Source organism: Drosophila santomea, chromosome 2L (genome assembly GCF_016746245.2).
Source record: "Drosophila santomea strain STO CAGO 1482 chromosome 2L, Prin_Dsan_1.1, whole genome shotgun sequence".
In the NCBI taxonomy this organism is placed as follows: Eukaryota; Metazoa; Arthropoda; class Insecta; order Diptera; family Drosophilidae; genus Drosophila; species Drosophila santomea.
The window spans coordinates 12466516-12521262 of record NC_053016.2 but is presented as its reverse complement, the minus strand read 5'-3'; the positions used below and the strand labels follow the sequence as shown (position 1 = coordinate 12521262).

Genomic DNA, 54747 nt, shown 5'->3' with positions numbered 1-54747 from the left:
GTTTTAAAATGCGTTTACATCGGTTTCCTTCTAAATGCTAATATCATTAACGAAACCTTTGACATCGAATTAATAATATGGGTAGAGTAGAATTATATCTATATCGCGTATGGCCGTATTTATTATTAAATAATGCACAAGCAGTGCTTAACTTCATGCTTTCAGGCCTTTCATGGCTTTTCAGGCCTGCCTTTCTAGAGCCAAAGAAAAAAGAAAGGGACAGCCAATTGGGTTTCCTTCCCAACAATTTCTTCGACCATTTGTGGTTAAGTAAATCTAGGTATATACTCGTATTCATGTGGCCTGGTCCGGATTGTGCTAACGTGTTTTTGTCTTTGTTGCCATTTGTGCTGGCCACGCGAAAAGGTGGCAAGCTATTGGATCTGGTAATTGGAAAATAAGTAGAAAATACGTACGTAAACGAGACAAGGACACTTGGGTCTTTGAACCAAAGGAATCCAATCTACTTCTTGACGTTTAATAGTGCTGTGGAAAACCACGGATTAAATTCGACCAGGCTAGCACAAAATGTATTTACCAGAATAATTTATTAAAAATATTCAGACAAATATTTTTGCCGCACAAATGAAATGCTGCGAATAATTTATCTGTGCATTTCTGAGACTTAAATTCTATATTAATCACGAAACTATATTTCGGATGGGCAGACTTAAAATTGCCATAAATCGAGCGCAGCATTCCAATGGCGATCGGGCATAAGGGACTAGTATATATACATATGTATATATATTATCGCAAAGTGCTGGCAGCTGTGTAAACAAATTCCGAAGGCAGAACACTCGGGGAAATAGAGTAGAAATGGTGACAGAGGTTGGACACTGGCACGCGTTAATTAAAAGTCTATTCATCAGTCTGTTGGCTGTACTCAGAAGCCAACTTTTAAGGGGAGCTAACTTTGCAAAATGAAAGCGGGTGAGTGGGGGGCTCACTGTGTGCTAAGATTGAGTTATCTGTGGCCTGTTACGTTAGCGGTTTACTGCGGCGCTGCCCCTCTGGAAATGTTCCTCTCAAATTAACCATGCATACACATATGCAACTCCTCTCAAAGTGATCGGAGTGGAGCCCGTCCAAATGGCTGCCCGTTCGCAGTGGATAATTGTTACAATTCACTTTGGCTCCACCGCAATTGCTGTGTTGCATCACCCAGCAGAACACAGGCGCTGCACTTACAAAAATCTTTATTGCCCTCACACCAATTTCAAGTAATTTGGCTCCAAATTGGGGCTCAAAAACATTAGGGTATGCCGTAATGGGGCCTTGTATTATATACGAGACTTTATTTGGTTTTATTTTGTTATTTTTTATTGTATTTAAAAAATAAAAATAATAAAACATATGTACACAACTTATACAAGTCTTCTAAAGGTGTGCCATGTTTTAATTGTTTCCCTTTGAAATGTTTTTCATTAGCTAATTGAATTGTAACCACATTTACGAATTTTTAGTGTACCCATGCACCAGGTGAGCAATTCTAATTATTTATTAACATTGGCATTGTTAGCATTGGATATTGATAAACACCAGCGGATTCTCTGGCTCGCGGCGGGCGAATTCGTTTCTGAATGCCGGTCTGGTCCCGATTTGGATGCAGCTGAGTCAGCTCGAGTTTTGAATTCATTTTCCGACTGGCTGCGCACACAAAGTGACAGAACCACCCACCTCCCATCCGAAAATCAACCTCCATGCAGCCAATTTGCAGCGAGGGGACTGCGAATGCATTCGATGTTCGTAAACCTTTTTGTGGCCGCAAGTTTTACGAGCCATTCGAATGCGACGGTCCAGACTCGAGACCCCTCGCATTCGCAATGTGTGCAATTATTTCAGTGAATTTACTGGTAATTGGATGAGAGGTTGGCGGGACAAGCGCTGTGATCTGGAGCACGAGAAATGAACAAAAGCTCCGTCGAGAAGTTGATAAGTACAAATGAGTAATTTAATGATATGCAAATTCATTCAAAGTGACTTTCCAGTTAATGCGAAAGTTGCTCCCGGCGTGCCTGGATCTAGATAGAGAATCGAGTATCTTTCGATTATAGATGTTCCCTGCTAATTCCCGGTGAGTAATAGCCAGCAGATGAGTCCAGACACTCACGTACAGAATATGTATACACACATAAAATTACTCATAAAATGCTTAATAAAAGTCGAGAAAATCAGCTTAAAATACTTTCGGTATATCTAAGAAAAATATAAAATCAACCGCATATTTTGTCTAGAATATTTTTTCTAAGCATTATTGTTTATTTATATAAAATGGCAAGGCGTATGAAGATGGAGAGGCCACAAAATGTTGAGGACAAAGAAATAAATTAAAAAGTTTTAATCCAACATTTACTGAAACAAAAAACATTATAAAAAGATCAGGGACTTATGTATATACTGAATGTTTATATATACACACATACTTGAAATCGTTTATTTCGACCAGTTCCACATAATTGTATTATCAGTTCCATAAACTGGAATTTTATTGACCAAACGTTATTAACAAATTAGAAGACGAGGGGCCAAACAAACAATAGACAATGGCGAATAAACTATTGTATACCCAGCAAGTCAGCGGGGCGACTGGTAATGGAGGCAAAATATGCTTTCAACTATTCTCACGCGTGGAAATTAGTATGATAATTTATTTTAAATTATACATTCTATTTCAATTGCACCGTTGATTCAATTTCATTTGATCGGGTTATACTTTGATCGAATTGAATTAACTTACATTGTTGTTAGTAATTCATATATTTAATAATAGCAATTTTCTAAGGGCAAGCTCGCTTCAGTTAGTTTTACGTAATAATGGGTGGGGGCTTTCGTTCTCTATAAGGTGCTAAGTTATTAGAGCTGTATTTTAAGCAATAATTAGAGAGCACATAAAAATATATTTTCAGATCTCTAAATTCGAGCTTGTGTCGTAGAGATTTGATAATTAATGTGTAAATTTGTTTCAAGTAAAACGCCAGCTTGTTTTTGTTCGGCGAATGGCTATTAATTGATGAGCAAAACTTGTTGCCAGTCTGTCAGTTGGATATTCAATCACTTAGCCGAAATATTTTGATGGCACTGCGCGTGCGCTGAGCGAAAAAAGGAGTACAATTTGGGAAAGAGAACCCTTCCTTAAATTGACCAAGATTTCTGAGCCCCACAATAATATGTGCAGCTCATATGGTATATGGTGGGGGGGATTTTTCTGTCATAACAGCCCTTCCCTTGGCATCTCAAAATTGCCCACATTTCCCCCCGAAACCAAAACAGCAGTCAAAATTTGTGACAATTACGTCAATTTCGCGTTGATTTTCCTTCATCTATCTGTATCTGTGGGAAACATCTCAACCGTCAGTGTGTATCCGTGCCGTTGTGTCGTTATAACATATATGTGTATCTGTATCCGTATATGTGTCTGTATATGTACCTGTATCTGTATCTGTATCTGCAGCGCATCTCTTGGCCAGCCATTCAATTCATGCTCACACGTGTGTTTATTTTGCCGCGATTTCAGCGCGGGGGTGGCGTGTCAGTCAAAAATCGAGGGGCAAAGTGGTAAACTTGTGAATTCGTGTGGGCTATATTAAGTGTTACGGCATTTGTGGCATTGGCTTTTGGTTGTTATGTTATGCCGCACATACATATATTTCACTCCTCTTGAGTGCCATTAAATAATAAAATCAAATTTAATTCATTTACATATTAGCGAATGAAATGGCATTATAGTATTTTCTGCTAATGACATTTTGCGGTTAATGATGGGCATGTTTTCATACGTTTTGATATTTCAATTCCAATACACTTTGTTTCAATTATTTTCATTAAGTGACTGCGGTTTTTATCTGTAAGTTCTCTGGTCTAAAATGACCCTGACCAGCTATCAATCAATGGTGAAATTTCAATCCATCCTTCGATTCCAATTTAGTTAACAGGTCTTATCTGCGGACACAGGCCATCAGAGTTTTGTGGGCTCAGCAAAGTGCCGAATCATGCTCGACGTTAATGTAAATGCAAATAATTATTTTCGCAGCCGAGTGAAGCGTGGGGAGAGGGGGGAAAAATTACCAGGTAGGCAATGATCGAGTAATTAAGGAATGTGGCCGAAAGCAATAGCAACAAGCGAGGCGAAAGCAGACAAAAGTCGTAGAGCAATTTACAATTGTTTACTCTCCGTCGGGCCAACAGCCGAGGAGTCCAAACGATTTGGGACGGGTCTTGGATCGATTTTAATGATAGAATATGACAGGCTAGGCGGATAATTTGCCATTGCTTTCGCCCAATCAAAAGGTCAATCAAGTCAAGAAGGTGAACTGTGGTCAACCTGCGGGTTACGAGAACTTCGAGTGTATAGAATTGATGTGCGGTCTATTAACCTCGTGGATATGGAGTACCCAAAAACAAAAAATTGAAGATTTTCGTCAAGCTGCGATAGCGTGTTTAATTAGAAGCGATGTTAACACGCGACTGAATGCGGCGATAGGCCCGCACATTCTCCGGATATCTGTGGGCTCACAATATCTAATTGTATCTGCGTATTTCGCAAATTGAGATAAAAGCCCGGCACACACGGCGTATGAGTGCTTTTTTGTTTTCAGTGAAGTAACACCCCGCCCCGTTGGCTGTGGCCACCAAATGCCGTGGGCATCGAGATCGCTCCATTGAATTACGGAGCGGGGAATAGAAGAAACAGTAAACGTGTTTGCCCCTAATTTGATTTGCTCGGCTTTGCTGCTTCGATTTAATTGAGCAACTCGGATTTGTGTTACCTCGGAATGCGTCTTCACTTCGGGCGTTTGGGCGTTTGGGAATCTCGGGCGGATGAGCTCATGGCACTTCAGCGATAGCCGAATGTCCGTTGTTAATTAGCCGACCGATGAAGCCGAACACAATCGACTTTTGACTGATTGGCAATGTGATGGCGCGTGGCTTTAAATTGCTTTGGATGGTTGGAATAGTTTGCTCATCATTCTGCATTAAGCTGCATACCCCAGTAGCGTCCTTCGATTGCATTTGCATACGTCAGAGGACTTAAACCCATTGAACCGCATGAGAGCCACTAAAATTGACAGCGTCAATAGCAGAGACAGCAGCACCAAAAAGAAACCTGAAGTCAATAATAATAATAACATGCCACTCCAAGCGCGTCAATGGCATCAAAATATGCGTAGAAAATAATGGAAATAATCGGTGGGAAATAAGAAGCACTTAGAAATAGATGAAATTATAAATACACCAGCATCTAATGATATGTGGAGAGCCTGCTAATCAGGCATTCTAGTGCGAAATGTATGGCTAGAAATTTGGTTTCGGTTTGTTTACGATTTCTCTTTCAGCTTGGCTAAGTCAATAATCATCCGATTGTAAACATGTATAAAAACGGCTTTTTTAATATTTATTTATTTTGTGAATGTTCTATTTATAGATTGTACTGTATATATATACATTTGATGTGTGATTAAAATCAGTTAATCATAAGTTAATCACAACATATACGCATGTAGCTTATTTAAAAGTTCACACGATTATTAATAGATATTCTGTCAAGAATACTTTCTCTTACATAAATTGTTAATTATACCCGTTACACGTAGAGTAAAAGGGAATACTAAATTCGTTGAAAAGTATGTAACAGGCAGAAGGAAGCGTTTCCGACCATTTAAAGTGTATATATTCTTGATCAGGATCAATAGCCGAGTCGATCTGGCCATGTTCGTCTGTCCGTCCGTCTGTCCGTCAGTATGAACGTCGAGATCTCAGGAACTACAAAAGCTAGAAAGTTGAGATTAAGCATACAGACTCCAGAGACATAGAAGCAGCGCAAGTTTGTCGGTTCATGTTGCCACGCCCACTCTAACGCCCACAAACCGCCCAAAACTGCCACGCCCACACTTTGAAAATGTTTGATATTTTTCATTTTGTATTGTCTTGTAAATTTCTATCGTTTGCCAAAAACATGTATGTAATCATGACTCCGCACCCGCACCCAGCACCGCACCCGCACCCCGCACCCCACACCACGCACCCAGACCCCGCACCCGCACCCAGACCCAGACCCCAGACCCCGCACCACAGACCCGCACCCGCACCCCGCACCCGCACCCCGCACCCGCACCCCGCACCCCGCACCCCGCACCCCGCACCCCGCACCCCGCACCCCCCGCACCCCGCACCCCGCACCCCCGCACCCAGACCCCGCACCCCGCACCCCGCACCCCGCACCCCGCACCCCGCACCCCGCACCACGCACCCAGACCCCGCACCCCGCACCCCGCACCCGCCACCACAGACCCGCACCCCGCACCCCCCCCACCCCGCACCCCGCACCCCGCACCACAGACCACGCACCCCGCACCCACGCACCACCAGACCCCGCACCCCACCACGCACCCCACCACCACCCAGACCCCGCACCCCGCACCCAGACCCCGCACCCCGCACCAGTAACGGGTATCAGATAGACTTCAGCGTTCTCTCTTGTTTTTAACTAGTGCCTGTCAAGGTTTATTAATTCGATACACTTAACCTCTTCCCGTACTCAAGAGCTGTGGAAATTAGTTTTCAGATTAAACCCATTCATTCGTGGTCCTTAATCAATATGCTCGAACTTTGCCAACATTATGGGCGAATTTTAATAACTTTCCGCCGTGTTCGGAATAAAACTGGCTAAAGTTTGCTAATTACACATAGCCCAGTCGAAAGTTGCTAGCCTGCCAGCTAGCTGGGCTAACAGAGGCGATCCCTTCGAGAAATTCGGTGGCGTTGGGTGGCCCACTCGATTACTATTCAGGCTTGTAAAGCCTCTGGAACGGAATGGCTGAGTGGATTGAGTGGGTTGAGTGGGTGGCTCGAGTTAAGCTGCCTTGGCCTGCGCTTTTCTGTAGCCTTGTGGGAGGCTTGCTTTCCGCTCCAATGGTCTTCGATTTCGTTTTCGACTTCGGATTCTGCATCCACTTCCACATCCGCATCCGCAGCTGCTTAAATTTTCCGTGCCGAGAACTTGGCTAACAAATGAAGCGAAAGCTGAACTTTGGCCGCCTGCAGTTTTATTCGATTCACGCACAGGTGGGCGTGGAGGTGTCCGGATGAATAATGGCATTCCCAATGTGCGTGGGCGGCGTGGGGGCGTTGGGGCGTGTGGGCGTGGCAGTCGAGAGGCGATAAATCAATGGGCGAGCATCCGCTAGGAATGGAGAGTCCCACCATTGGCGCATACTTAATTAAGTCAATTATTCTAAAGCGATTGCACTGTAAAGTGCGAAAATGGCGTTTCAATACGCTTCGCCTGGCAACACGGGGCGTATGCGTAATGTGGCCTCATCATTGATGCCTTTTTGCCAGTTAGCCTGCCTGTCACTCACAGCTACCAGCCAAAGGACACACCTTTGAATCCTTGACCAGTCGACCGTTGTTATCCCTTTTGTGTTTGATTGTGGGTCTATATCCTTGAAACATTATACAATTGCGCTGAAGAAACGAAATTAATAAGACGTTAAAAGGTTAAAATGAAAGCTTAAATGAAATACTCAAATTGTTCTTTTAAACATGCAACTAAAAATGTATTAAATAAAATCAATAAAGTATAATATAATATAATATATATACTTATATGTATATTTAATTTCCTCTTTATTTAATAAAAAATTTAAAAATAATATAGTTTGTTAAAAAATGTTAATCCAATACCTGCTACATTTTGTACGGTTTCGGAACTCATTTTGCGGTTTGAGATGCTTTCCCCACTGCTCGCTTTTTCCGGTGGCATATGCCACGCATAAATAATAATGTTGCAATTATTTATTGCTACCGCATTTTATGGGCCGCAACATGGCGTTTGTTAAGTGCGCTCCAGCAGTGCTAGCGAAAATTATAAGCTCAGCCATAAACTCGAACAATAAATGGCCACCGAAAAATGGGAGAAGCTTTGGATCCACGCTATTGATCGAGATGCAAAGAAGTATCCGCTTGAGGACCCGAAAATTCTCCATTTCCTTGTGATTTTTCCAGGATTTTCCAGGCAACAGCTATCTCCGTTTGACTGCAATTTATCAGCTTCAGATGCCATCTAATGGCCATAGCCGGATAATAAGCACATCCGAAATTTGCATATTCCTACAACAATGGCAGGCGTCGCTGCTGGCGCTTGGCAGCTGCGCTAATCTGCCCCAAAAGTATCACCCCCCTCTCACCCCAAAGGGGGGGGGGGGGGCGGTATATCAAACGCGACAGGGTGCCCGCTTTTGTGGGTGGGCGGTTTTCAGGGGGTGGAAGGTCGCGCTCGCCGAATGAAAAGGCAAAACAAACCATAGGAAGGTCGGGAGGCAAGCGTTTCCGTTACTGTTCTGGTGTTCTGGTGAAAATGCGCAGCAAACAAAATGAAATGAAAATGCAAATAAAAATGCAAATGTAACTAGACCGAAAGAAAAGTGGCAAGGAAATGAGGTGAACCATTCGGTTTGTTAAGAAAAACGCAGGCGAAAATTGGTTTTTCAGCATGGACCAGAACCACACGCATCATAGCGCGGTTCGAAACCGAAAACCCCAAGGCGTTAATTGGGTTTATTCGTAAATTTCTTTTTGTTTAACAAAAAGTTTTCCATTCGAGTGTGTGTGTGTGTGTGTCTGTGTGTGTGTGTGTGTATGGGTGAGTGCTTCTTGTTTTGGCCTCTGTTCGAGTGTACTGCTGCTGCTGTTGTTGTAATTCGTCGTCTGCCATTTGCATTTCCAATTCCACTTTCGTTGGCTGCCACAGCCGTTGTTTGTTGTTGACACTAAAAATCGAAATCAATAAAACGAAAATTGATGCTTTCAGCCGTAAAACAAAAAACGGAAATTGAAATGTGGTAAAATGACTGAAGGACCCAGAGCCACAGTCACGGCTTAACCGGCTCGATACAAATCCGGTGGGCGGTGAAATTACATTCAGGGCCAACTATTGCTGAATTTATTATAGCTTCTTCGTATTTGCACAGCAAACAAACATGGCATTCGATATCCAACTACGCCGAATGTCAAAGGTTCCATGTTCGTGATTAAACCCATATGTCTTTATCTGCAGATACCATCAATTTGCGATTATTCTCAATTAAAATTCAATCAGTCACCAGCAGCCGCAAAGTAAGTTTAATACTTTCAACGCCAGCAGTTCGAAATCCGAGCAGCAAAACAGCAAAACTACTCACCGTCGCCCACAACAAACAATCATATCTTAGGCCGAATATATTATATACATATCTATATGCTCGCACTCGTCTGTGTGCTGGTGTATGATGCCATTTATTTGCTCAAGATTAGATTAAAAGTAGCGCCGTCTACTGCTAGGAACTGCTTAAAAAAGGCGAAAGGAAAACAACGCTGGGCAGCCTCGAATTGGAATATCACAAACCAACCTGTTCTATCGTAAGTATAAAAATGTTCACATTTTAATAATAACGTGTACTTATTATATTTTTCCTACTTTTTTGAACAAATAAAGAATGTCAAAATCATAACTATTTATGTTAGTGTAACTTGTGGGACATTTATGGTATAGTTTTTTAATAAATGTCTTATATTTAAGTATGAAAAGTAAATAGGACTTTATACATATCATCTTTATTAAAGTATCAATATGGTTTCAGCACTTATCTGTCTAACACTGAATGGTTAAGTCGCAGTGAATGATATTCACCCTATTTTCCATAGCCTTATGTTGGTAAATTTCGCCTCGAGCGCTCTGTACTTATTTGTATATTACTTGGGCGTCTGTGTGTGTTTATCTAAAAGTGTCTAGATAGCTTGCTCTAGTTTCATTAAATGCCGGACATTATTTGGAAAGCGATTGTATCGCTAACTTAATTTAGACGAATTGAAAGCCCAAGTGCGCTGCATTTTCTGAAAGTGGCTGCCACATTCCGATAAAACGCCCACTTGAGCGCAAAACTCCGCGCTGCCATTTCAAATCCAAATCGAGCTGAAGTTTTGATATTTCAAATGTTGATTTCTGTGGGCAGTGACACAAAAACGCAATACGAAAAATACGAACATTTCAACAATCGAAATGCGTAACTTGCAACTTGCCAGAAATGGCGACGAGGCGTTGAGCTCAGACTTACAGATACGCGTTCTCGCATTCGCCAGATACATTTAGACTGGCTTGGTGCACAAATTTACGATGACGACTCGTTGTCGTTGCCTCTCTCAATATATTTTTTTTTAATTCAATTTCTTGGCTTTTTTGATCTTTTTTTGCACTTACTCAATTTTTTGTCTGGCTTTTTGGCATATTTTTGGTGCTCATAAATTAATATGACGCTCACGTTGGCTTGCGAGACATGTACGACTGTATGAGCGCCCATATCTATAGATATATATCACATATTTTTTTATTGTTCAGATTTGAGTTGTTTCTGTTGCTGTTGCTATTGCTGTTTTGCGCTGGCACGCACAGTGGGCATGTAGTCAAACAGCCGTGCGGATGACAAGAATTTTTGCATTGAGATGTCCACCCACAAAAAAAGCTGGAACGATCTAGCTCTGATTCCGTACCCCACTCTATAAAGAATCTAATCTGCGTGCCCATTGTGCCCATATGCTAAGTGAATACAAATTGCTCGTAATTAGGGAACAGCAGCAGCTAGTTCGGTTGTTACTGCGCCACATAAAAGTCGAAATAATAAAACTTAATCGTACGTACATTAAATTGAGCGTCAAATGAATTTGTACAGAAAATCAAATTTAAATTGCGAGGGAAATGGAAATGCTTTATGAATGGGCGATTTCCCCGAAACCCCCGCCATTTCATGTGCGTAAAGAGTTGAGTACACCACTCGCTTGTTGTCATTCCAAATTGGAAGTGTGAATTGCTAATGGAAATTACTTTGGCCAAATGACAGCTAACAATGGCCGGGTAATAACTGAAAGGTGAGCACCGAACGCAACTGTCAGTTGAATCTAAAAATATTTGGAAATTCCCGATAAGCTGTCACTTTTAGTATGTCCCTTACTTTTAGTCATAAGACTTTCGTCTCTCACAGATATCTCTAATCGAGCCACCTTCCGATTAGCTGCACTCCAATCAAGGCAGCTTATCTGTTCGTGATTGGCATGGTTCCTGCCAGCGGGTGCCTACTGTAATAAATGGTGCCCGAAATGGCACTCAAGTGTCGGCCACTTAATAGCGAATTTCTGGCTGCCCGAACAAGTCGTAAAGATGCATCGCAGCTCGGATTGCGGTCCCATCGGAACTGCACTTTAAAAGATGTTTGCAACAGGAAAGTGAAAAGCGCAAAGGTCAGGCGGGGGAAAATTCAATATGAAAAGCGACGATGTCGTGCTGCGTTGCACAGTTTTCAGTTGGGATTCCCATCTGCATTTTCCGGCTTTCAGTTTCTATTTGTTCTTTTTGTTTTGTTTTGCAGCTCTTCATAACTGTTGCATATATAAATGCGAACCATTGCGTATACTCAATTAATTGAGACAAATTGCCCATACGCCGGGTGGGTGAACGACTGGCGAGAGTTCAATTCGGTTTGTATTGAAGTGCTTTCCTTTGGTTTCGTTTGCTTCATTGCATTGTCTGGTTACCAAGCGAATAAAAATGGAAATTTTGCCATAATAACTTTAATTTGCCCCAATCGATCCAATGGCAATTATTATTAGATTTCGTTTTGTTTGATTCTGATTTCTGCTCCCATTCGGCAGCACCTTGAACCACATTATTCGCGAAATGGCCCCCACGATGAATCTGCCGCTGGAGCTAGCAGTTCTCAAATCAGTTCAATCAAACAATCAAACGCGGCTCGGGCTAAGACATATAAGACATAACTGTCTGTTGTCTGAACTGGAGTCCCCGACTTGGGCACGCCATCATCATCATTCTCCCCCCGGAATCGCCATGGAACTTGTTTTGGTCTTGACTCCGTTCGGTTTCTGTTCGCCGGGCAGGTATATAGTCGTATTTTTGTGCACGCCACTTTATGTAAGCATTAAAACTAGCGCCTGTCGAGTACACAAGGTGCACAGAAAAAAAAATTGTCTTATTAATAGTTAGTAACATATTTAAAACTATAAATGGATAATGCAAGCAGTAGATTCATACACATTTTTAGTATCTTTTGGTCACTTATCTGAACTAAGTTTATCCTTGACTAAGAAGGAGAAACTCAAAACGCACTGTTGCTTATTATAATAAAAAACATTTTTTAAGCCTTTAAGTTTGTGAAATTTGTCTTTTTTTTTCCGTGCTCAAGCGGCAGCTAGACATTCGCAAAGACACAACTACAGCTGCCTGGTGTAGATACATTTGTATCTACACGTAGCCATGCCATGCTGTTATTTTTTTGTGCAACTTTTGGCTTTGTTGTTGTTTAATGCAGTCGTTGCTGGTGTTGTTGTTGTTGTTGTTTATGCAATTTGCGAATATTTGTTACAAGGTCAATTCGTTAAACGAAAAGTGCGAACAAAAAAGCAAGCAATATATATAAAATTTTATCTCATCCACAGCATGTGAGTATGTGAGATAAAGCAAGCTGATCCAGATCCGGAATCGCCGTTTACCACGTCGAACTCGTATATCGTATTTAAAAAAAATACATTTCGCCCCCGCAGAAAGAAAGAAAGTTCAATTAACGGACTAATTTGATTTGAATCGCGTTAAACTGAAGCCGAGTTGTTGCGCAGGCTGGGTCACTTTGCATGTACGAGTATCTTCTACGGTGCTGCCTTTGATGCTGTGATGTGGCCAACAGCTGCAACCATTTTGGCCAACCATCCCATTTTTCGGCCGGCCGAAGAGCAACAATGAGATGGGAAAATTTACAAATTGAATTTGCTGTCAGCTGCCGGGATGGATGGTTGACGCAAATGACTTCTGCTCCCTCCTTGCCGCCCAACCGATGGGGAAATTATTTTTTGTGGCCCAATTCGTTTCGTTTTTGGGACCCTGGCACTAAGTGCACCGGAGGATTAGATGCAAATGGAGGGTGTTGGACAATTCTGCTGCCATCCTCACAATGCGTTTGCGTGGGCGGCGACTAATTTCACCGATAATTGCCTGACCCAGCCACAAGATGCAAATGTATCTGCCGCTCACAGCTGTTGCTGCCTGTGATGTCTGCGATGCCTGCGATGCGATGACATAATCGAGTGCATAGCTAGCACATGTGCGGATGCAGCGTATCTGTATCTGAATGGCCACTTTGTAATTTCCATCGGTCGGTGGCAGGCGTTAATGGAAAAGGCAGGCGTTTGCAAAGCCAATGAAACTGAACACACAGCTCTTTACACGTCTGCTTAAATCGGCTTAAAAACGATTAATTTCTTAAAAGATATTCTTTAGTGTGGATGTGCATTTAGTGAGCTCCATAAGTTCGTCAGTTATTATCAGAACACTTATATGTGTATTGAAACTTATATCTAAATTGTGTTACTTTATACACAGAAATAATAGTTGCTTTACTAGATAATCGAAATGAATGCCAACAGACTGAATGTGGGACATAAAGTGAAAATGGCTTAAAGCGCTTGCGTTTCCATCTCTGTTTTTCCTGGCACGCTTCGATTACTGCACTCAGAGGTGGCTGGTTAAGCTTCAAAAGCATTTCTGCCTTTTTTTTTACTGAGCTGGGTACATTTCCCTTTCCCCGAGTGGATGCCCACGCCCACGCCCTCGCACCTGAGCATCTAAATACCTAGGCCTGGCCAAGGGTTAACTCCAATGACGTCAATGGCGGCGGTGTTTGTCAAACGCACTCTAGGGGGGGAGTGGTGGGTGGGTTTAAGGGGGCGTGCTGCTGACACATTGCAACATGCAACAAGCGGGCTCAACAACACAAAAAGCCGAAGCTGCAAAAATTCAGCCATGCTGAAAGTTTCTGTTGACGTCGTCGTCAACATAGTTGGCAGTTTTGTTGATGCTGCTGCTGTTGCTGCTGCAGTTGCTGCTACTGCTGTTGCTGTTGCTGCTGCTGTTGCTGTTGCAGCAACTGCTGGTTGATGGTCAGCGAAGGGAGAAGGGGCAGTGGGTGGGCAGGTCAGCCGAAAGTAAAAACTTGTTCCCTTTGGCTGGCCCCAAAATGTTCGTGCTCCAGTGACTGGCAGCTGACTGCTTGTTGCAACGCTTAATGGGCCAACTTTGCCGCAGACAATTTTCCCTCTTGCGGATGAGTTTATTAATTGTATTTCAGCACCGAAAGTCGCGCCCTCGGCGCTTTTTTCAACAACACACCGCTGCAGAGAAAATGGAAATCCTGGCGATGCACTCGAAATCGGATTATGTTCATCAGTACAGCCTTAAGCGCAATGGTGATACGATTAAAGTGCATTAAAGTACCGCGGAATTTAAAATGTGCATGTCTATAGATTAAAATAATGCATTTATACGTATAATGAACATAAATACTCACATAAAGCTTAAGTTAATTGAAACATTCCCTTGTACTGAGTTACAGACGTTTTTTGAGTACACTCACAACTAAATTGGTTTTCCCTGCGAAAATAATAAGCACTCAAAATATTTACATTAAGTTTGGATGAAGTGAGCTTTAAACTACATTAATATTTTCACTGGAATTCCGGATGTACATTTGGTTTATTTTGGGGTTTCTGCTTCGCTTACAAAGTGCTAATGGAATACCCTCCCCCCCTTTTTTTCGCATCCTTTGAGTACGCAATTAGCTGCGCATTTCACTGCTCCTCTTCCCATTCCGTTGGCCATCTTTATTCCTATGGCAGCTGCACTTCCGCAGAAAACGAGCTGGCTTGTTTATGCCACGCCCCCCCCACAGCTTTGCAGGGGCTGCAGCCTCATTTTGACCATTTATAGCGCGCATTTCACGTAATATGCGTCATTCATTTGGTTTTTATTTTTGGCACCGAACGAATTTCCCCCCAAAACCATTGACAAACGTTGCCTGCTTTTGGGCTGCGACGCATTTCAGTGTTTTTTGATAAAACGTCATGGCCCCATGGTCAGTGGAAAAAAGGGATCGCAAATGGAGGCGAAGGTTTGAATTCGTGCAGGATGAAGGATACGGGGGTATTTGGGGGCCAAGGCCATAATTGTCCTTGAATTCCCCTCCACAGACAATGGACAAACGGGGAAAAAAAACGAATTTTGGCAAATGCCAAACATTCAAACTATTCACTCGCCATATTCGCAGCCTTGGAATATTCGCACAAACGTATTGAAAAGCAATCATGGCCAAGATATATGGCCAGTTGGCAGCACAGGGTCATAGGGCGGAATGGCCATCTTGGCTGGCCAATTGGCCAATTGGCCGATTGCAAATGATTCGGCAAATTGAGTCGAGCGCGTTTGCACTGCAGATTGGATTATACCAGTTGGATTTGGCCGAAAAACAGCATAGCTTTAAATTGAATTTGAAAATCCAATTAATTAATACAGGAAAAGGGCACATACATTTGCATAACTCACAGAAATCTTTTGCAATATTTGTTTCTTTGCTTTTCCCAGCCTTAGCTGTCTTTCATTTGTCATTCGAGACCTTTTCCCGTTGGCGGTTTTCCAACCAACATTGTTTTATTTGTTATGAGGGCCAGAAAAAGTTGTCCCCAACCTTATGGACCCTGCGTTTGCATCGCAGTTTTGTGGCATTTCTTTCCTGTCTGTTTTCCTTTTGCGTCGCGTCTGCTGACCAAATTTTCCTTTCTCTACTTTCCCGGGTTTCGAGGTGATTTCCCAAAACCTCATGATGACGGGACGACTATGGGCCCATTAGCATGTCCTTTTCTATACACTTTCAAGGGGCTGCTTTTCTACGCTGATTATAATATAACGCAACATACTTATCTACTTACGTAATACGTACTTCAACATTTTAGGGGTTTAAGTTGTTTTATTTTATTTACGATTGCAATTTAATAATATACTTTAATCTATATATATTTCCAGCATTGGTAGCTCTTCTTTAGCCATTTACTTACCAACTCTTTGATGGCTTTTCAAGAGCTCTGTTAAGGATTCAATCTCTGCACTGGCACTAATGACCTCTCATGGTTTTAAGCATTTTTAAGGGCATTTGATTGCCGCCTGATGTACTTCAATGGTTATTTATACCATTTCCATAATTGTGGGAACGCATTTGAAATGCCTCGCAGTCTGTTTGTGGCTCGCCGCTTCTCTCCTTCACTCTTAGCCGATTTTTCTCTGCTCCTTTTAGCCGTCTGTGCTTGTTGGCCAACACGTGTCAAGGATTAGGGGTTGGCCTGCGGCTGGACTGCTGCCGCCCTGGGTCTGCTTCATTAGCGTGTGTCCATCGGGACTTGAACCCAGCCCCGCATAAATTGCCCCCAACTTTAACCCTTCAACGGGCCAGTGACGGGGGGTGGTAGGGGGTGGCTAGTCAAGCGTTTTATCGGCTTGGACCAGCAGTCAGTAAAAAGGCTTAAGGGCTGCACCGACCGCAGCTGCCAATGATGCATCGTCATGGAGCCATCCAGTCAGCCAGCCTCCGTGCTCTCCTGCCAGCTTTCCCAGTCCGGAGGCTCCAATCCTGACTGGCATGCGTTCGCTCGGTTCACTGGCATATCCTTTTTCGATGCACTCGGAAAAATGCTGAGCAATGGTTAGAGTACATTGAAGTAGTGGTACCTTTGTCAAAAAAGGTTGTCACTTTTAAAATAATGCTTTTACTCTTAGCAGACTAAATTCTAGTTTAGCCAAGTTTAGTTCTTATGAAAATATACTGCGTTGTTTATTTAACACAAATCCCTATAACACATTTCATTTCTATTAGTAGCAGTCAAAGAACCAGCCAGCAGATTGTGATTTACTTTGGTAATATTGCATATTTTTGAGAGTGCACTTGCAACGTCAGTTGCTTTTAGTCCTAGCCCCGTCCCGCATCCTTTGCCCCATTTGACTTACCTTGAGCCTTCGTCGTCCTGCCTGCAGCAGTTGATCATTTCTGCTCGACTGCAGCCATTGCCAAGGATATAATTCCATTTATTCGCAACTTATTCCGTTTCCTTTCATGCTGCCTCCACTTTCCTTTTGGCAAGCTGTAAGGTTTTTTCCTTTTATGTAAGCATTTTTCTACTGCAACTTTGTGATTTATTTGGGCCGAGTTTTGTTTTCCACAAATTGATTTCTGTGAGTTATGACGGTTACTTTGGTTTTTTAGGATTTCTTGCGAGGCAAAGTTCCATTCCCCAGATCCCTGCGATTGATTTACGCAAAGACTTCGTGCAACTAAGACCCTTTAGATATTTATGTGATGGGCTGATAATCGGACTCGAAGTATCTTACCTAAATTATTTCATATGCAAGCCACTCGCCATTTCGCACATTTATTTCTTTTGCCAGACTTTAGTCTGCTTTTTGCCTAAGCAAAAGCGTCTTCGTTCGTTTTCATATTTTGTAATTTCCCGAGATCATAAAAACTTATTGCCACACTAAAGGCACCGAAAGTTTGCGGGCTAAAAATAAATCCACTTGGTAAATTTGTTTGTTTGTGGCATCCCATTAGGCTCGTTTCGTCCTAATATCAATTACCAGGACGGGAGCCAGCAGTCATAACCAGGATCCCGTCGCGTGAACGCCGTAAAAAGCGGCAGAGGAGCCTACAAACTGGAGGGGGTGGCAGGACCCAGAGGAAATCGGAAGTCGCCGGAGATGGAGAAGTGGCAGGAGGTAGGGGAAAAGCCATTAATGGCCCACGAGGCGCCTCACTTCTGCGCCAATCATGTGTGGCTTAGTCGTAGGTGACACCAGCAGCTAATAGAACAATGCCAGGCCTCTGATGGACTGCAGACAGGGATTTACAGGAAAGGAGGCCAGTCCGTGGACCGAATGTCACATTGCCATGCCCCGGGCATTCCTCGTTTTGTCCGGACTCAATTGAGCCCGAATCAATCAGCCATCAACCATCAACCATGAGCCAGCGATGAGATGGTGAACATGCGTTGCCCTTTCGGCACTCGGAGCTCGACATCAATTAGGAAATGCAATTTCAGGTTTCGATGGCTGTTTTGGGTGTGTGTGTGTGTGTGTGCGGGCCAAGGATTTCGGAGGTCCTCACTGGACCCTGAACTGGCAATAAATTTAAACAAAAACCAATTTTGTGTCGCAAAAAGTTTGTCACCCAGCAGCAGAAGGGAACTTTGAACAGGGCTATGAATTATTGAGTTGATTGCAGGACATACAAAAATAAATAAAAGTGAGCAAAGGACAAATAAAAAATTCCGTTCCTGAAACTGGAAATTGTTGGTGGCCAAAATACAAAACGAAATCTATAGTTCAAATTAAATTCGGGTTTGTATGTGTTTATTTCAAGATTAAAAAAGTGATTAGATTAGTGATTCATTTCAAGCTATCGTTTTTGCCCTGTTATCACTTGCATAAATCCTTAATATTATCCTTTTAAAGGTTGGCGTTCTAATATTAAGCTTTTTCACTTTTTTTTTTAGTCACTCAATTTTCTGTTTTTGGTTTTAAAGAAAGGTCAAAAGCTGTCTCTGACAACCTGGGCGAATTTGTCACTTTATATTTGCCTCAGCGTTGCGTATACGCAATGTTGAAGCTGCAGCCGCCACAGGCAAGTCAGCGTGGAAATGGCAAGAAAATTCTACATGCATGTACAGTAGATTTTCACAGGTGACTCTAGAAATATTGATTTTTCATGCGAATCAATAAAGTGCATATGAAGTAATAGATTAGGCGATCAGTTATATCAAAGAAATGTATATTAATCTTTAACCATTTTAGGAAAGTATAAAAATACCATTCACGCTCATTTGGGTGATTGCATAGAAGCTTCACTGTAGCTGCTCGAAGAAAGTGAGCTGACAAAGGAAATGTGCGTGGCAAGCGGGTGTCTGAGCTGCGGCACGTTTCGCAGAGAGCTCTAACTAGCAGGAGTCCGTGCCCCTCCAGGATCCTTTGTATGGAAGTGCGAGGCTGCCAAATCAGCAAGGCAAAGCAATGGCAGGCACTGAACGCTGGAGACAAGCATAAAACGCCTGGCAAAGGTCACGAACACAACCTTTTAGCTGCTATTTCAGTGCAGAAATGTATTTTCCCTCGCTCGCTTGGGGCTCCCTCCCACTTTCCTTTTGCCCCAGCCCTCTCCTCCCATCTCCTCCCATCTCCTACCATCTCCTGCCATTTTCCGCGCCACGCATCAGCGATTTTCACTCACCACTGATAGTTGGCACCGCAGCACAGAAAGCAGAGAAAGCGGCGAAGGCGGCGAAAGTGAAAATTGGAGGCGTGGCCCGATGCGAAGGTGAAGTGCCTCCGAAAAGTAGCTGGCAACTCTGGCCAAGGACGCAGCTCGCGAGGATACTTTAAAGGGAAAGGCCGCCTCAAAGGATATCCCTCCTCCAATTCTCAGGTTTGATTAGCTACGCCCTGGGATTTGAGATCTCAAAGACATAAAAGTCACTCTCGAATTTCGGTTCTTTGTGGTCCCTACATTTTTTATGACAAATTTTTAAACCCAAGCTTGTGTAACTTACGCGCATTGAGTCATGGAATTGAGTCATGGATGTATCCTTGCAACTACATTCTTATATAACTAAAACTTCGTATCCGCGTGATTCACTTGATGCCCAAGTTAAGGCAAGTGCTATAATTTGAAAAAAAAAGGCTTGGTAGGACACAAATATGCCTTAAATTACAGCAGTGTTCCCCAGGATACGGAACATTGATTAGCTAATCCCAACTAATGAAAACCCGCTCAAACGTTAAATTGAAGGCAACTTTGTGCGAAAGGGGCTGCATTTTAGATCCAAAAGCCACGCAAGCATTTCAAACCTTAAATAACCGAATTTAAAGCCCGAACAGAGATATCTGTCATTATGAGTTGCCTATATATATCCTGTGGTAGGGGAAATGGGAATACGTGTCTGGCATTCTCAAGGTTGGACTTTAATGCTTTCTCATCACACCAAAGGCGATGTCTGTCATATATATATACATATAGGCATGTATATATATATGGCACGTTAATGTTGGTAAGCCCTATGCAAATATCAGAATAATAACAACGCACTTCGAACTGAAGGACCTTGGGATGCGGTTGGCTTGCAAATGGAGAAACGGATATGAAGCCGAGCTGCTGCTGTGCCCTTCATTTGGAATAATATTTAAATAGTTTGGCAAATGCAAAGCCATCAAGTACTGCATACCACTATACACCCAGAACACAAACAATATGGAGAGTGTATAATATGTGCTCGTGTTTGCGTTCTTGTGATTTATGCCTTTCTGCACAAATATTTTCTCATTCATATATTTTTATTTTGGGCTATTTTTGCACGCAACCCAAAATGTGGGGATCTAAGTATGTATACGACACAATTTGGGTAATAGACAGGACATCAAGGTGGCGCCAGATTCACGGGAGACACAAAATAAGTACAATGAAATACTAGGGTATGCGAAAGCAAACCTTTTGCGACACCATAATCACGGGTTGTAGCCATAAATCTAGCACGACACAATGAGGACGAAGGACCTTCACCCCATTCAATTTCAAACACCTGAACCGCAGGCGATTTGTTTCGACTGAAATCGGGTATTTTCGACTGTATCTTAAACGTTTTACTTTACATTCGGCACATTACATTTAATAGCGCATATTTATTTTAGGACATTCCATTCCACCCTTACTTCCTCACGAGCGCATGAAAACAGTTGCCTACTTCTAGGCGGTGCTCATAATCGCTTAACTTATTCCATCTGCGAGAAATGGAATGGTTATTAAGGAGTGCGAGTGCCTTCCAATAAACACTGCCGAACTTTGGCCAACGATGTGCGAATGATGGAGTGGAGTGGGCGCATTGGGTGGATTGTGTTCCAGGTACAGTAGGTTGATTCCTTCGCCATCTTGGGGACCCTTTTTGGGCTTTGTGTGCCGCGTTCGCTCTGCCATAAAAGTCTCGTAATCATTACGAGCCAGCCAGCTGTTTTCCCTGCCACGCGCAGCATCCGAAACAAAACAAAAAGTGCTACAAGAAGAAAAAATAGGAAAAAAAAAACTCAAAGCAGCAAGGGAAAATCAGGCAAAAGGAAATGGCGCTGGCAGGAAAATAAGGAAAAAACATTGCTGCCACCGATGGCTGAAGTTCGTTTCGTTTCGTTTCGAGCGATTTCGGAGCTTAGCCTTGACTCGCTTACGGCTGACACTGAGAGAAAAATATGCAAAACACAATAGGTGATATTTAGGTATAAGGAAAGGCTAAAAGCCCATTTTGATTGCTGTATCGACTATACGATACCTGTTTCGCTGTTAACAACTAAATATAACCACTCGAAATGTTGACAAACACAAAATACTGGTTAGCTCGTGTACAGAAGTCTAGGTGTGCTAAGGCTCTTTGGTGCCCATTTTTTTCACAGTGTAGAAGAGCGCGCATACGCAATGTGGGCGAGGAGCGCCATCTTGACGACGCCTGTTGTCACTGGCTTGGGTGTCTAATCTTATCTGTTACTTTCTTCTGCCGCTCCCGTGCGTTCGTGTGTGTGTGTGTGTGTATCTGGCTGTATGTGAGTGTGTCCTGGGTCGCCTCCTCAAAGTCATTTAAAATTGTTGTGCACAGAATGTAGGTACGTGGAGTGGGGGTGGATTAGGGGCAGTGGGGAGCATTCCTTGCTTTTGCCCTCCATCACAAACAGCAGAGAATTCCTCCTAATTTGGTCCACGCGACTTTTATGACTTTAGTGCGGCCCCACTTTGCCATTCAATTTCACTTTCTGCCGGAGATTTATCATTAAAATGGTAAGAGGAATTGACTTGGGCTTTTGGCTTTGTAATGCGCCATTGATTCATATTTTTATACACCTTTTAATGCTTATTCTTGACTCTGCGGATTAGGTTCCAACAATAAAGGCTATTTTTAGCGCCTATAGAAATGAATTTTGTGAATTTTCTTTAAGGACAAACAGACTTTAAAGGATTGACTGAAGAAAAACTGGAAAAGCTAATAATACGCTCATTACTGAGAATTGAGAACGGAGATTGTGCCAAAATGGACGTGTTTACCAGCAAATCGATAATTTTGCCAGAGGAATTTCCCACATTGCCATCTAGGACCACATCCTTCAAAGGCCCTGATGCATTCACACCACTTCACAGCTCATTAGACAGGAAACGCTGTCGGTTCCAGGGAAAGCAGTCGACTCTGTTTTTCTGCGAATGCAGCCTTTGAAATGCTTAAAAATAACAATATGAAGGCAACCCGAATCGTTGGGCAATTGATTAATTTGGCGTTATTAATGTCGCAAGCTATTTTTATCTCAGCTGTGGCAGCTGGAAAATCGGAAATGGGAAATGGAGCCGCTCCTAAAAGTCCATCGAGGGCCACGTCTGCCTGTCAAACAGGAGGACACATATGATGTCTCAATGGAATGGCGGGTGATAATGTGAATGGGGGCATGGAAATGTATTTCCCTTACAACTCAGCACTCGAGGCTCTTCTCAATTTCCGCCTTCTCGTCCTTTTTGCCGCCTAGCAGTTTCCTTTTCCTCATCGATTGCCTGGCTGCCTGACTGTCTGTCTGTCTGTATGTCTGTATGTCTGAGTGCGGAAAACTCTTGCACGTGTACAGCTTCTGGCAGAAAAATCAATTAACTTAAATTAATTCCACGAATCCAAAAGTTCCCCCTTTCGCCAGCCCATCTGTACATACGTATGTACAGATGATACATACCACCCACCAGATCACCTCACTTCGCCAGCCTTCACATGAGCTTAGCATTGTAAATTTGTTTGCCAGACTTTGGCTAAGCTCATTGGCTGAGAGCTTTGGCTGCTGTAATACCAAATGTTCCGACAATTTAATTTGCATTTTATGCGCCAATCGATTGGATAGACCGGGTTGTCGGAATTCAGGCTTGGCTTTCGCATAATATGCTGGGGGCTTAGGCCAGCTAGATTCAATTGCCACATGTGGTCTATGGTCTAGGGAAGTGGGAGTCTGGGTGGGACGAGGACACCATCCTTAAATGTAACCATGTAATGTTAAGGACTTTTAACGGTTGTGGTTTCTACTCAAAGACAATTCAGTCGGGGTATAAGGAACTTGCACATATTTTCGTGGTTAGTAAATGGTTTGTTTCACTCTCGTAAAGTTCAAAGTCCGAAATTGTTCTATGATTATCTTTCAAAAGTCAAATATTTCAGAAAACTGCATAGAAACCATGCCTTCAAATGTATTCACCTTTAAAAATGCAAATTTCCCCTAAATGCAATGCTTTTGTGGCGTCGATTGAGTCCGTGAAAGTAGACAAATGGTAATTAGGCCAATCAACGAGGCGGCTGATCTCCGATACGCACATTTGGTCCTGGCCAAATGGCCATTCGAAACCACGACAGCAAACACACTGAATCACTCAATTATCGTTTAATCAGAATGTGCAATTACCAAATTTTCCAAATGAGTTGATGAATGATGCAAATGGCATTGCATCGCAGAACACAAAGAGCATAACTCAACAATTGCGTTTCGGTCGTTTGGTAATGGTTAATCTATATTTATCCTGCCAGATGAATCATTTGGCATGTTTTCATAATTAATTAAATTCCAGCGCTTACTGAACCCGAACCTGACCTGTTGGAAAATTGTAATGAACAATGGTTTCCTGGGTGTGTCAGCATTTAATTACGAAAAAGGTTTTGCCGCCTTTGCTTAGAATAATGTATTTAAGCAATTTCTATTACGTACCTTGCATTTACTTTGCATCCTTTAAAACGGAAACTTTTGAAGTTGTCTTAAAATGGATAAATAGTTAAGATTTGAAGAACAAATGGATGAACTTTTTTAGCATGTGTGGCCTTTTGTTTGTGAATGTAAATGAAATTAAAGTTCCCGACACGTAGGCAAACACATTGTGCACCACACATACATATACATATACATACGTCTGAGGCACATCCTTTGGATACATTTTGCTCACCAGTCGTGTGCGTGTGGAGCTACAAGTTGTGCATAAATAATTTGCAGCAGCTGCGCTTGATTGACTAACTGACTAAATGACTGACTGACTGACTGCGCTACGGAATGACAGGCATTAGGGGAATGGGAATGACTTTACTAGCGGCGTGCAACAAATGAAAATCATTGACAATCGCGGCAAAGTTGCCCACACGTCCCCTTCAAGGACATACAGGATATAAAACCAAGCAACACCTCACCGGATGAGAAGGCGTTGGTTTGTGGGTGGTTGGTTGGGTGGTGTGGTGTGGTGTGGAGCGTGCGCACGTCATCGGTTTGAGAAAAACCTGACCCACACTTTCCCACACAGCGTCAATCAATTCGGAAAAGTTTAACGAACCTGCGAGGTATATGTGTCAGTTGTCAGCGTGTGTATACGCACTTTGCCGCCATCAAAAAAGAGGACTGCTCAAAAAAAGCTTCGCTCGCAAGGGTTCTGAGATTTGTAGCCTTGAATGGAAAAGTTATCATAAGCTTTCCCATTTTCCCAACTAATTTTCGAAAGTTTGGAGTCTACATGTAAAGTGACATTCCCCTACTTTCACTTGGTCATGCAGAACTTTTTAAGCTTCGGAAAGTACTCAGCTAAGAATGAAACCTATGGATAAAAGCATATGCCAAAAATTTTTGGAACACAATTTTAGGAATAAAGCCTACGGATAAAAGCATGTGCCGAAAATGTGTGGAACAAAATTATATTTTATCATTTGTTTGTAGACTTTCTTAAAGTTCGTTATCTTCAGATTCGATGACCAACTCAAACCAATTTATTTATGATTTATTTATTCTGCAAACGCAGTTCTTTATCTTAAACACTATATTTACTCATTAGCTTTGTAAAATAATACTCTTTGATTCAGAGCTGGCATTCCAAAACTTACACACCTAACCACCGACGACTATCTACATCACCATCCGTGCTCCTTTTGCAGGACGTGCTTGTAGATGGTAAAAGGAACAGGATACGGCTTAGGCACCGGAATCTTGATCTGCTTGATCACTTCGACGGGATAGGGTTTCTCCACCTCGACGGGGTATGGCTTCTCCACGGTGTAGGGTATCTTCTTTTCGGTTATTTCGGGCACTATTTTGTACACCGGCACGTGGATCTCCTGCTGGACGGGCACGTGGACGGCGTAGGGTTCCGGTATCTGCAGCCGAATGACGTTGGGCACCTGAACGGCCACCGGATGGGGAATGGGCAGTGGCACCTTTTCGATCACGTGCACCGGCACGTGCTTCGAGATCTCCGAGTACGTGGTGGGTGTGTGGTGGTGGAAGTGGCCATCGCCTCCTCCGCCGCTGCCTCCTGATCCGCCGATGCCGCCACCGCCGCCTCCTCCGCCGTATCCGTAACCATCGCCATATCCTTCGCCACTGTGCTCCGAGGCGCAAATCAGTTGAATACTGCAAATCAGAAGCTGAAAGGCAATCCAGACTTGGAGTGTGAATCGAGAGATTCTCTATTCCGAGGGCTTGCACTTACGAATCTCCACATCTTGTCTATGTCCGTGTGGCTACCTGGCCGGATCTCTGTGCAGCAATGCGAATGGCTGCAATCTGTCCGCTGGTTTTTATAGCTGGCCCAAAAGTGAAAGATTCGCAATTGGGCCTAGGACGGCCGGTTGATGTAACCATAGCATTGAAATAGAAAGTATTGCATTACCACTCGGCTCGCATAATTTCCATTGTGCGCTTTTTCCAGGGAAAAGTTATATCAACAAATTGGGTTCAACTGGGTATCAAGTGGTTCGAGTGAGCGCGGACATGGTCCATTCCAGTCCGAATCGCCTCGACTTGGCTTGGCTCGGTTCGCTTTAGGGTTAAGGTTGTTACACGTACTTGAGTTCTGCATGCCACCAGCTGCAAAAGTGATAGTCATCCCAATGGTCCACCGCAAGTGGCTGCCACCAACTTGCAGCATGCAGCATGCAATTGTTAGCTGCTGCAGGCGGTCGGGCAACTTTTAATCAGCGACCGAGATTGGCGCAGACAATGAATAGGAAGCAGGAAACTGGTCGCAACTATGGCCAACTATCAACTGGAAATTATGACACCACCAAATGCGTTTACACTTTGTATTTATATGATTTGATTTATTTTTACAAAATATGCCTGTCGGTTATGCATTAGAAAAACCTTACATTCTGCAGTGACATAACTGAACTAGCTAACTAATTGTGGCGGACTACAAACTACGACATTACATTCGTCTCGCCCTCCGGCTCGTCTCCCCAGTCCCAGTTATTGAACGAGTCCTGCAAATGTAAAATTAACTTCATTACTATGTATGCTTATTAAAGATAAATCATTAATGTAATAGATTTATTTCTTTGGAAGGTATGAAGTCATTCAGCCTTCTCAATAGCCACTTACATAGTCGTCCAGGTCGTACTTCTCCTCGGGCAGAGCCTGTGGCGAGCAGGCCATGTAGGAGACGCCCGTGTTGTGGGCGGAGCACTCGCAGGTCTGGCTCTGGATGGGCGTGGCACTGAGGGCGACGCGCTTGGCGAAAATAGTGGCAAATCGCTTAATTGGATACTTTCTCTCCGGCTGCAGTTTGCGGGCACTGAACACAGATCCCTGCGTCTCCACCGCCAGCGTTGTACAGATGCCCAAATTGCTCTTCGGGATGTGGGTCGTGTTGCGGGCTTCCGCATCACCTTCGGGGAATCGCTTTGAGTAGACCAGTTTGCTGTCGAGGCCAAAGAAGTGTCGCAGCTTTTTGTTACGCTCAAAGTCGAACTCGGTGTCGGCCAGGATGTGAAGGTTTACGCCCTCCTCCAGCAAGTACTGCAGAATGGAGGTGTAGTCGAAGCGCATATCCCTGGCCGCACATCTGCTGCAGGAGAGCAGGATGAAGGTCTTCGATACGCCCGGACGGAAGTTTAGCTTGGCAGCTGCGGAAATGGCCATTAGGATATCGTTGCTGCTGCCATTTCCGGTGTTGATGTGGCCAAAGTAGTCCGCCAGCTGTTCCGGCTTGGAGGTGAATTCGTTGTGTTCGTATATGACACTCCTGGCCTTGTCATATGGAGCAACGCCTCCAAAGGCCACCACAGCATACCTAGGGTATTAAGGATTGGCAGGTGAATGGGTTAAATGATTTTAGAAAACACTTACCGATTATTCGTTAGCTTGGCGGCCTGGAGCTGCTCTTCTATGCTGCTCACCACGGTCATGATGCTCTTGGACGTCTTCAGATTGGCATTGCATTCCTTGGCTTCAACGATGAAGACGACGTCGCTGCTTCTTGGAATCTCAGGCCCGGAAAGCTCCATGAAAGTTCCCTCTGGCACGTACGAACCATTCGAGAGTTGGCAGCTAAAAAGGTAATGATTATTAATCTTTGATAATTCATTTGGCTAAAAGAAGGTTAAGCAACTTACAATACACACTGGGAAGGCACCCGCATGGGAACCTTCAGTGCTGTACAGGCCTCGATGTAAGCCAAAGCTGCTGCACATGCTCCTTTCACCGCCGGGTGTCCCTTTCGAATTGGCGGCGACTTCATGCCCAAGTCCAGACACATTTCGTAGAAAGGAGTTGGATCGAGGACCGCACTGCAGGTGGCCAGTATGCCGGAGCGGAAGAAGCTGGTACAGGCATCGTTGACCTCCTTGCTGACCTCTTGACTTTGGGCCAGCTTGTTCTGCCTGCACTGCTTTAGGCTCCACGAATCCGTGAAGCGCTGCGTCTCATTGGAGATCACGCCAGTGGACATTGTGTACTCGTCGTAGGGCTCGTTGTTCAGGGTTCCCAACAATCCCGCTGTCCTGCCAAAGTACCAACCACTCACCTCGAACCAGCAGAGATCGAACTGCACATTGCAGTGCAGACTGAACTCGGTATCTGAGGTGATGGAGAGTACGTCCAGATCACGGTGGATGTTCACATCTCCCAGTTTCAGAGGTAGGATGGGTTGGGGATTGCCATTAATGCTTATGTGCTGGGTAGAAGTTGAAGAGATTAATATCTACTACTATATACGGTGTAATACTTAGTTGACTTACATCTGTTTCGAGGTCAATTTCAATCAGTTGACCATTGGCAATGAAGCTCAACTTGCGTGTTAGTCCTTGGCCAGCCAGGGATTTGCTCTGGAAAATATGTGTTTTTCAGTAAGTAAACAAGGTATCTTTCTTATACACCTACCGCTGGTTCCAAAAGCAAAGTGAAGTTTCGTTTGAAGAAGTCGTGGGCTAGCAGATAGCTGCATTGGGAAGTGGGTCGTCCATTTCCTAGCTCGTCAAAGTTAAGGTTCAGACCGACATAACGCTGATCGAAGGTCATGTAGTGACGCGAGTCAATGAGCAAGGCGCGAGCTAAAGAATAACGTAAAAATTATAGTAACTGTAATATCTGGTATACCTTGAATAAACTCACAGTAGTACGGTGGCAGCCAGGTCTTGGGATCCAGATGGGTGCGCATGTTGTAAAGCTTCATCACGATCGATGAGTTGGTTTCACTGAAGAAGCTCTGCGCCTTGGCGAGCAATTGGTACTCGGGAATCTCCTCGAACCTGGGCGTCTCGTTGAAAGCGTGCCAGGACATGGGCAGCTTCTGCTCCAGATCGATAATGCCCACTTCCGGATCAAAGACGAACTTGGTCTTGGCCTCCCGATACATGTCGGCTGTTTCCAAGGCGTTCATGGCGTAGTTGCGGAACTTGTTCCTCAGCAGACCGTACACCTGGTGCAGCCGGTGCTCCAGTTGCAGTTCGTCTGCCACCCAATCGATCTTGGCCATGACTTCGTAGTACTTCTGCACCATGATCTGCACCTGATCGATTTTCTCAAGTTCTTTGATTTCCTCCCAGATTTCGGTGAGGATCTCGTTCAATTCAGCGCCGAAGGGCACCAGTTTGAAGTACTTTTCCTTGACGAAATTCCAGGCTAGCGTTGAGTACTTCTTAATGTTGGTGATGGCATCGTTCGACTTGAAGTCCCGGTAAAGTCGCTCCGCATCCGCCGTAAAACTGGAGACCTTGTTGAAGTACGGAGACTCTGCCAGCTCATTGGTGCGCTTGTAAATGAAATCAAACACCTCCTTGCTGAGATTCCAGGCTGTACTCTCTATAAAGCTAATCATCTTGAAGAGATGAGGCTCAAATCGCTTAAGCACTGCCTTCCAGTGATTCTCTGCCAATGTCCACGTCTTGTGCCATAGGTTTTCGATGTATTGTATGAACTTGATGTGCAGATCTTTCACAAAACTGTCGTACTTTGCGATGCCCTTCTCTAGAAGAGCGGATAGGTAGACGAGACTCTCGCCATGGAAGAATCGGGCCACCGCATCCAGAAGGTTGTTGTACGTGGTCTTAATGGTATCGATTAGCCACACAATGCTGTTCCGTAAAGCCTTGCCAGAATCTCCCATTGCCTGCCACAGTTCAGAGAAGATCTTGGGCAGCGACTCGATGTGATCTCTAATGGCGAGTTCATCGAGGATAGTTAAGGTGAAATTGACCACGTTTTTGATATAGAAATCATTTGCCTCGTACGACTGATTTACAAACAATCGCAAATCAGCGAGATCCTCCTCCAAAACGCTCAGCTGCCCTATATCGTCGATGAAATCCTTGTTATAATCCTTGGCTGTGTTCCACACCACGCCCATGGATTCCGTGGTTTCCGTGTATATAGACTTCACCCAAAAATCAATACCTTCCGAGAACGAGCTGTACACCGATTTGCCCACGGCTTGGATTTTCTCGCGGACTTCTTGCCGGATCGATGGACGCCAGTGGAAGCGGCCAGTGATTAGACGAGAGTGATTCATCTTCAGATACGAGCTGACATCGATCACACGTATCTCCTCGTAGTTGCGCCAAATGTCCAGGAATGCACTGCGTGTGTCCGGAATGTAACCGACCATTTGAAGGTTCTGACTGGCGTCCTCCGTCAGGTTGAAATCCATTCGAGCGTAGCGCTCCAAGATGTCCATGTATATGTAACCCGAGTGGTTTGTATCGGGAGTATCCCAGAGTGTGGCATTCAATCCGTAAATCGGATACCGCATGGTGGGCAGCAGGTGCAGTCGCACTGTGTGGAATGGCGACTGGCGTTCGTATTCCACTTCCCGCTTATTGACATCGAGAAGGGCCAGGAACTTGCCATATCTTGCTGGGAATATATCACGCTTGTAGTGGGCTGTAGACTCCGTCTTGTAGTAGGAGTTCCGGGCAGCCAAAGTTCCATTTAGCTGGACATCCAGTTCGGAAGCCACATGTTTGCCGTACACCTGGAACGTGTAGTTGGTGTGGCCGAGTTCACTGTACCTATCCGTCAGCTGAGCACCCAGCTCAATCAGTTGGTCGGGATATTCCGAGTAGTCGATGGTCAAGTGTGTCCTAAGCAGATCACGCAACCCACGGTAGTACGTCGCCCTGCAGTTGATGTCCTTCTCCAGGAGGGGATGTGCCACCGTCAGCGCGATGGTGCGATGCTCCCGATCTCCACGTTGCAGCGGCTCCGCTCTCCATTGCAAGTTGCTGTGTATAGTCTTGGGCTGTTGGTCGTAGTTGCCGCCCAGCCATTGGAAGGACAGGTCGGAGTTGAAGTGCGTCTCCGTCATGTAGTACTGTCCCGAGGAGGAGAGATTGCGCTTCGGATAGAAAATTTCCAGGGCGAAGCTCTGGGACTCGTTGCCAACCTGTGCGATAAATACAAATTAGCTAAATATCCTTTTAAATCGATCATTACGCTTACCCTGCTGAAGTTACCCAGCTCCAGGTTGTATCCAATCCATGCCGTTTCCGACAACTCCAACTTGGTGTGATGCCTGACAACTTCGGGACTGACGTCCTCGTATTTAGTGCTCAGCACCACGGCACGATTCGGATGAATGGCGACCACCTTGAAGTCCTGCGCCTTGAGAGTGGCCCGCGAGTGTAACTCACCGGTGAGATTGAAGTTCTGCGTGTTCCTCAGCTCGTAGACCTCGATGTGCTTCACGTCCTGGGTTCCCGCTGGGTCGCTGGCATCCCTGGTGCTGACAAAGTGAATGCCCAGCGGTTTCACCTCGTTCTCCAGTGAGATGTCCGTTGTCTCCTTGTATATTGGATGCTTTGCCTGATCCACCCGCTTGTACTTGCCATCGAGCACCTGCTTCTCATTGTAGACGACCTTCACATTTCCTGCATCCTGATTGCGTCGCTTTTGCAGGCCATATACCACATCCGCTCGATGCCGGGTCGCCAATGGAACTTCTATTTCCACATTGCCATTGAGGTTGTGGTTCAAGTTGTTGCTGTCGCTATCGTAGTTGCTGTTCAACTTGAAGTAGGCAGTATCCTGCGGCCAAAAGCAGCGGCAGTAGCGGTAGCTCTTACCACTGCAAGGTGGAATAAAAGTTATAAAATGAATAGTAATAAAGAATTATAACTCACTTGTTGGTGGTGAAGTTAAAGTCGGTCTTAAACCAACTGACATTGAGGAAGGTTGGCAGTGTGCTGTTGAAGATACCATGCATGTTGCTCAGCGAACTGAAGGACACGTCCAGGTCGGTGATGCGACGACTGGAAGGATAATCCAGTGCGCCCACCATGTTGTGGTAACCCGACTTTTCAAAGTCATAACTGCCGGTTACGGCAAAGGTGTGCTCATCCTTGAATTTGGGCGTGATCATCTTGGCAGCGAACTCCTTGCGGGCTCCTTGCTTCTGGAGCAGCTCGAAATCACCCTCCACCACAGACAGGCTTTGAATCTTACCCCACTCGACGTGGCCCAAGCCCTTGTGGTTATTGGTGGCATTTTGATAGGAGACGCGAGACAAGAGCTTGTTCTGTGCCTCCACACTCTCGTAGCTGGCCTCGAAGGTAAAATCGGGATTGATGAACTGCTGGCTGATCACGTTGCCCTGATAGTTGGCACTCAGCTGGTGGCGATCTCCCACAGGCAACGGCAGCTCGGTGATGACATTGAACTTGAAATCATCAACTGACTTGTATTGCGCACTACCATTCACGTCGAGATTCCATTTGGAATCGACGCTCAGGCGTCCACCAGCCTGCAACTGGGCGTAGGTTTGACCCGGATTCAGGTACTTGGCACTGGCGTGCACGATTCTCGGCTTGGCATTTGGTCTCTCCAGGTAGTTCTCCAGCACCAGCTGCATGTTCTCGCCCAGAATCCAAGACCACAGGCAACTACCTCGGCCAATGTACTGACCGATCTTATACTCGCCCACTATGTGGCCTCCCTTACCGACCAAACCCACGTCCGAGTGCAGGTGCACACTATCGATTCCCAGCGCCTTCCAGGGGGTTTCCAAGTTCAAGTCTCCCACAAGGGAACCCTCGGAGTTGGGACTAAGATTGCCGTAGAAATTAATGCGTGCGATTTCTGGCTCCGTGCTTTCCACTAGCACTGAGAAATCCATGGCTCCGTTGGACTCGCTGACGCTGTAACCTCCGGACATCTGGCACATTTTGCCATCCTCAATGGCGCTGAAGGAAAAGCGAATCTTCTTCGGCCCCGTCTCATGGATGTTCAGTTCAATCACGCCATCCCTACCACCAGTCTTGGGCTGTATCCTCAAAACGACATCGATGGGCAGACTATCGGTCATCCGGACGGCTCCTGTGACTCCATATGTGGCCATATTTCTGTACAAGAACCCAGAGACATCATAACGACCGGAATCGCGGGCGTTTCTAACCGCAGTGCCGTGCATGGAAATGTTGCGGAAGTTTTTCATTGGAGTCCACACCTCAATGTTGAAGACATCTTTCTTTTTGTTGGCACGCGTGCCGTAGGATATGCTCTGGCCCTCCTGGCTCATAAAGTTAAGATCGAAATTGAGCTGGGGATTGTGACCCTTGGTGACCAGCACAGAAGTGGACGCCATCTGAAGTGGCAGCATGGTTGTTTTAATCCTTCCATTTGCGTTGACAATGTAGGAGGGATCAGTGTGCCAGTCCGTGGTAATGTGCAGCTAATGGAAAAATACCATCAATAGGTTGTACTATTATGTAATATAACATTAGGCATTACCTGGTTAAGTGTTCCATTGTCGATGACCTCGAAGCGTATATCAATGGCATTGTCCACGGCTGAGAAGTCCTTCTTAAAGTACACTTGACAGCCATAGTGGGGAATAACGTCCGTCTCCAACAGGATACCCACCGATGTTTCCAAGAAGCTGTCCTCGTTCTGAGTACACAGATAGTTGGTAAATATAAGTGCTCGTTCTTAGACATTAATACTAACCTCTATGGAGGCAGCCATCGAAAGATGTGTGTGGGCCGTAACCGCGCTGATGTTGCCCTTATAGGCATTTTCATCCATTTCGAGGCGCCCGTGAACGTAGATTTCCTGGAGCTTTTCATAGGGTGTGAGTAGTGTGATCTGGACATCATGCGCCTTGGGCTTCACATTATCCTGCAGGGCGGTGTAGTTGAACTCAAAGCCCAGCTCTTGTGTGTGTTCCTTAGCATCGGTGACTACGAACTTGACGCGCTCATAGAATGCGTTGAAGTTCAAATCAACGTGATACTCCACAATTGACTTTATGCTCTTGGCCTCCGGAAATGGTGTAGTCACGGTCAAGAGATTGTGGATGTTTATGTAGTCAGGATAGTGGAGGCGATCCTTGAACTCCAGTTTGCCCTGTGGCAGTTGCACGTGACCCACAACCAGATAGAAATCAATGATCTCCTGAATGTCCACAGTACCCACAATGGTTGGCCACACGAGTGTGTCCACCTGGAAGTCCGTGAAGTAGGAGAAATACTCCTCATCTGGATCTGGCTTGTAATCCATCTCAGCATTGAGTGGCTTGAAGTCCGCGTCGTAGAGCATCTCCAGTTCCATTTTGTTGTTGCCCAGCTGATTGACCAAGTCAGACTTTGGTTTGCCGTTGATCTTCGCACCCAGCTTATAGTTGGACAATTTGCCGTGCAGCTGGAAGACGAACTCGTCCCGCTTCAGCAGCTGAACAATGAATCCGTTCTCCTCGAAGCCAGCCAGTGGGGTGAAAACGTGGTAGGAGTACTCGAAATCGGTGATATTCTGCATGTGCCACACGCCAGTGAATCCCAGGGTGACATTGTTCCACAATCCGCGCATGTCGACACGCTCCGGATGGAATAGTGCAAATACTGCCGCCTGTTGGAAGCTTTCGATGGGCGTGGCCACACTCAGTTTGACATCGAAGTTGAGGAGATTCTTAATATCCGCCAGGACCTCCACGCCAAGAGCTGCCGTGGGAGCTCTGACCTCCGCCACCGCATGACGTTTCTTCTCGTTCAGGCCAAAGCGAGCGTTGATGGTGCGGAATTTCTCCAATGGAGTGGTGATGTTAACGGTTAGCATGTTGTCCGTCAGCTTCTTCACATAGCCGTCCATGGTCAAAGTGAACTCCCGCAGATCGAAGTTGAGCGAAGCAGCTCCGCTGACCACCCGTTGGTCGCTCAGTGAGAACTGGGCCACCAGACCACCTTTCTCGTAGCCCTTGAATGGACTTACCAGATGCACTAAGCCGGAATAGTTATTGTATCGCTGGTTTTTCTCAATCTCCCAACTGGAGTCCATGCTGTACGTGTTAAAGGTATCATTCTGTCCACTGTAACCCAGATACAACTCCGTGTCCACCTTCTTGACATCCATCCAATGCTTGACCTTCACATTAATTGTGGGAATATCGCGAATGGTGCTGTTGATGCCGAAGCGCACATCAAAACTCATCAGATGATCGTTGACGTCGTAGTCGCTCTTGTAGCCCACCTGCAGCTTCTGATCATCTGCCCAGAAGAGCGTCGAGTTGACGAGGATCAGGTTGTGCTGGTTATAAACGCCAGCATCAAGGCTGTTGAGGCGCCAGCCTTCGAAAGGAGTCCGCAGCTCGGCTTTCACCCAGTTATGGAGAGTCTGGCCGGGAAGAATACCCGCATCGTACTCGAACTCGATCAGATCGTCGATGCTCCATGAGCTGTAAATCTTTCCGAAGTATTTGGGTCCTCCGGTGAAGGAGTTAAAGCCCACGTGAATGGTGCGCTCCGGATAGGTGATCATCACATTGCCGCTGTAGTGCTTTGTTCCCGGACAATTGTATTCCGCCAGTAGTCCCAGTCTCTGGGTGGGATTGCGATTGGCATCCCATTTCAGTTCTAGAGAGAGTTCCTTTCGCTTGTCCACATTCAGCAGGCCAACTTTAATATGCACATCACGTACTCTAAATGTTTTAAACGTGTATTAAACAGCCTGATTAAAGAAATTTGACTTAGACTTACTTATCCATGTGAATTTCCAGCTGCAGCAGTTTTGGCTGCTCTGACAGCAATTTGGCATTGATCCAGTAGTCACGTTCCTTGACCTTCAGTCGCACCTCCGCATTGGAGTCGCGATTGTCGGCATTGTATTGTATTGTGAGGCCATAGGGATCTTGGCCATATTTGGCTTGAACATCATAGAAGATCAACAGCTGTTTTCGGCGATAGACAATGTTGAGGGAGGTTACATTGAAGGATGGGCTTTCCACAATCATTTTGAGGTGATGAAGGGCCTGGGCCCGCGAACTGCGATCCTTGTAGTTCGCCTTGACTGCGACTGAGTGTCCGGTAAACCACGAGCCGTTAATAAAGATCTAAAGGGATTTTCAACAGAAATAAACTTAGTACCAACATATGTAGGTAAGAAGGATTTCTTACGATATAATCCTTGGTGGCCTTCTCGTTCACTTTAAGGCTGGCCGTGCACGAATTGAACTCCGGCACAGACACATTCATGTAGACATCGATGGCAAAAAGGTTTCGTCTTGGCAAAAGGACGGAAAACATTCCCGTGATCTCCTTCTCAGGAGTATACTTCAGACCAACGATGACTTTGTGCTCGGTTCCGTTTTTGTAGCGTTCTTCGTGCCTTAAAATAACGATAAATATATTAAAAGAAAATGAATAATAAGTGCTTTTAGAGTGCACTTACTTAACTAAAATGCGGTAGTCAATCTTTGACCTCGGAAGCTTCAGTTCTAGACTGGCCCGTGTGCTTGAGCCCTCCAAGAAAGAGTTCTCCGAATGGGCGCGAGCAAAGATCAAACGAAGTAAACTCGTGTAGTTGGGATTGACATAATCTGGCGCATTGTTGTAGGTGATCATGCCTTCGGTGTGGCCCTGAAGACTGAGCCACGTGGATTCCGATGCGAAGTTCAGCTTGGGATATGCCGAGGTCTGGAGCTTCATGTTACCGCGATACTCCGTCTTGCTTTTATCTCCGTTATTAACCAGCTTGCCGGCAAAGTTAATCTCCTCAATCTTATTTGCTTGGAACTAGATAGGAACAACAAATTAATCTATTGAATGAAACAACAAAACGTTTGCAGATACCAACCCTGTATTTAATGGTCATGTTGGTGGAGGTGGTGATCTCGCTTTGAACCACATTGCCCTTGATCACAACCTGCAGCTTCTTGGTCTCAAATGAGAGATCCACATCATGCTGCTTGATGCCATTCTTCTCATTAACTTTCACAGTGCCAGCCAGACCAGTAATATTGACACCATTAATGGCCAGCAGCATACGCGGATTGTAAATCCAGGCAGTGAAGTCCTGGTGCCTACGCAGTTCCATACCAAGATCCAAGGATCGATTTCCGTTTGTATCTAGATAGACATCCAAGCGTCGGAAATCCGGGTTTCCATCATAGCTGCATCCAGCGGAGACGCGATTGGGTCCATTCACAAAGGCCACGGATGCATTGAAGGCATCGGGCACCTTGGTCACATTTGCAACCAGAACCCGGGGAACCTTTGAGCCCGGTGTGGTAAACACCAGCGCAAACTTGTTGTCCTCTTCCTGCTGCTCCCATCTGTACTCGAACACGTACTTCTTAGCACTAAGGTCCGACTTCTTGAGAATCAAGCTGAAATTGAGTGGTCCTGCTAGTAGAAGGCTTGGATAAATCTCGGTGGCATTGCTCAGATCCGGAACGCTGTAGTGGGAGCACATCTGCAATCCGATGGCCTGATCGAGCACGGGCCAAGTGCATGTGGAGTTGGCACTTCGTTTGGCAATGCCCGCCTGGGGCACTTGCTCCTCCTGCTTTTGAACCAACAACTCCGATCGGACACTGAAGATCTCGTTTTGGTCGCGGGGAAGATCGAAGGAGAAGGAGACCAGATTGCGGCCACGCACCTTAAGCTTGGCCACCAGCTCGGAGTTGGAGTAGAGGTTGCTCTTCACCTTGATGCCGGATTGATCCCAGAACATGTCCGTCTGCATGGTGGTGATCACATCCACGGACACCGAGGGCTTAAACTGACCCTCGACATCAAAGTGCCAATCGGTGGGCGGATCCATTTCATCCAGGCTACCACTAACACGCAGATCAATGGAGGAAGCTCCGAAGGCATGAATCGCCAATGGAAGTCCGACTGCCAGGGGCACTGTATATGAGGCATCCAGAAATACCCGGGACTTGGTATACGTAAACTCTTTGCCTGAAAGCACATTCTTTGCCTGCTGGAAGGGATTGAATTTGGCAGCCAAGGCCATCACCTCCACCAAGGACTCTACATTGTAGTAGCGCAGATCATTGCCAAAGACCCGAAGTCCAAACTGTGCTTTTGGATTATTGTAGTCGTACTTCAGCTTATAACCAAGACTGTCCACGTTGCGATCGATGTCCTGTTTGCGAGCGGTACTGACATCACGCTTGTGTCTCTTACTACCTTCCAAGGACTCCTCGAAGTCGTAATCTTCGTCGTCTTCCTCCTCGGATGCACGTACATGTGGCTGAGCCTTCCTCTTCAGTCGCAGATTATCCAGGCTCAGCAGATTCTCAAGGGTATCGTCTTCCTCGGCACTTTCGTTGCCCAGCCAGCGATTGAGAAAGGAGAGCTTCTTGCGAAGCAACTGGCCGCTCAAAGGTCCTTTGGGACCAAAGGCGTTGGCCGCCAACTCCTCCAATCCTTCAGCGCGGGCAGTGAACTCAAAGAAGTTCACCGACTGACCGAAGAGATCGGCAGTAAAGTTAACACTCGCAATGCGCGGCAAGTAGGAATCGGTGCCAAAGATAATATTCGCATCCGTGGTGGTTCCAAAATTGTACTCGTCAAAGAACAAACTGTGTTCGTAGTTCTTCGAGAACTTGCGGAAGTCCATCTTAAAGCGTTCCGAGAGCTCATCATTGAGCAGCAAGCCCTGAGCCTCGATGCGAACGGGGGAGTTGGATTTAGCCAGGTTGGTCAGATGGGACCATACGAAGGAGCCCACCTGGTTGATTTGCTCGTGTTCTAGTATCGATTTTATTACCCCAACGGATATGTAGTCGGGACACCTCATGGCCTGCAAGTAGCTGTATATACGCAGCTCCGAGTTCAGTGTATAGTTGCCGTAGTTATCCAGGAAGTAGCTTCGGTGTCGAGCACAGTTCACCCTGCGGAAGGCCAAGATGCCGTGCAGGCGAATATCCACCGGTGCTTCGTCCTCACGAATAATCCACTGTAGCTGTTCGGCGAAGGCAGGTGACACCACGCCAACGTTACCCAATCCCTTCAGCAGGATTACCATACGCTCCCGGGTGCGTCGCTCGCCCTTGAACAGATTGTACAGGCTTAGGAACTCGGTCTCCAGAAGATTGATGATCTGTTGCACTCGAAGGTTCTCCTCGCAGGCTTCGTGGTGTTTGCAAAAGCTGTGCACCACCGCAGTGGCGCCCAGGGTGTACTCCGCGTCGAGTCGATTCTTGGCGTATTCAAGGATCGAGTGGAAGGTTTCCAGGGTGTCCTCGTCGGGGCGGGTGATGAAGGACAACGCGGTCATCCAGTCGTGAGCCATCTGCTTGGTCAGCTTTTCGTTGATAATCTGATCACGCATCACTTTGTATGAAGCTGTGCTCCCAATGAAGGGCAGCGATTCCAGCAAGTGATTTCTGCAATATTTGATTTAGAAACGTATTTGAAGCATATATCATTCAATTTACTTACCTGCCCTGTTCGCAGGTACTAGCAGAGCGTTGGAGCAACACGGATAGTGTCTTGTAGCTGAGGCTCTTGGAGGTCTGCAGAAAGTTGGTGAAGACATCGATGAACTCACGCTGAATATTGGGAAAGCCAACCTTACACATCTCCACCAAAAGTTCCCGGGCAGCCTTAATCTCGTCATGCGAGGGCTTTACGGCAGGTGTATGATCAAAAACCAGAGTGTCACGCCTTTCCACAAACTCGGGATCTGTGGACCAATCCTCGATTATTAACTGCACTATTTAATGAATAAGGAATTATTTACGTTGCTCTAGGAAACCTCCGGCGCTGTAAGACTCCTCCCCGGTCAGCTTCAGGCGACTGGTACTGGTGGTCAGGGCACCTGAGCTGACGTTGGAGAAGGGCACCAGAAGATGTGTCTCCAGACATTTGATTTCCTTATAAACGTTGTTATCAACGGTGAGCTAGATAAAATGGCATAAGAATTGAATTATTTATGTTATTTTTATGCAAATTACACTTACATTGCAGTGACTCTGGGATTTGAGAATGGGCCAGATGGTCTTGTCATCGCGGAATGTGTATGGCGTGGTCTGCAGAACGGAGTGGGTGGCATATCGCTGGCGGCAGGAGTTGATGTCCTTTGTCTTGCGGATCCTCACAAACGAACTGTCGGTGTCCTCCAGTGAGTACTGCACCTGGCATTGACCGGATACATCGGTTTCAGTGGTATTGGCATCGACGTCGAAGCGCATCATGGTGTTCTGGAAGGCGGAAAGGATGCCCTTCTTGATGTTGAGCACCCACGGCGTCTCCAGCTCCTGGGGACACACCTCGCTGATAAGGCCGTCGTGGAAGGCGAATCGGAGAAGATTCGTGGTAAGATCTTCATTGAACTTTGAGCTCTTAGGGTGGACATTCTCAAAGTTTTGCGCCTCGGACTCCTCGTTAGCCAGATTGTCATAGTAGTCGTACTCCTTATTCTTCTCTGAAGAATCGCTATCGTCGGACGATTCATTGAGCACGTCCAGGTTATCGTATAGCTTGGCATCGGTGATCCGCAAGTAGCCTTCGCAGGGCTTGGGGAAGAATATTTCCAAGTTGGACTTCAGCAGGAGGTCAGAACTATTGTCGCCGGATCCGGCGAACTCGGTGCGCACAGCCACCGTGTATTGATATTTGTAGAGCTGTTCGCCATAATTGAACTTGGCATTCTTCGGATCACATTGGGGCCGCCCGCAAATGCGTGGATCCCTCAGGGGATCTATAAAAGCACACAATGGTATGGTATTTGTAAAGGGCATGACATTAAGTTATTATAAGAATTTAAAGGTTATTACTTTCTCTCACTGCCTGAGCGTGTGCGATGAGCAGCAGCAGCCAAATAGCTGTCAATGGCTTCATACCGCCCATGGTGGGCTTCTCCTTGGCTATCGAGGATTCTTCGGATGAGATTGGACCAGGTTACATGTGGATACCTGCAAGAGAAGAGTGCGATATGCAGGTTGGAGATAATCCTGTTCATCTGGGACTTCATTAAGACCCATCACTGCCAGTTGACTGCACCGACTACTCGGTGCCTTTAATTGAATAAATTTTGCAATTGATTGGACAAAGGGCGAGAAAGAGCCGGGTTAACTTCGAAGTGCTCGTATTTGACATGCTGACACCAGCAGCAACTACAGAAATGGCAAAATGAGCAGGCCGTGTACTTCTGTAGTTCTGTAATATTCGCAAAATGATTTCGCACTCAAGTGCGTTTTGCTTGGGAGAATGCCTGCGATTTCCTTTGAAGCCGCACACATCCCGTCCAGCGCCATCCGTACATTATTATAACACGCCACGCCCCCTGGCCACAGCCGCCCCCCCTGTGGAGCGGAATGCAAAGCCAAAAGCAAATCAATTGAATTTCCACTTGATTCCACATAAAACACACAAAACCAAGACCCAAGGAGTATCCACCAACCCTCCACCGCCATCATTAATTCCAGCAATAAAGTGGGGGGCACCAGGCGGAATCCTGCGAGGCGTTCCCGACAGCTTCGATTGATGCCAACTGTTGTTTGCATTTGCATTTGATTTTAAAGCTGCAGCTCACAAAAAAAAATATAACAAAAAAAAAAGAAATCAGAGGAGAAGAGTGTAAATCCTTTTTTGTTTTCCCCCGTTCCGTCTGCTGTATTGAACCTCATAGCTGCATATAAATCTTGCACACTCTCTAACAGTGCTGGCATATTGCTGACTTGAAAAGTGATTTTGGTAAAAGTCAACAGAATTAAAGGGTTCAAAAGATGTGCCAGGCGAAAATCACAGTTTAATGTCCTTAAAATCTATATTCCTTAGCCGAGGCAAAAATATGAGCCTTAATTTTGAGGATCTTGTCAGATGCTTTAAGCAACTTATATGTGACTCCAGTACTGAAGTAACATATTTTGGTAACCCCTAACTTGCAAAAAATACCGGATAAATGTTGGCCAGCTTTATAAAGCGAATTCAACAAATTTAGTTAAATGCAAAAACCTGTACAAGCTAGAGGGAATTTAAAAACTGTCCGGAATGCGTCCATGTGAACACCTCTGTGCCACAGGACCATCCTCCGCCGCTTCCTGCGGTCTGATTGCGGTTCTGGCTGCTTGCTGACAATGATTGCTGCAAGAAACAGTGAGAGCACTTAACACTTTTTTGCACTTCGACTCCGGCTGCAACTTATGCTGTTCTGGATTTGGCCAGCGTGGCGTGTACATCAATTCGTTCATTTCCATCGATGCTGCAGCACCCAGCCCTCCAGCCCTCCAGCCCTCCAGCCCTCCAGCCCTCCAGCCCTCCTGCTCCTCGCAGGATAACTGTCGGAATCCTTGTGTGCGGCTGTCACAGATTGAATTGCGTTTGCTGGCGGTGGCTGCCCGGGTAAATAATGATTGCAAATCACGCTGCTGACGCCAATCGGGCCAAATTGCAGTTTCCACTATGTTTTATCGCCACTTTTCTCAGCAGGCTCCTTTCATTCCAGGTTTTATCACTTCCGTTAACATATTGATATATGCTTGATCATCCAGGCTTTTAAAGTACCAAGCTTAGCTTAAGATTTAACTCTCAAATGAAAACTCATAAGCTTCATATACACAAGCAGCTTAGCCAAAATTAATTTCAAAAATTCATAATCTACGAAGTTATGGGCTTTGACCAAATTTTCGTCAACCAAAATTGGTTTAGCAATGCTGCAGCTTATCAATTTAGATTTTCCACGCACGATGCATAGAGATTAGCGAGTCAGCGCCCCCCACAAAACCCAAAAAAAAATCAGAAAAAAAAAAAACAATGCCAGCTTGAATGCACTGCAGTGAGTCAGTGATTCCTCCTGCACATCCAGTCCACTTCACTATTATTATCTCCCTGTCAGCGATGACCCCACGACCCTTAAAATCTGCACTGCACCCTGCGGGTCATTCCACTGCTCCTGTACTACACAAATATCAACTTTCTTTGATTTGTTTGAAATGGAAGTGCAAACAGCGCAACCTTTTGAAAATTGTTTACATAGTTGTTTTTGGTCAGTCAGAAATAAACGTATCTACTCCATTTGCGTTTGCGAACTACCATTTCAAAAACTTGTGTGTTTCTGAATCAATTTAAAAATATTTGAAAGTAAATTCTTGAGTGGTATTTCTCCCAGTGCACGCCCCTAATACTGCTGCCGTTTTTATCCGCAAAGCAGACAAAGCTGATAAGCGATAAGCGGCTTAACTTCCGCGGCTGCTCGGACGTGAATCCAGATTCAGAATAGGAGTAGAACTATCGGGGTTTTGCAAACCAGCATATAAACTCGTATATATAATTTGACAACGATTTGCAAGAATAATAATAATGGAAATGGGATTTCTGCGGCGTGCTCTTTGATGGTTTTTGCTGCACTTTTGGCCTAAGCCTTTGAGCTTGTATACACACCCGAGCACGACCCCGAAATCAAACGGCCAAAAAAGTGCAATAACCAAGGCAGAGAGCACATAAATTCAAGTCCTCCTCACCTCCACCTCTGTGGCCCCCACCCAATTGCGATCCCCAAGCAAACAAAACTTACGATTACTTGGCCAAAGCCAGAGAAACTCAGGAGCCATTTGTTTTCATATTTCCCCCCTCACACACTCACACCTCCCCGTGCGCCGCTCATAGAACATTTCCCAGGCAAACATTTTGGTAAAAATGCAATTTTCAAGTGAAGGTGAAGTTGCAGTTGCCAGTTTCTCTGGCAGAAAGTGAACTGGTAGGGGCTTTGGGGCCAAAAGGGCACATGGCGAACTTTAGCAGATTGTTAGCGAGTTAAAAGAACACCTGAAATGACGATTTGAAGTACTATGTATAGTAGAGGTCTGCATAAGCCTCTTCCACATATGTATATGTACGCATCGAAATTTTAGAATTAGTTAAACAAAAATGACAAAGGAAAATTCTTTACAAGGAAAGGATAGGAATTCCTTGGCCTTAAAACTAGAAGGAACCAATATGAAGGTAAAACAAGTATTTGTTTGTGCTTCGTAGCAAGTCATGTGACAAATGTTATAGAAACATGTGAGTTTCAGAATTTATATGAATTTTTTTGATTACCAAACGATTCCGGAAGAAGTACAGTCACTCGAAAGTTGATTTTGATTATGCCTTGTGTTCAGAGTCTGTCTGGTGGCATCAAGGCCCGATCCCCACTGGCAGTAAATGCAACAAAGGGGAATAAAAAGCAAGAAAATTTGCACTAGCATAAATTCCAAAGTAAATGCAATTACGTTTGCTGCAGCAATTTTCCGGTGAGGGGTGGCTCTGGAAAAAATGTTAGGATGGGGGGTCGTGCGTGGCACATATGTACGCACTTGCATCCATATGTTCCGCATGAATTGTAAGGCGGAAATTCTCATCCTCGTCGCCGTCGTCGCTGCTGGCATGCAAATCTAATAACAAAGTAGGAAAAGAAAGTTACCCATGTAGCGAAGGAAACACCAACTCTGAGGAGTTCCAAACTAAATTGGAGCTGGCTGCGAAAAAAAAATTTTCCGAGCCAAAGACGCGCAGTAAAAAGAAGCAGATCTTCTTCATGACCATGGCGCTTATTCGAAAATTTTGAGTGCGTGGCATGCAGCAGCGGCAGCGAAAGCAACAAAAGCAACAAAAGCGACAAAAGGAACAGGAAACGATGACAACGGAAGCATGCAGTCATTGCATAAAGACGCGGCAGTTTGTTCCCGCCTCACATTCCTCCACTTGCAACATCCACTAAAAGCCAAAAAAATGATGGGGGGCGCGATCTGACTTCTATTGGCTTTTTCAAGCAGCGCCATTAATACCCCTTAAAAGTATATTGTATTGGGAGTAACGAATGTAACAGGTAACCCCTGAGCATATTTTACATCTCTTATCAAATGAAACTGAAAACTAAGAAATAAAAGCAAGCAAACTAACGCATACTTTAAGGCTTTAAAGTGGAATCGCTTTGTAGATACCAGGGGTACCACATAGTCGAGGGCCTGAACAACAAATGCCGTTGGCTGTTGTTGCCTTCTCACCACCTGGTTGCCATTTTAGCGCCATCACGCTTCGCTCGGTCGTGTTATTGTTGGGCCCCTCTGTTTTTGCACCCAGCCGCCTGGACCAACGTGGTCCTAATGGCCTCCAAATGGGCGTTGTGTTTTCGCTATGGCCCCGTGCAACTGCCCTCCCCTCATCGCTGCCCCTTCCCCTTTTCTCCAACGTGCATACAATATGCAATGCATTTTTTCATGTTCGATAAAGACAATGGGTGTAAGAAGAAGGGCGGACAGGTGGTGAAAATGGACGGAAAAAAGGGCCGGTGAAAAGGCAGGTGGAAATTGTTCGTGTGCTGGGTGAGAAATTGGAAAATTGAAAATTATGTGTATCACTTGAAAAATGGCTAATAAACGAGATTAAAATTGCCAGAGGCGTGATTTTCAGCTGCAATCTGCACACTGCAAGCTGAGAATTGCCAAGGCAGGTGGGAAAAAAAAGAGTAAAACGAATGGGGGAAATCGACTGGGATTGCATTGAGGAAAACGTTGCGAACAAGCTCATACTATGTGTCCTGAAAATGGGCACTTGTAACAGGATAATAGAGGAGCAGAAGTGCCCGAAATGAGAAAATATCTGTGAAAAGTTTATTGAGATGAAATGAATCATAACGTATTTTAGGAAAATACTGACAAATATCGGGCTCTGAAGAACCCTTAAAACAATTCAATGTAGAAGCTTAAAGAGGAGGAACCTTTCTATAGCCTTAAACCACACCTTATTTCCATTCCAAATCTGCTCAAATCAATACGCATACGCACCGTTGTACGGTGAGAGCTGCTGCAGCTCTTAAAGCGAGTGTCGCTCGCTTTCAGTTTGGCAAACATTTGCATAATTTGGCAATGCTCACTTAGATTCTGATGCCAGTTGCTCTTTCGCACATTTGCAGTGAACGGAAAGAAGAACTATTATGCAAATTTGGTTTAAGCGTTGAACAAAAAATATCCCCATGCCGTTTGTTTGGCTGCCTTGTAGTCAACTGCAGGCGTCTCAGCGCCATTCCCTTTGGTCGTAGGTGTTACCAAGCAGTTGGCTTGAGTTGGCTGTAAATAGTGGTTCTCCACCCACAGCTCCGCCAACTGGAAGTTTGTCCGTTTGTCCGTTTGTCCGTTTGTTGGTTTTATGTGGCTTAAATCGTTGCCGTTCCTCCACCTGCTCCAGCTGCCTTTTTATCCCTTCCTGTTGCTGTCGTGGCTCCTGTCGTTGGGCTACTTAGTTCTTAGTTGGTCTAGTCGTGGCCGCACTTTTGGTTCGTTTAATTTTTATGGCTTTGTAATTAAAAAAATTATGGCCAAGTGCTGCAAGAAGGGAAACCAAGTAGGAAACTAGCCATCTGTTTAAGGTCCTTTTTCCACAGCCAGTCCTCTTGTAGGGTTTCTAATTGAAAGCGGAATGCACGTGTGGCTTTGAGGCCGTCGAGCATTTGAGCTATTTGGGTGTATAAGCCCAGTGCCTGGCTATCAACGAAACATAGAAATTTAATGGGAATCATAATGAAGCCCTAAATAAGTATATTCACTCATATATCCAGCTGGTTTTCCCACTTCTTTTGACACTCTCTCCTCCTTTTCACTGGTTTACTTTCGTATCCATCTTCACCTCAACTAATCCTGGTTCTTTATCATGTTTAAGGACGAGACATATTGAGACACAGGAGCTGCCCCCACGCACATCCTTCCCATTTTTGCCAGGACGGATTGATGTCAACTGCCGCAGCGACATTTTCGGGCTGACTTCGGGCCAAGTGGTGCGACCTACAAGTGGACAGATCGCTGGAGGAAATTAAAGGAAAGCCGCTCAGTGGGCACCTTGTTAATGCGCTGCGTGAGTTGCTGATGACAAGATGGTGACATTTGAGTGCTTTGGGAAAGCCATAATCCTTTCACCTGCGCAATCTGAATCTGTCATCTGTAAGTGCTGCATGTTTCATGTGTGGGATTCAGTGTGCAAGCAGCAAGTATACGCCATGTTGTGCGGAAAACAATAAATGCGCTTAGAGTTATGGAGTTCCTTGTGTATGGTGTTAGGGAGTGAAATATCTTTCAATCTCCTTTCAGCACTTGAAGTGGACTAGAGGATATGTGCAGAGCAAGCAATGTTACAATCTAGCTAATCATGATTATTATTGTTAAATTGTGTATAAATAAAAGTGAGACCATCTAAGAATGATTCCCAAAGACAATGAGACCGGAAAATAATGATAATTAAACATTTTCCTCATTCAAGTATTCATACAATAATAAAATACTTTTTAAATATTATATACCTATTAAAAATATTGTTTTCGTTTTTATAATGGCTAAGAAAATTCGTTATTATATCACTTTTGAATTCACATTTAAAGGGTTAAGTCTTTCTTAGAGTACAAGCTCATGAAGTATGTATATAAGAATAAGTTTAAAGTTCATCTCAATTTTACTTAGCTGCGGAAGCTGGTATATTTTTTTTTTCAAAGTAGTAGCTGATTTCATTCTGGAATCTCTTATCACTTAACAGGTCTCAGTTCAAAGTATTTGCACGTTTTTGTATTTTTTTATTGATCAGATTATTCGCTTATAAGATGTTGTATTTCATTTATAGATGAAATACAATGAATGATTTAAAGTACACCAATAACGATGAAAGCACTCATCTGATATTATTGAAATCAATTTTATAATGGCATATTTACTCAATTAATAATAGACATAATAGCACATATGTATAATCTGTTAATTCATAGTTTCACTGCAAAACATTTCACAAGCAGAGTAAATAAGACAGTCAGAAACTGAGAGATTTTTCTCTGCTCTTCCCCGACAGTTGCTTATCACTTCACACACTTTATATTTATAAGACCCGACATTGATTAAACTGCGACTATTCCCTCTTGTTTTGTATTGAACTCTTGACCCAACTTATCTGGGTACGAGACTGATTCCGATTCAAAATCCACACGTATGCGATGTTAACTAGCGATTTCAACGACATGTGGCGCACGGGTTTTCACAGTTTGAGGTTATTTTCGGAAACTTTCCACTTCTATCAACTTCTACACATTTTCCGCTACATTTGGGCTCCGCACCCGTAATGGGATTTAACTCATTCGAATTTGCAGCATTTCACTGCACTTTGTAGTAGTGAAAAAACGCGCACACATTAATGAGCTGCATGCTCATTTCCGGTACGTTAGGCACACACTTGCACGGGCCAGCTAACCCACGCACACAAACGCAGAGACTAAGGCATTAAGTGCGACGGCGCAACAGGATGGCGTACAAGTGCCGCCGAAGGCAGCAAAACAGTGAATTTATCCTTACTTCCGGTTCGAACGCGCCGCCAAACCGTCAACAGGCTGGTTCTCTTTCTCTGTCGCTCTCGCTCTCGCACCCGCTTTCGTTTCCGGTTCCGTTTTACAGCTCGCCACTCCACTTGAGTTCCGAGGAAGCGTCCGTTGCCCACGAAGCGGCAAACACGAATGAGGCGTTGAATTCTGGCTGATGCTGATGCTGATTCTGATTCTGCTGCTGCTGCTGCTGATGCCGCCGCTCGTTTTCCGCTCGTTCGTTCGCAGGCTCTCGGCTGAGCCGACTATCGAGTCAGACACTGGGGCACTTGCCCTGTAACCCCGCAGTGCACTGGAAAAAAATGTTGATTAGTGCATCTCTTTGAAAAATAATGCACTATAGAACTGCATAAATATGTCTTAGTGTTACTTTTAATATAACTGCTGATTGAATACTTAAAAATGTAATTGAAATTATTCCTTCCAAACAAAACTTCTTCCTGTAAGAAATAGTTTACTTTTATATCATTTTAATGCAATTATTAACCTAATCACAGTGCAATCTTTTTTACAGTGCTTGATGTCAGGCCCACTTTTCGTAGATAAGAGACCATGTCTTTTTTGCGCTGGCACATCTCCTCCGGTTTCAAAGTGCGTGGTGAATGAATGGCAACTGGGAACTGGGAACTGGGAACGGGAATATCGAGGAGACCGGAGTCCAAGCTGAAGCCGGGACATGAATGAAATCGTCGCGCGCATATCAGACGCATGCCTCCACAATCAAAGACACCGCTGCAGTCCATCCTAATGGCTGTCAGCTCTGGTTATCGGAACTGGACTGGCCGAAAAGCATCCCGCTGGCTTGTCGCCCACTTAAATGCCTTTGGTCATGCCATATTTCAAAGGATTTGGTCGTGGCCCTTCGTGTCCTGTGAATATCCTGGCCCTGCGAATACTCTATCGTATGCCCCTTTTCGATTTCATACTGTCAACTGTATGCCGCTGCCGATGATGTTTTGCTTATCGGTTTGGACTTTATATTATTTATTCCACCGACTCTGTTCCCTGGTCTCTGCCACCCCAAAATGCCTCACGCTGGGCGGTGCGTATTTATTTTGTAGTAAAATCAACAGCCGAACCATAAAGAGAGGACAATCCAAACAAGCAAAGAACCGGAGGAACGGAGGAACGGAGGACCGGAGTCCCAGTTGCCCTTCATGCGATTGTAGTTGATTGATTGCAGAAGGAGCAGAGATAACACAAGCGCGGCGCAGAGACAGCTCTGATAAGTGGCGTATGGGAGATGTGTGATAAGAAGGAGTCGGGCGAAAGGTTATGGATGACAGTTACGGAGATCGAAGCTATCAGCTCCATGGTCTGGCTGGTAATATTTTTGAGCCCAACAGATGGAAAAGTTAATATACTTTATAAGAACCGTGCAAATACAACTAAATGGTATAGGGTTACCAGGCAAAAAATGTAATATACAACAAATTTGTTTGAAAATCTAAGAACACTATGCTTGTGATTTCATTTCACTATGCTTGCCGTGCTGAATTCGGTGCCTTCGATGGAATTGGTGTTTTTCAAGAGGGCCAACGAAAGCGGACCCCTGGCAGCTGTTGTTGTCTAGTTGGGTTCGACTTTTGGGGCTCGGTATCCAAGCCGATCCGGCTGCTCCATCTGTTGCGGTCATGGCCATGGGGCCGGCTGGCTGAGCCAACAAAAAATATGCCAGGAATTTAATTTTCCAATGAAATATGAAAAATATTATGTACAATTCGGTGGCGCAGCGCTGAGAGGGCGAAGGTCGAGGAAATCACAAACAAAATTAATGCAAAATTGTTATCCCAGGACACAAAAGCGGCCAACTTGTCCAATTGCGTAACAATTCAAATCAAATGCTCGTGTGTACTGGGTGGAACCTTTTGAACCATTTAACGTTTACTTTGCCTTCTTTTCCTGGAAAACGTTGAGTATGCAAATCAAAAAGAAAACTTGTAAAGTTATCAGCTGGGGAAATGAGGGCTTTGCAGGTGTCGGAATCGTTGCTATTTCTAGCTATATCTGCTATATACACTGCTGCAACCGTATCTCCTGGGCATTTTTGCATGCGTGTCAATAAAATAAGTGCTCCGCCATTTGGCAGCTGTGTGTTGCACATTTGCACTGCATATGAGTGGTAAATACTTGAGAGCAAATCTTGCCAGTGTCTTTGGGCGTCTTCTGAAGTTGCGAAAACTTAGCCCCAACTCGAATATCTCTGCAGAGGTTGAAATGGCCCGGAGAGTTTGTAAACTTGAGTTCATTTAAAGATTTTCTTTGGTAGTCGGTGCGCTGTTCGGTGTTTCGATTGCATGCAGCATGTGGCATGAATGATAAATAACAGCATTTGTTGTACTATTACCGAAACTTTTAACTTTGGCCCGGCAAAAGCAGAAAGACATCGAAGACTCGAACAGTTCGTAATTAAATATGCATTGCGTTCAGGGATTTCTTCTTTTCATATGGGAACAAATAAATGGACAAATAAAAACCCAAGTCGGTAAATGCTGTAACTGACCAATTGCAATGAAAGTCAACTAATTTCGGAACAATTTCCTCGTAATTTGTGGAATTTCCCATTTTGCGGTTGCAGCTCGACCATAATTAAAAGCCACCCGCTGAGAAGGGGCGAAAAACTATTTATCTAGCCAAATAACACAACACAAGCCAAAAGATGAAAACTCGGAAAACTGCAAGGCAGTTCTTCGTCGTGTGCTGTCATAATGAAAATGAAACATCCAGAAACAACCGCCACTGACAAAAAATTACAAACAATTTAAGCAACTGTGAAAAAGGGGATTTAAACAAAATAAAACTCCGGAGAAGAACAAATTAAAAAGTCCTTCTCAAAGCTTAAGCCAGAAAATTCTCTGCAAATCATTTCCAATTACTTGCAAGTGTGAGTGAAAATTACAAAATTTTTTTCAATGAATTAACGGATGCTTTTAAAAAATTTTTAATTTTAAACAATATTGTTTTGACTGCAGCACTTGTTTTAAAATATTATTTTATTGCATCGAAAGGCTCTTTATTAGTAATATTCAGCTGTTCATAGGTAATTTGTTTGCCTATTTATTAAACCTTAATTAATTTTAGATAAAAAAGTTTAGAACTTGAATAACACTAAAGCTCATATGCAAAGTTAAGATACCCTTTCGAAGGGAGTAGACATAAAGCCACTGAATAAATAACGTGGCCATAAACGCAGGAGGGGAAGCCTGGGGACCCGGACTTGGTAGAATGTGGAAAAAATGTTGTTCAAAAAGTTGTGAAAAATTGCAGCACTTGCAATGAAAGAAAGTTTTAAGCGCCCAGCGAAAGGATTTGGCTCAGAAGCAGGGTTGTTTCAGAAGGATGTGGGGTGGTGGCTAAATAATGGAGTAGCGAAAAAAATAATAAACTCATAAATAGCATGACAAGTGTGTGGATGCGAGTACAAATTGGCCAACCAGCTGTGGACCATGGAAGACCCGGCGAAGCCCCTCGACTGATGAAAGATTTACCGGACAAGCGGCGATGGCAAGCGCGAAGAATTGCCACAAAAAGGAGATTGCCACAGCCACCATTGCGGATTTATCCACTACCACTTCCACTTCCCGCCGGAGTTTAATCAGCGCGGACATTGCAAATTGCTGCCGGATCTCCGGATCTCCACTGCAGACATTGTTTTAATTTGCAATCGCCCCGCAATCGCCCCTTGCCCGCCCCACTTTTGGCAGCAAATGTCAAAGTTTTACGCAAACCAGTTTCAGTTTAATTCAGCTGCTTTGGCTTATTTTGATTTCACTCTATTTTTGAACCAGTCTGTTTATTTCTACATGAATGCAGAGGCAGTTTCCGGGCCGGAGTCACAGCCACGACCCCGGAACTTTTTGTGCGGCTTTCTTTTTTGCGGTTGGCTTGCCTTTTCTTATAGTTTTTGACAATCGCAAAACTTTCGCAACTCGGAACGTGTTGCTCTTGCGCCGAAAGTTTTTTAATGAATGTGTAGCAGGAATATATATATATCTAGGTATTGCTCCTTGTCGCTGTTTTCATTTTGTCATTTCAATTAAAAGTCCATAAAGTTGAAGGGCTCGCTAATTATGGGCAACAAAATGAGGAGCTATTAAAATTGTGTCCTTCGAAAAGACAGTTGTCAATGCACTGCTACCCTATGATAAATAGAGAAAATAGTAAATGGCCTTAAATTGTTTTAACTATAATCATTCTGTATCAGGACCAGCAAAAGTATGTTGTCGAAAAAACAAACTTTCAACTAACAGTAGCTTGTATTTTTGAGGTTAAGCAAAAGTTTGCCAAAAAGCCGCTGGCAAAATTACCGAGAAAACGCTTAGTAGTTACAATCTTGCAGATGTGTGTAAATTTAATTTGTAGCCCCTGGCAACGGATGCTAGCTTATTTAAATATTTGTCCTGATGAGCGTGACATGTGCCCGGGTTCAATAATCTCACACGAGGAGTGCTAAATTGTGCCAGCAGCCCAATTTCTCGCATTCCACATCAATTGGCCCCAGCTCCGCCTGAAATTGGTAGTTGGTATTCCTTCTTGCAGCCGGAACCATCGGAGACAATTGCTACATGGCAAACACATGGCAAGCTGCCTCGGGGCAGCTATGAGCCATTTATGTCCGATACGTGGGCCATAAATATAAACTATCAGTCGAGAGTACTGCCGCATTGGAGGCACCCACTCCAATTACAGAGAGAGAAGAATTATCTATAAGTAACTATAATCGAATCACTTAATTGGAGATAATATCTATAGCTTTCTGTTCATCTCTTGTTCGTAATCAAGAAGTCAAAATATCCTTTAGACACTACTTAACACACAAGCTTAAGTATTTAAAAAAAAAACAGTTTTTACAGATTTTTTTTTACGGTAAAGTAATTTATTTCTGATTATTGTACATAAAGTATATTTGAACTATTCTGTGAAATATTGGTTGAAAATATTGAAATTGACCGATCAGCAATTCTTCGCAGCGCCTCAGAAAAAAAACATTTTGCGGTGCACGTCATACCTCAGCACTGGATAATCTGATATGAAATACCCAAAGTTTTTCCATCAATTTTTATGTCCCTCTAGGTATCCCTGTCGAGTTTTTCCATTTATTATAATTTTTGAACTTTTTACAAAACTTGAAAGTGAAAATACCGATTTTTGGCCAAAGTTCATGACTATTGTTGTTAATAATTAAAAAAATTAAAATCAAAAACGAAAAAATCTCGACAGGGTTACCTCATAAATTATGTAAGGAAATACTGTAAAAAATTTGAGAACGATCGGTTGAATAGATTTTGAGATACAGAGTGCACCGACTCAAAAAACATCGATTTGAGAAAAACGTGAATAAAGTTTTTGTTGCTGTCTTCCCCGCTAAGGGATTACTCAGGTAGTCGTTCGAGACCCGCCTACTTCCAAAGCTATATCTTTGTGAGTTTTGCTCCGATTGACTTCCTATTTACAGACAACAATCTTGAGTTACTATACTTTCATATATGCAATTAAAAAAATCACTTTTTTGAACCTCAAACCTACCCCCCTTAAATAATATATAACATATCTACCATATATTTGAACATATTACATTTTTCGACTACTAGACTTTTTTTAAAGTGCGTCTGGAGAAAGACAAGATATTAAATGTTTTTATTTCTTTCTTATTTTTCTATGTATGATTAGGACTGAGCACTTCTATATAACATTGATATCTTCCCTGCACGTAGGCAGCCCAACTTGGGCCTGCTAATCAAGTTATAAATTATTCGGCATTTGCATATCCATCAAGTGCATAGTCACGAATACTTGATCAAGCAATTACCGGCGCCATAAAGACAACTCTTTTCAATTTGCCGCACTTAATCCCTCGACTAATTAAAACAAATCCCCATTGCACCTCGAACCCAACAAATGCCCAACTCATGTGTTGCATGTTTGTGGGCGAGCATTGCTCGCATTGCGTATACGACACGTTAACGCAGCGCAGACAATGTCTCATTCATGGCTGTGTGTGTGTGTGTGTGTGTGTGTGTGTGTGTACATACATGGGGCAATATAAAACCAGCCACGCTTGCAACCGTTCATAGACTATGCTTAAATATTTTCCTTTTATTAATTTTGCCAAACAAACGGGCACTGGAATTCCCAGCAGAGAGAACCAAACACCAAACAAGCTCAACAATTTGTTGTCTATTTTATGGAGGAGGCAAGTGGACTCCCTTGTCCCCATGTGGCACGAGACACCGAGAGACCGTTGTTGTTGTTGTTGCATTAACCGAGCTTGCTTTGATAATGAAAAATAATCATAAAAGTGAATGTGAATGTGTGGAGTGGCATTTTGCAGCAGGGCCGAAGAACAATGGTAAATGCTGCAAAAAGCAAAAAGTGGCACTTGCATGCCGGGATGCCACAAACACCGCAAATCGCATAGCACATCGCTGGATCACCGTCATTGTTATAGGAGCGAGATTTATTGGTTGGCATTCGGCCATCTCTGGACTGCTGGTGCAGTGTTTCGATGCGATGATGGCGATAGGACCACAAAAGGACGAAATCGGACGCGTTGCCTGCTAATATCCTCTAATCCAAATGGTCGACCGCTCTCCACAGGCGAAATGTTTTCCTGCCTACTTTTCGAGTTCGATTGTCACACGCATGTGGAATATCTCATTGAGTTGGTTGGTTGGTTGGGTGTTTGCTTATTTAGTTGGTACTGCTGTGGAAGGACCTATTTTATTTCCTGTTTGCCTCTCGAAAATTGATGTTTTGTTGCGAGTAACAACAACATGTCTCTGCCAGGCAATTGAAACGGAAATTAAAAAGTTCTCGGTTCCATCGGAAACATGACCACAATTTTTCCCATTCCCATTTACAGACCGTTTATGTTTTTTGGTAAATATTCCATGTCCGGTTTGGGGCGCTAAAGCATTCAACAATTTGCGGCTGGCATTTTCATTAATGCGTTATCGTTCGGGCGATATGTTAAACTGCATTAAGTGGGGATT

At 44.4% G+C, this 54747-nt stretch overlaps 2 protein-coding genes across 2 annotated transcripts; both read right to left on the bottom strand.

Moving 5' to 3' along the window:
• Positions 1-24846: 24846 nt before the first annotated feature.
• Positions 24847-25468, bottom strand: LOC120458527 (keratin, type I cytoskeletal 16). The gene is made up of 2 exons (XM_039646201.1): positions 25425-25468; positions 24847-25359 (listed from the first exon to the last, which is right to left on the bottom strand). Exons 1-2 carry the CDS (start codon positions 25434-25436, stop codon positions 24847-24849), a joined length of 525 nt encoding a protein of 174 aa, XP_039502135.1. The 5' UTR covers positions 25437-25468.
• Positions 25469-26013: 545 nt separating this feature from the next.
• Positions 26014-47877, bottom strand: LOC120443997. Its single transcript, XM_039623475.2, has 20 exons — positions 47730-47877; positions 40203-40340; positions 39387-40126; positions 39167-39326; positions 38866-39109; positions 36269-38810; positions 35864-36207; positions 35590-35800; positions 35173-35525; positions 33152-35114; positions 32936-33094; positions 31330-32876; positions 30650-31274; positions 28325-30593; positions 28094-28263; positions 27952-28038; positions 27328-27887; positions 27062-27262; positions 26315-27005; positions 26014-26196 (listed from the first exon to the last, which is right to left on the bottom strand). Exons 2-20 carry the CDS (start codon positions 40273-40275, stop codon positions 26134-26136), a joined length of 13002 nt encoding a protein of 4333 aa, XP_039479409.1. The 5' UTR covers positions 40276-40340; positions 47730-47877; the 3' UTR covers positions 26014-26133.
• Between the last annotated feature and the right edge of the window lie 6870 nt (positions 47878-54747).

What these genes read in the sequence shown, in the direction of transcription:
- LOC120443997 (XM_039623475.2), bottom strand. Translation starts at nt 40,275, where the DNA reads ATGGGCGGTATGAAGCCATTGACAGCTATTTGGCTGCTGCTGCTCATC. An exon ending in CGCTCAGGCAGTGAGAGAAA is followed by an intron (nt 40,127 to 40,202) that starts GTAATAACCTTT and finishes GTGCTTTTATAG; the next exon opens with ATCCCCTGAGGGATCCACGC. An exon ending in GACTACCGCATTTTAGTTAA is followed by an intron (nt 35,801 to 35,863) that starts GTAAGTGCACTC and finishes CGTTATTTTAAG; the next exon opens with GCACGAAGAACGCTACAAAA.